Source organism: Amphiura filiformis, chromosome 16 (assembly GCF_039555335.1).
Source record: "Amphiura filiformis chromosome 16, Afil_fr2py, whole genome shotgun sequence".
In the NCBI taxonomy this organism is placed as follows: Eukaryota; Metazoa; Echinodermata; class Ophiuroidea; order Amphilepidida; family Amphiuridae; genus Amphiura; species Amphiura filiformis.
Genome location: NC_092643.1, coordinates 45,001,198 through 45,073,286, shown reverse-complemented (window position 1 = coordinate 45,073,286; position 72,089 = coordinate 45,001,198). Strand labels below are relative to the sequence as shown.

The window sequence follows — 72,089 nt, the reverse complement described above, 5'->3', positions numbered from 1 at the left end:
CTTGAAATGAAATTTGTACTCCTTGAATATTCTTGCCATTTATTCTCACATGGAAAGGATTAAACAACATTGCACCATCCTACATCACTGTCACTGACCTTCTCATTCCATACACACCTGCACGTACTCTAAGATCGTCAGACAAATGTCTATTAAAAATTCCACGATCTAATTATTCTCTGGGAGATTGTGCTTCACTATAATCTGAGACAATCAATTTCTGTTGATCAGTTCAAATCTGGACTCAAGACTTTCTTATTCAATGCTGTGTATAATGTCAACTAATATTTGTTTATCATACTTATATACTGCTCTGTATTTTTGTTTTGTATTAAGGATTCTTTGGTTCATGTTGATTGTATTTTGTATGAAATTGTATAGAGCTAACAATTTGGATAGTTGGTTTGTTTTATTCAGCTATACTTTTTGTTGACTCTGTTTTCATGTATACTTGTTTTGTATGTGGATCTGGTTTTCTGCGCCTTGGATTAGATTTAATTTTCTAGATAAATGGCACATTACAAATGCTTAGTTATTATTTATTTATTATTATGAATAATAAATACGGTATATATTACGGGAATCACATGATCATTTTTGTTTAGCCAATAACCATTAATTAACCGATGTGGTCAAATTGACCCAAAAAAATAAAATAAAATGGCACATTTTTGTGCTCCAATTGTGCTTTATATTTATGTTAACATTTTACTTTACACTTCAGCCTTATTTAATTTCACTGGAGCGAGGCACAGATTTGGGACGTATTACTCGTAGTATAATGAGATACTTGTTTTCGAATGCAGTCATGTCGTTTTACAGTGTAAAAGGGCAGAAGAAAAAGGAGGCCTTCATCAAACTCTACTTGTACCACCTGTGCATAAGTAAGAATAACATAGACTAGGCGAAAGGTGAAAAAATTGCTCAGATTATGATAAAACCATGAAACTTTGCAAGAATTGCTGATAGATTACAAGAACAGCATCCCAAGCCTGCTGCAACACAGGCATAAGATTTGGGTTGCATTACTCGTAGTATAATGAGATACTTGTTTTCGAATGCAGTCATGTTGTTTTACAGTGTAAAAGGGCAAAAGAAAAAAAGGCCTTCATCAAACTCTACTTGTACCACCTGTGCATAAGTAAGAATAATATAGACTAGGCGAAGGGTGAAAAAATTGCTCAGATTATGATAAAACCATAAAACTTTGCAAGAATTGCTGATAGATTACAAGAACAGCATCCCGAGCCTGCTGCAACACAGGCATAAGATGACAAGATTTTACCATTCTTATTCATGTTTTATCTTCACAGGCGTTCAAGGGGTGTATTGGAGCTGACAATCACTGTTGGCAGGGCACCCTTTTTAAAGGGTGCCACTTGGAAATTTGGAAAATCCTTAAAAGGGTGGGGGTTTAAACTTTGTTGGTAAAAAGGGTGGATTGATATAAAGGGTGGGAGTAAAATAAAAAGGGTGGGTGTGCCAGCTTACAATTTATTTTCATTGAATGATAAAATCATCCTAGTTTCCAAGAGTAAGTGCCAAACCACAAGAATAAGTGCCAAACCACTGCCAGCAAACCATATCGCAAGATAAAATTCCATTTGATGCATGTTTACATCCAATAGGTTATCGTGTGATGATAGGTGCAGAATTTGGCGTACTTGATTTACTTCGAACCAAATTGCCTGTGACTTCATCAATGTATACAAATAGGGGAAAAGCAAAAAGTGGTGGGGGTCAGGAATTTTCAGTATAAAGGGTGCCCTCTGTAAAAAGCGTAGGGTCAGGTATTTTCAATATAAAGGGTGCCTCAATAAAAAGAGTGGGGTAAAATAAAAAGGGTGGGGGTCAAACCCCACTGCCAAGTATGCAATTTTGTTGAAGCAGTTTGGGTGAGGTCCCTTCGTCAACATCAATATGGTGATTGGTTTCTTGTGTCAGCGAGAGTGCGCCATTCTGTGGCAGTAAGAGCATCCCTTACCAGCGTGTGGTTTGTGGCAGAGGCAAGCGGTGAAATCATCACAGCTCACTGTGATTGCATGACAGCGTTAAGAAAACGGAAAATGAAAAGAAATACTGAATATCGCCGCTTCAATTGTAGATCGCCACAAAATTTGGAATGAGAAAAAGAGAATAGGTGGGTACCAGGCAAGAGGCAATGGCCTAGAGGCTCTTTTGGACCTGAAAGAGAACATCAGCAAAATTGACAACATTTTTTGCTTATGCTATAATGATAAAGGGCAAAACAGCAAGCCAACTCACATTTTCAAAACTTCACAAAAATTGTTGAAAATCGCTGAGCAAACATGTACAGATGATTTAGCTCATATAAAGAGTATCAATGAGGTGTGCCTAAATTTGGCAAATAGTTTTAAGAATAACAAAGTGCAGTTGTTCATTCCTTTGTACAATGACTATAGTACAAAATTTTTGGTAATAGGGAAAGTTAACAATGTATGTTATAACCACCATAAATCTTTTAAAATGGGTTATGTCCACTCTTAAAGGTGTATTTGGCAATTTGTTGATTGTGCACAGCACACAATCACGCAACAAGAGTAATTGTTAATGTATAAATTGTTTGCTGTAAATGTGTCTTTACATAAACTTGTGTACCAAAATAATTATGTTAGAAATCAAAGACAAGCATTAACAGAGGAGAGAGATGAGGAGGAACTTGCATTTGAAATTCAAACTAATGTGGAAAATGTTGATTTACTTGATGTTGCCAAGAAATGAATTGTCACCTCAGAGAAAAAGGTAAAAGAATAGTTAGAGGCCATATACATCATCCTCAGATTCTCCCCGAGAAGTGTACGCACAAAGACTACTCCACACCAAACTCGCAGAGCATCTACAAGTTGCGGCGGCTGCGAGAAATCAAAGCGCAAGCCACACCTCCCATTAGGTAGAGGAATCCAGATAAGTTCAGATTATGATTCCTCACCCCTAGCCTCATGTACTCCTGCGCCTGAAATACCACAAAATCTAAAGCCAGAAGGCAGTCGTACAGAATTAGGTGAGTGCGCCGTTGACCCACCCTCAAGTCGTGGCAAAGGTAAAGCATGCATAAAGAGCGCCAAAAAATTCACACCAGCTCAAACCCGCTTGGTACTGGTGGTGGCGGAGCATGCCCACCAGTATCAGACTTAACTATCCAGGTGGCAAGCATGATTCAGCAAGACTTTAAATCAATATCTAATCCTTTTGACGATGATGCACACAAGAACCACATATTGGAAGCGTTGGAATATCTAAACCAAGTTGCCAATGCCGTCAGTGTCCCCAGTGACACTGGTTTCCCCGTGCCAATCTTCCCCCAAGCCATGCTAGTACATCAGCTACACAATCATCTGGTAGCTTAAATTAAATATTAATGTCAAAATCAACGGATATGCCTACAAGCACTATTTTACCAGGTCAGCACACACGTCGTGTTGCTGTCACAGTCGACTGGTACTATATGCTCGCACTGTAGTAACCGTGTCAAGCGTCACATCAAAGGTCATGGCGTATTAAGTGTATATTTAGCATGATTTGAATAAATCTTTCAGCCCTGATTTATCCTACATTACATAATTGGCCTGTTCTTATACATGATTGTGTGACTACATTTTTTCTGTGTAGAACCCAATACTATATACATACATACACATACAGACAGACATAAATAGTGACTGCATAGTCTCTTTCTGAACAACTTCAGGCGAGACAAACAAAGCCTTCCTAGTCATAACTTGTTCACCTTATGAACCAAAATATTTGGAAAAAAGCATTTCTACCAACTTCAGTTGATATCTGGCAGACATCAGAAAAGCTACTCAATCACCAACTTTTTTTTTTTAAAGATGAAATCAATTTTGTTTAAAAAACTCATTTAGCCTAATGCTTATCGCAACTATTGTTTAAATTTCATGATGGTTCTACAATGTACATGTAGTATAATTTAAAATGCATGATGGTGCTTTTACACTGTAAATCAAAGCTTTGCAATTTTGGACCCATGTTTCAAGAATTGCAAGACCTATATACCAACTGCTGTGAATACAATATGTGAGCTCCAGCTAAAATAGCTAGTTATATATCATACAATTTACTTTGGAGAAACAAACACAATTACTATAGTGCTTCTGCCAAGTGCAGTCATGTCAGTGATGCCAATGACAATTTTACGGGGCAGTTTCAAATCACAAGGCACTGCATAAATGCATGCATGAAACAGCTGCTTCCACGCCTTGACTTCACTGATTGCACTAGACAGAAAGAACTATAACAATAGTTGAAGAATAAAAGAATAAACGCATGTGCAAACCATTTAGGGATTGCCATATCAATGCTTAAATGCAAAAAGGTTGCAAGTGCTTTGTTATTAAGTAAAATTTTCAATACTTCTGTGGTCCAGGTACAAGATGGTGATGAATGATCGTCAGAAGATGCGAAATCTTCACCCCTTCTATGCACAAATAGTTCAACTGTCTTGTTGTCAAGACTGTTGATCGGCTAATCAACGTGATTATTTATCACTTCTGTGTTTACGCTTGTGTACGCGCGATGCACAGCACACACCATGGAAGTATTAAAAAATGTACTAACTATATGCATATAACGACCTTCTAGCATTCAACTCACCGATATTTGACCAAGTCATCAAATACATAAGTGCAGTCTGTACTTTTCCTTGTTGAAATGGTTCCATTGTTACTTTCACAGGTTCTCTGTGATTTTAGTCGCCCGCATTTATGTTCTAATACTTTCAAACCATATCTTTCTTTAAGGGGGAATCATATTCAGTTACTTTTTTCTAGAGAGGAACATTTTCCTATTATACTTTTTGCACAGAAATTTTTTTTAAAATTTATCAAAATTTCCAGAAACCAGGTCATTTCTGGAAAAAGTGGGATCTCTGTGGTGGTCTACAGGATGATTTGGAATTGAATGTACATAATGCACCCTTCATTGGTGGCAAAAGGTCAAAAGATAGCATAGTATATTAATGTATGATAAAAATCCCATTGGTTTACACATATTTCATTCTTTTTTGCAGAACTAACAATTACCTGAGATGCTTCACCATGGAGACTCCTTCCATCTTTCACTCATGCTGTTGCATGTTGTCTCCACTTTTCACAATCTATTGCTGTATTGTGTAAAAGTGCTTATTTTTGTGTTTCATTTAAGGTTTCTGCACTTTCCTCACTAGACTTGCCCATAACTAAACACGCAAAATTCAGCAAAAAGTGTATTAAGTGTGTGGGTCTCAAAAGAAACCATAAACATGGACCAAAATACTTGCAACTATGAAATGTTAGCCATTTTTGCAGAGGAAAGAAGTAGTAACAATAAAATAACCACTTTTACAGCACATAAAACTTGCTTTGGGAAAGAAAACCAGCACATTTTACAATACGTTTTCAATACATCCTGAGCATACGTAAAGTACATGCCCATGTCATCATGGGTTGGGCACTCACAAATTCACAATGCATGTTAGTGCAACAAACTATACCAGCAATATATTGTATTGCATCACGGACGGATCGCGTACAGCTATGTTCATTCAAATGAAATTTTTACTTTAGATATAACATTTTTACTTTAGATATAACATTGTTGCATCTACACGGCAATAAGATGACAGCAAGAGCTAGGCAGCAATAAAACATAATTCACATCTGATGAAACTATCACCGCACCATCCACGTTGGCCAGTCAACTGCTCGATCTATGTGCTTTAACAGGGTTCCCAGCATTTCACAAAGTCTTCCCCTAGTGGCTGGGAACCTCGTTCAATGTTCTTGACTGTATCATAAATGTACAGAGTTATTTGCCATGCATATAGAGCGTAACATATACATCCGCGATCATATCACTATGGACCACAATGGCCTCATCCCAATGGCACAGTTCAATAACCTCAATTAAACAGTCCTAGTGCAAAAGTTGGCCTTAAGTTTCAGAGTATGAGTTTTTATATCCAAATTTTCAAAGGTCATTCAATGATTGTGCAAATGTATTGGGGTTTGGAACTGTGCCTTGATAGATGAGCATGTTGTGGATCCTAGTGTATTGAACACGGCTCATCTTTTTCACATACAACAGGATTTCTTACAACGCATCAGTTACCACCGTGTTGTGCATGCACATTTCACTCAGGGTACATATTTGTGATCATAGCACATACTACAACTCTGTAAAATTTGAGTACAGCCTTATATTATATTAGTACTGTTCGTTGCATCGGATGCACATTAATGTTTTATCCCTACATCAGAATGCAATGCTGATTTTATACTTTTAAGTCATCCACAATTGTCTCATCTTAGCATATGAAGTAAGAAAGCCATTTTATCATGTAGCTGCTAGCATGATGTCTCTTCATCTGTACATGTATGTTGCTGACCACACCAGACGATAAAATCAGCACAACATCATTGTAATATACAAATAAAATCTACATTTTCAAGTATGATATGATTGTACCTAATGTTACCTTGATACAGAGTTGCCTGATTGTCTGAACGTGTTAACCTTTGTCATAAAATCATCAACTTTACCAAAGTCGACATCATTCAGCCACTGTCCACCATGTTTGAAGTGTGATCCAACAATGAGGGCGCTAGCTCCAAGGTACCTGTCTACATTGTCCGTATTCACCCCTGAGCCAATTAAGACTGGTATATTAACTGCTCCCTGGACATCTGCAAAACAAAGCACCTCTTGTAAAAAGGTTTTGTGGTACCAAGTCAATACATTGACTGCTTGGAGCTCAAAAAGGTTAACTACTATGGCTGCTTGGAGCTATTATAAGTTCCAGCTACTGCTATGATGACACCTTGTGACGTCACACTGGACATTCACTGTCAGAGGAGGATCGTGCGTGTGAATGCAATGGACAAGTAAATCTGCAATCAATACAGCCGTGATTTGCTCTGTATTGAACAGGACACCTGTCTCATCAAACCACTCTAATATACCTCTTTGAAAGTGACAGAGATGTCATCAAAGCGGGAACAGGTTAAATAAAGGTTTTGTGCTCCAAGCAGTCATCTGACATTTTTCATTTCTTCCTTTTGATATATTTTTATTCTTTAGCCTTACTGTACACAGGGATGTGATTTGTCTGGATTTTTCGTGGCCAAAATTTACACAATTTTATTGATTTTCAGCCTGTTTTAGGGTATTGTTGCCCAATTTCACACTGCTATTTTCTGGATATTTCACAAGGTTTGAATCACGCCCCTGTTTACAACTCATACCTCAAAGTTTGTTCACAAGTCAGTTTATACTGAGCCATAACCTTTGATATTCATTCATACAAGTCAATTAAAATGAAAATTGAGTAACCAGAACTGGTTAGGTTCACCATATATGAAGGATTCAAACAAGGGGAATTGTTTGTCACTAAAACAGAGATAAGGCCATAGTCTATGATGCTGGTTTCAGAGTGTCATGCTGCTTGTAGTTTTGCCAGTATGAATGACTATTTTTAAGTCGGTACATAATCAGTCCAGCAACGCCAGCGGTGACCCGGCGTGGACCCAATATATCAATCACTCCATCGCTTTGCCATAAGCCTAAAATTTGCTGGGAGATAAATTCAAGTCAACACAAGAGTGTTGCAGTTAGTGGTACACAATATAATTTCACCAAAGCCCAGCGAGCGCCAACAGTTGAATACATGAATACAAAACCTACCCAAGTCCATGGGAAGTGATTTTGAGAAAAAAACCTGTGTATTATTTTAATTCCTTCATTAGATTTACCTAGTCAATATGGTAAGTTTTATGTGCAAATGAGTGGGTTAAACTGTATTGGGTATGACGATTAGCATTTCAGGGACTTTGTGGGGTTCATTTTTAATACTGGACTTTGGTGGTTTTTTGAATCATATACAAAGACAATAATGTTGGAATGAGATTACCACTAGTAAGATAATACAAAATAAAGCACACGTATGTATAATGTTGATAAACATTCTGCCATGTAATATAAACCACACACTTTCCTTGATTAAACCCATTTTTTTTCTCCAAAAGTCACTCTCCAGCAATGAATGTGTTACAAGTGGACTTTTATACATACTGGATTTCAATCAATGTGTTACAAGACTCAAATCATGGACTTGGGTGGTCCTTTCATACATGCCATTTTTCACATGCTCAATAGACACAGAGGGTGAATTTGAGTTGTTCTTTCATACATATGACAGTGCTATGTATAGCAACAATTTCCCATGCTTAACTCAATTTGGCCAAGGTATGGACTTGGGTGGGTTTTGTATTCATATATTCAGTTGTTTTCAGAGTGGCACTGCTGCTGCTGAGCTGCTGACTGCCACTTCCAGAAAATTCCAAGCAGCAAACTCTAAGCGGAATGCCACTCAGTGAAAGTGGCAAGACACTATGAAACCCCCGGGATGAAACCAGCATATATGTAGAAGAATGTGACAGGTGCCCATTTGACACCCTTGGGCAGTACATGATATTCGAATTTGAAATTTGGTTATTAAAGTACCAAAATATTCCTCTCATCAGTTATAAAACTGAATAAGTATGAGAATACATTTTGCTAAATCTGCAATTGTACCTTGTAAATCTTCAACCTTAGCAGGTTGTCCTGTGGCAGTGCCAGTAACGATGACACCATCGCTGCCAAAGAACTCGGCTGCCTCTGCCGTCTCTTCTATGCTTACATCGGCTGTAATTGCGTGAGAACTGTGAACAAAATTGAACAATTCTTTGCAGTGTAGTGGATAAATGGAAGAACATTGATAATTACAGATTGTTTTTACTAAACCAAAATATTTGTGGTGAAATGATGGTAAAAACTCACCAACTGATGTTTCATCCATCTTGTTCAGTCGGATTTCTTCAGAGTTGTGATGAAGCTCTGCTACTGTACGACCTAGTATTGCCAGTCCTTGAGTCGCTTTGTAGCAGACCCTTGTAGAGATTGCTCAGGTTGTATATGCCCTCGTCTCGGTCCATGGTGTTATTCATTCCTCTCCTCCTGATCCATATGGATTCCTTTATCCATTGCTTGATACGTACCTCCTCCTTATCAATAACTCTCGACTCCTCCCAGTTAATTAAATGATTGCTTCTTGCTGCATGGTCAGGGAGGAGTCAAGAGTTATTGATAAGGAGGAGGTACGCATCAAGCGATGGATAAAGGAATCCATATGGATCAGGAGAGGAATGAATAACACCATGAACTGAGACGAGGGCACCTACAAACTTGAGCAATCTCTACAACCCTCTGCTACAAAGCGACTCAAGGACTGGCAACACTATGTCGTACAACTCTGAAGAAATACGACTGAACAAGATGGATGAAACATCAGTTGGTGAGTTTTTACCATCATTTCACCACAAATATTTTGGTTTTGTAAAAACAATCTGTAACTATTTGAACAAACCTGATGAATCTCTACAGGAAGAACATTGAGTTCATTGCTCTGGCCACTTTCCTTCATCTTACATTAATAGTGGGTTTTTTTTACTGTTTCATGGCACATGCCAGAAAGGTGCATAATATGGGATATTCCATTTGAAGATTTTGGAGATATCATCCACAGGGGGAGTATGAATTTCAAATGGAATTGGCACATTAACCAATTTTACTTGAAACACACTCTCCTTCTGCAGCAGATTCAGGTATAATCTTTCTCACAGGGTGAAATGAAATTCAAATGGAACTGCCTAATATGTTCATTACATTTGAAATTCATACCCACCTGTGGAAGATAAGAGTAGTGTGGGTTTATTTAATTTGCTTCGAAGACTTGTAAATTGCTTAAAATATGCACATTTACTTATATTTGCATAAAATCCATTAGTAATTCAATTTTGCTGCCAAAAATTGTCACCTACAACGTTCTTGCACTGACACAATTAAGTGTGTGTTCCGTGTTCATAATCACCCAGGATTTACTTGTGCCCTAAACAAGAGAATCTCAAATCAGGAAGGAGCAGATTCCACACATGTTACTGTGCATTAGCAATTCATAAAGAATCCTGAAGAACCGACCCACTTCTTGCAATAGTTTCGTTTCTGTAACTTTGGTTCCCTTCAAGTTTGGTAGTGATGTCAATGCTTTTTTGTGGTTGTGCCACAAGCGTGCATACAAACTGCCCTTGCATAGGGTCAGAATTTTGTTTCACAATGCAAGAATCAATCTTGATTCTTGCAAAATAAATTGGCAAGAATCATTTGATTCTTACAAATCAACTTCTGTGTAAACTACCAAAGTTTGCGAGAATCAACTTTGATTCACACAAATCTGTTTACAAGAATCTTTGCGAGAATTGATTCTTGGATTCTCGCCGAAATTCTGACCCTGCTTGTATGTGTGTGCTCTGAGTGATTAACTCTACACACAATTTGAAATTGTACCCACCAATGTCACTACCAAACTTAAGGTGAGCCAAAGTATAGTACAACTTTAAAAAGTCCTGACCTGTGCTTTTTCTTGATGTCTGTAAAAATTTTGATATTTTCAGCGCCAATGTTTCTCTGATATCTAAGCAGTTCACCAGCGCATGAATTGATGAGGCCCTCGTCTCCAATGTGAGAAAAGACAAACCCTTCTGCACGGATGAAATCTAGACCTGCAAGACAAAATAAAGAAGAATAGACTGATAAACAATCAGCGCTTAGTTCAACAATTTGCTATACTGAGTCTTGTCTCAACTTGGGAGTGCTGTCAATGCTATTACGCGGTTGCACATCAAGCATGCAGACTAGCCACCCTTCTACAATACATATGTACACAGCCTGTGGGATTAGGTAAGCATGCATGCATGATGTGAAACTGCCAAAAATACAAACATGACAGTACACTAAACTTGCGACAAGATTTACCATAATGTTCTACTGTGCAGGGCATGCAGCATGCACAAATATGTGTATAGCAAATCATGCTCATTTTGTTTTGTCATTGCTACATGTTTCAGTCGCACACCGTGGCTAAAGTTGCCAAAGAAGGAGTTCATCTATAGAATTGAGGGTGCAATCTCTTGTTTATGCATAGCCGACACCACAAACAATTATGCCCAACAAGTCACTTGGTACCCCCGGGATTCTAACCTCAGACCCCTCGTACGCCACACAGAAGATTACCTGCTTATAGCCACGGGTTTTACGCTTGCCCTGCCAGAGATTCCTTGGGTATATGGTCGCATGTCATAAGTTGGGTACAATTTCCATTACATGGTCAAAAATGACAAAAAATGTATTTTTTGATATGTTGTACATATTGAAAACCTCTAATAATTAACACAATTTTTAACCTTATCACATGCTTAATTTTTGAGATAAGGCCAAGTAAAATAAAATACAAGTTTCTCGTCCCCGCCCGCCTCCTTTTTGGCCGCCGCCTCCTTTTATTTACTATTTACTATTAAAAATTTTTTTTTTTTTTTTAAATTTAAAAAAAGTTTATTAACTGTTTTCCTACCCTTGCACAAACTCTAACTCACCCCCCCAAACCTTACTACACGTATACAAACCCACCCAAGCCCAACTAGCCAAACACCCTGCCCCAACCCCCAAAAGGGAATTAGGGGTGAAATTGATTTCACCCCAAAATCGGACCTACAAATGTATATTTAGCTTTTAAACTTAGTAAATGCATGTATATTATTAATAAAGTTTCAATTACTTTATTTAGCCTCATCTCATCAAAATGGTCAATTATAGGAAGAAACCTTTCACATAATTTTGGATATTAAAAAAAATTCTAAAATTCTAAAAATACCCAAAAAATACATTCAAGTGCAAAAGCTTTTTTCTTCTGGGTAAGAATTTTTTTCGTACATGCAACAGCTTTTTTATTGCAGGTTAAAAATTTGATAAATAGGACAATGCATGCATTTTGTATATGATGACCTATTTATCAAATTTCTAACCTGCAATAAAAAAGCTGTTGCATGTACGAAAAAATTCTTACCCAGAAGAAAAAAGCTTTTGCACTCAAATGTATTTTTTTGGTATTTTTAGAATTTTAGAAAAAAATGTTAAATTTCCAAAATTATGTAAAAGGTTTCTCTTTTATTTTGTTAGCGATAAAATAACAATTTCGATGAAATGAGGCAAAAGTAATTAAAACGTTAACACATTCATGCATTTTAAAACATTAAATATAGGTCTGATTTTCAGGTGAAATCAATTTTCCCTTTTCGGGGTAAGGACAAGGGTTTTGGATTAGGTTAAAAAGGTTAGTTGGGCTTGGGTGGGTGTATGTAGTAAGGTTTGGGGTGGGTTAGAGTTTGTGTAAGAGTAGGGAAAACATTTTTAAAAAATTTAAAAATTAAAAAAAAAACCAGGAAATTAGGTATATCGAATATGCCTATTGTCAAGCTAAGCAAATGTCCCAGGGGCAAATGTACAATTTCACTGTTTCATTGCATCAGTATTCTCAAATAGCACAATATCGGTGATTAAATATACATTAAACAGCCATATTTAGCATGGCGGCCATCTTGGAAAAAATAGCAAAAAAATACAAAATAGTAAATAGTAAAGCCCTGCCTCCTCCTTTTTTGAAAAAGTCCGGACGAGAAACTTGTTTCTTTTTTTACTTGGCCTAATGCTTAATTACTAATTAATTAATACACAGGCGTCTATGTAAATCTCAATTTTCAAATGCGTTTTTCTCAAATCGGACCTCAATTACAAAAATGACTGTAAGATTTTTATTTTATGCAAGAATGTCACCAGATTTGGAGGATATGGTCTCAATACATTAATGCTTCAAATGAACTATTTAAAATAATTCTACGTATGTTAATTACATTGTGAAGGTCAATGACTTTTTTACGAGAAATTAGCGAGACGGTTATTCTATTATTGAGGAAATGAATATCAAGAAGAGAAATGTACATTAGCATGTTGCTAAAATACTGAAATTCAACTAGGATTTCATTAAAAATGAAAACAAAATGGAACATATAACCATTTAAGGTGGTACTACACCCCTTGATAAATTTGTGACTATTTTTGCATTTTTCTCAAAAATAATAACACATTGGTAACAAAAGTTATGTAAATTATAGGGGTATTAAGAATCAAGTTACTACACTGGAATTTCAGTGACTCAAGACAAGCGGTACTTTATTTATGATAAGAAAAGAGGTACATTGTACCGCTAGAATGTACCTCATTTCTTAATGTTATGAACCCCTTGTCTTAAATCACTGACATTTCGGTGAAGTATATTTGATTCCTTGCCCCAATAATATACATAACTTTTGATACCAGTGTGTATACAAAATATAGTAATTTTGCAGGTACTTTTTGAACAAAATGCAAAATTAGTCACAAAATTTATCAGGGGGTGTAGTACCACCTTAAGTAGTCAGTAATTGTTTTAGTTGTACAAATTCAACATTCAAAGCTGTCAATACATTATACCCTAACTAGATTTGAAAAAGTAACCAGTAGTTTTGACGTGCTGACATGTGAATTTTCACATCTGCCCTATTGCACACTCCCGCATCCGCCTGCTCCACATCCGCCTGCTCCTCCACCCCTGGCATTTTTCATTTCAACTGATGTGAATTTTTTACTGAACAATGTATAATTATATGCTTCAGTAGATTGAACGAGTATAAAATTAGGCTTAAAATGAGGTATGAACCACTGCTGTAGGATATGGGGTTACGGAAAACCAATCAAATTTGTATCACAATTTTCAGTGTAATCCCTCCACCCTTTTTGCATACCCAACTTATGACATGCGACCATATATGACTTAGACTGATTGCGTTATCGCATCACATGGAATGCATGCACGAGCAGTGGTTGTAATAGTGAGGTTTAGTAAGCTCTGGTTGGGTAAGGGTTAACGAGGTCTAAATCTAGGAAAAACATGTTAACTAACACTAACCATGCCCATGGTTTTTTTGCTATCGGAAGGGTAAGAAGAAAAAAAAAAGGAGAGAAGATGAACAAAGAAGCCACTTGGTACCCTCGGATTCAAACCTCAAGACCCCTCGCATGCCACACAGATGGCCAGAGATTCCCTGGGTATATATGAATTAGGCTGATTGCGTTATCGCATCACGTGGAATGCATGCACAAGCAGTGGTGTTAACAGTGAGCTTTATTTAGTAAGCTCTGGTTGGTACTAAATAATCCTACATTGTTCCCCATAAACACTATCCTAGCAGCCAGAACTGATCCTCTTGCTTCCCCAACCCCATCTGGTTTAGAAAGATATTTTCCACCACATTCTATGATTTCCAAACTCTTTATGTTCAAGAAAAAATATGATCACAGACTATACTATTTTCAAAGGCAGTACTTTGTTGCTTCACATTCAACAGATTAAGGGAGAAAAGTTACAAAACACTTTTAGATAAAATTGTAGTTGGGCAGGAAAAACCTTCTGTATGTCATTGGCCCTGAACATGTTTATAGCAAAACCTCCCATGTAACCTGCTGACAGTTTTGTTTTAAACATGTTCAAGGGCCACAAGCACACAAGAGGTTTTTCCTGCCCAACAACAAAATATTCTCACCTGTAGCCATAGCAACAGCTAAGGCCTCTTTCTGTGCAGTCAATACCTGCATTCCGCATGGTATTGTGGGACAGATGCGTCTTACTTGACTAGCAATAGCAGTCATTGCAGCAGTCACTTCTGGACCCATGGCATGACTGTGTAAATAGGGTATATCATGCATGTTTTCTAGCATTATACCATCCTGCAATTGAAAACAAAAGTTAAAGGGACCTTTTACAATTTCATTAATAAAATTTGGTATTAATTTGCAGGACAGTTTCCTATACATCTTGACTGTACAAATGAGATCAAATAGCTTGACTTAGAACTGGCTCAGTTCCTCTGATGATGAGGCCTTCGAATAGTGGGCAAAGTGCCGCATGGCAGCCACTGATCCGGGAGTTTTTGTAAGGGATGGTTTTACACATCCAGCACTGAACCAGTTCAGTGCTAAGCTTGATTCCTGGAAGTGGAGTTCTGATTGGCTGAATCAATCGTCCGACAATCATAGCAACAGACTAATAATCTGATTGGCCGATAGTGTGTCTAATCGTTGGTCGGCACCCTTGAAGTGAACTGCTCTAAATTCGGGATCTAGTGGAATCTATTGGTCTCCTCAGTGAACTGGAGACTGAGCCTGCTATTTTCCCTCAACCTGCCGGTCCATGTAGGCCCACTGTCTCCAGTTCACCTCGGGGACCAATAAATTCCACCAGATCCCTCATGAGCAGTAAATATTTGTATACTGTAACACTTCGATTAGCTCAATTCCTTGATAGCTCAGTTGGCAAGAGCGCTTGTCTAGATATCCAGAACAATTTTTTTCTTCCTTGGATTACTCGGGCGGAAAGAATAAATTATAAGCAGGGACTGCCTTATGAGGAGAGTGAGAGCAATCACTCTCTACTGCTCTGCTTAAATCTTATATAGGAGAGTGATTTTTAGCTCACCTATTTGACCATTCTCTCCTTACATTCTATTGTAAATGCTCTAAACAGCTCTCCTTGAAGGCCCAGAAGAGCTACTTAATACTCTCCTGCAAATTCCGAAAGAAACAAGTGTACTCACCACCCCTGCACTCTGATATCCCGCTGCTTCTTGACAGGCTTTCTTGATGATGGATGGCATTGGCATGCAATGTCTTGGAGTCCCTGCATTTTTATCAAGAGAAACCATTCATACATTGACAGTGAGAGTATTTGCTTTAATATTAAATACAGTCTGTCCACATAGAAGTATAAACCAAATCTGTGGCATAGGGGGGGTCGATGCTTTGCATCACACACACTGCATGTTAATAAACGTGACGTGTAAAGAGCGTGATGGGCTCAGCAAGTACAAATCGTGCAGCAGGTGGCACGTCAAAGAAGCATTTACACACGCATTGCACTGACATAATATTCTCATACCTCCAGTTTCTGAGGTATAGACGATAGGAGGAAAAATAATCTTATCGAGTCTGATCAGTGATCTCTGTAGCAGAAAATTACATTAGAATAGCAAAATAGCTAGATGTGTTCAAGCTGTTGCTTGGGCTGACATCCTTCAACATAGTGTCATGGACCAGAGGTTTGGGGAAAATTAACTAAAAGTCGGACTTGTGACGAAGTTGTTACCATGGTCTTTTATCCGAATTTCACAGACACTGGACAGTGAGACTTAAAATACCGGACAACTTTGCAGTCTGTGCTGCTGGTCAAAATAAGATTCATTTTCAGAAATATTTGGGAACATGCATGGTTACTAACTTTTTGTGACGGGGGGCAATTTTGGCATATGCTGCTCAATTCACCCAGCAAGTTGAGAAATTGGCACAGAAGAATTTGAGAAAAAGTAAAATAATTTTGAATTTTTGTGAGCTCATTGGGTCAAGTTTGAGGTAAAATTAAGTTACCCAAAGTTACTGAAAATCCTGCCCAGGGTACACATAATTACTGCTCATCCTTTTCTAATGGACATTAAAAAATGTACCAAAAATTCAAACTTTTGCCATAAGATTGAATTGGATCAGATAAAAAGATCTATTTCTATATGCCATTTTAACATCAACTATATTTTCTCTGCTTTAAATTTGTTTACAAATATTTTTCAGGATTTTCTCCATATGCAGCAAATAGCCCTACTAAGCAAATGACCCAACTGCACACTGGAAAGTGAAACAGGCCACTAATTCTGTAAAAATACCTAACATTTCGGCAAATTGTCTTGTCATGCCCTGTGGTTTTGAAGAATACAACTATCCCACCTTTTCTATAGTCTATTTTACCATGATTAGTAAATTCTAGTATAGGGAAAGAAAGTTCATAGTCAGTTTATTTGTCGACAGCTTCCAGTTAATAGAACCATCCTTTTAGAGTTTTAGTAATCATTATTCAACTCCACCACTGAATCATAAATCATATTATGCAGTCAAAGCTAAAGGTGAATCGGGAATATTGCAACCAGTATGAATTGCATGAACCATTGACACACAAGTATGTATAGCAATGCAACCATATCATTAGGGCAGATGTCAGCAATATGTCAACTTGCTTTCTCCCAAAACAAGATAAGATCATAAGAGTATAACAAGTCCTTCCATGGCTTTGTGACGGTTTATGCTACAGATGCGATCAATGCGCAGTGGCGGCGCCATGTGGAGTGTGGGGATGGGGGAATACCCCCAGTCAGAACTCTTGCCCCCCCTGTTTCCCCCAGTAAAAACCCAAAATTATGAAAATTCCTACTTTTTTTTTAATTCCTAAATTTGTTGATTTTGCCCCCCCCCTGAAATTGTCCTAAAATATTCTAAGGCATTCATCTTTGTCAATTATTATTATAATGCATTGCTTGTGTTAACAAAATGACAACAATGATGGTTTAATATGCGTGTAATTAGCTGGTAGAGCTTGGACAAGATGCATATTGCACATGTACAGAAAGTTGAATCTTCTTAACAATGTCTGATTTATGCAATCCATATTCATAGAGGTGCATTCCAAATGTCAAAACGAACTTTACCCCTTATTATGTATAAGACAACTATGTTTTATAATTTTATAGATTTTACCTGGTAATGCTTGCACATGAACCATACCAAGAATGACTCCATTAGATCTTCCAAAGAGCTTACTGAATGATTGCAAGGCATTCATCATGGATATGCACCTCGGCCACTCAACAGATAATCTATACTTTCTTCAAATGTGATGCTCTCTTAGATGTACCTACAAACAACAAAAGAAAACAAAATGCACTATAAAGTCTGCTTCTTACCCTTGCTTCTATAATACTAGACCAGACATTGTGTTTTGAGGGGAGCTATAAAGTGTGATTATACGCCTTTGCAACTCCTCTTCATAGACAAGCCATAGAGTTTTGAGGGAAACTAGAGCGATTACTCCTCTACAGCTGCTCTTCATAATACACAAGGCACAGTATTTTGAGTGGAACAAGGATGGTTGCCTGTGGCGGTGCCACCGGGGGGGGGGGGAGGAGGGGGAAAAGGCCCCCAGTCAGAACTCTTGCCACCCTAATGCCCCCCCCAGTAAAAACCCAAAATATCCACTTTTTGCAGCAATTTTGCGCAAAATTTGTTGAAATTCACTTTGCCCCCCCCCCCCGAAAAAATTCCTGCCGCCGCCACCGGTGGTTACTGCTTCCTCTACCCTCAGCTCCTCCCAAGTTTCAAGTGCGAGAGTGACTTATACCTCTTCTTGATGACTCACTTTCTGTTCTGTTCATACTGATCCAAACAGCTTGTCCAAGCCTCTTAGCACGTACACCATATCAGAATTCTTCATGCTTAAATTAAAACATCTCCCTGATCAAACACAAATTTACCCAGTCCTCGCCAGTGCCTTGAACATTTTATAGACTTTTGGTAAATCGCTGGGTCCTATTTTCTTGAAAAACTTATATAGCGATGGGTCCACTTTTTGATTCTTAGCAGCAATTCCCACTACCCATAACAACTTGAGAATACTCCCCTCCCCCAGTCCCCAGGATCATCAGTCTCATATTTTAGTCCAAATAAGATTCATTTTTGAGAAAGTGTTCCAAAATTTTAGGTACTATTTCATGAAAAAATAAATGATGAAATTGGCCGGATAACTGTCATATGAAAATTAATTTTTGTTCTTACAAGTTATTTGTATTCATCACATTAATGCTTAGAAAATCCACTCAACTGATCTAACAACTTATGACAACAACAGACCTTATAAAACAACAAAGAAGCGAGTTAAGTTCCTCCTTAGTCACACTTGACTGATTTTCTCTTAAAGGCCCGACCTTAGGTGACCGCTTTCTTCAGGAGCAACCATGGTCACCTCAGGCCTAAGGCTACCTACTACTCAGTGACAACACAGTTTGAGTCTCTGTATCACCCATGACCTTGGCGGTCCCATACCTCAAACCAGGGTTGCCATACAGTGTGCCATTCCAGCACAATTGGGCTATTTCTGAAATGCCTTTGTATTTAAGGTGGTATTGGATGCATTTTCTAGAAATTAGAAAATGCTCTGAGCATGAAAACAGATTAATTGAGTAGGGTGTTTCTAATATGTTCTAATGTATTATATAGTGAAGCCGCCCTCTAATTTGCATATTTGCATAATTAATGAGCTAATTTGCATAAATGCTAATTAATTATGCAAATATGCAAATTAGAGGCGGCTTCACTATATAATACATTAGAACATATTAGAAACTACTTTGACCAAGTTTCAGGGCAAAATTATGCAAAATAAAAGAACCCTGAACATTTATGCATGGATTTTTAGCAAAATATTGGCAAAAATTATATGTAAATGAGCTTCTCCAGTCATTTTAGCTCATTAACTTGATTGATTATTGATAAAAACAATAAGATACAAAGAAAATATAAATTGATATATTTTGAAAACCGTATGTCCAATTGACTCCAAGGCATATTGATCAGTGTAATTTGCTCTACTCAATTAATCTGTTTAAAACATGTTTAGAGCACTTTTATAATGCCTCCATAACCACCTTAAGCCAAGTAATAGGGTATGGAATAACTCCACATTGTGCTGGACATATTCAATTTGAGGAGTTTTGATTTCTATTGGTAACTTTCACATTGAAAAACAAGAACAACACAATTCAAAGAAAAATTGTGTTCAAATAGCAAAACTGTTTGAAATTGTCAGTACAGAAAATTAATACAGTAGAAAATACTACTTTTACACTAGTATGGAATCAGTTATCCAGCACTTCTAGCCTGAACTTGAACGTGTTAAAATGCTCGATGAAACTGAAAGGCACATTCAGTAACTTGCTCATTCAGAATCATCAAAATTCAGTTTTTTTGCACCTTTGTTATTAGTAGCGTAGATGTGCTATCAATTATAGCATCAATATAATATAGCTACATGGGGATTCAAAACTGCTGTTTTCCTTGTGTGTTTTGCCAAATTTTGCATTTCAAAAATACGTAATGACAATTTTAATGACTTCCATCTTTCACTATTTAAGCAATTTATACACAATTTAAATTTTTTTAATATCCATGAAACCCTATTGAAAGGGATGATTTGGACAGTTTTCTTCTAGTTTATTTTTTAGATTAGCTTAACTCTGCAGCTGGCAGTATAGGTCTTGCCACATCTTTGCCATAAAAATATGGCAACACTGCACAATACCCAAACACAGCATACCAACCACTTATGTAAATTGACAAGTAAATAGGGATGTCACACCTCTACCCTTAAACCAGGCACGGCCGGCGCGTGCCTTGGTTTTGGCGCGCGCACTACAAAGCATTCTATAATAAGCTTTTATAATGAAAGCATAGTGAAAGCGCTGAATGGATTAAGGGCACGATTGGGTCACATTTCCTAATTGTATTTGTATTTGTGCGCAGGTGATATATGTTTTGTAATTGTGGAGCCTTGATTATTTTGGACAATGGTATTACCTTGATAGAGAGAGAACATTTCATTTTTGGGCGCAATTAAAGACCAAATGGAGTAAGGGCACCACGCTATAAAATACCATGTATGAATGTATGATGGCCTTAAGGTGGTATTACACCCCTGATTAAATTTGTGACTAATTTTGCATTTTTCTCACAAAATAACTCTACACTGGTAAAAAAAGTTATGTATATTATAGGGGCAAGGTAATGAAGGAATCCAATTACTTCACTGAAATTTCAGTGATTCAAGATAAGTGGTTCATTAATTTGTATTTACTTTTTGAGAAAAATGCAAAAATAGTCAAAAATCTATCAAGGGGTGTTAGTAGTACCACCTTAAAGCTCCATAATATTACCATACTTTATTCTTTAAAACCGTGCTATTATAAAAATGGCCTTTTTTTAATCACCTTATGCAGGTACCCAGGCTTTTTTTACCCCATGGTTGCCCAGTTTTGATCTTTGGGACTACATGTAGGAGCTCATTTTAGCTCCTGGTCCAGGCATCAAAATAAAGCCTGAATGCAGTTGCTTTGGAAGATTTTCAACATGGGGGACTGACAACAATATTTTGTTGATGATATGTTCTGGGGATTCCTCCCTTTATATAGAGTCAGAAAATTTGGCAAAATACATAAAGGTCAAAAACAGAATTTTTCTGACATCTGATTACAGATTTTTATTTCACCTGGAATTATTGGGGGGGGGGCTGAAGGAAGAAGGGTATTCAAGGTCACGCCCAAATATTATGGAGGGGGCTTAGTACCTACTAGCCCCAGATTCATAAGCCTATGTTATGTAGGTGTTACATCATCAAAATATATTGGTCTTGTAGTCTAAACAAAAACAAGGATCTTAAAAATGACAGAACTCATTGTTAACAACATCTTTATTTACTTAATATTATTTATTAAATTGTGTAGAAATTGTTCTTAATTTTATGAAGACAAACTTCATCGAGGATAGAGCGCAATAATTGTGTGTACAAGGGGGAGAGAATTAAGGGGGAGGGGATATTTTATTTTGGGCAGATAAAGGTAGGGACTAAAGCCATTTTGACACCCATTTGGGGGCAACTTTTTAATTACATCACGAATTGTGTGGTTCATAATTAAGATGGCCTCGCAACAAAGGTTTGAAAATTATACAAATAACATGCAAATAAGGTCATTCATATGCAAATAACATGTAACACAAGCGCAACTTGAAACACCACCCAAAAAAAGTAGCCAGAGTTAATTCTGTCCATGGCCCACCTATCCTGAAAATCTGAAATCAATCCACCCAGATCCATTCATGAGATACAGCATTCGGAGGTACGGAAACATGAAATGGACCTCAAATAACCAGCATGTCCTTGAACACCACCCAAAAAAAGTGTCCAGAGTTTCTGACCATGGCCCATCTATCCTGAAAATCTCCCCCCCCCCTATGATTTGGAAAAAAGAGGTAAAAGGAAGGAAAAAGAGAAAGAGAAGAGATGAGAGAGAAGGGGAGAGGGAAAGAGTATGGGGAAGAAGAAGAAGAAGAAAAGATGCCATTCCCCTCCCTGACCATGTTAAGGAGAAGGGGGAAGCTCCCCCTTTGGACATCTTTCCCCCTATTGAATGCTGACCGACGCGGTTTTAAAGTTGCTGGTTTTGTATTTTGGGCTCATTTTCTGAAAATTTCCCCCAATGAAAGTCACATGGCATCTCCTGCCAATTTTTGAGCGCTTCCCGCGAATTTACTCCACTTTTCCACCCTATTTTTCACCAGTTTAACTTCAAATTTTCACATGCTTTGTGTAGATTTGTACCAATATAACTTATTCTGTTGGCAAAAGGTGCTGGATTTAGTATAGGCTACTTCAAGAATTTTTTTCCCGATCATATCCCCCCCAACATGTCAAAAACAAATCTACGCCACTGGTTGTGACTTAAACTTTTCATATTAACTGGGACTTTGTAAATACGCTCTAAAATAATGTAAGCGGCCTGATCATTTGTGTAAGGATGACAATATGGAAGGAATGGGGGTAAACATGGTCAAAAGAAAGAAATTTTATTCCAAGAAAAGGTGAAATTGGACTGAAGCCTGGGAAAAAAGTAAGAAATTCTTCAATTTAATTCTGAAATTAAATAACTGAACCTAATTGAATGAAGGACTGGATTCCCGACCATATACATGTAGGAACTTTTTGGGAGGGAAGAGAATTTTCACCTAAGGCAAGCCCAAAGCTGGAACCCTCGTCGATCGTATCTCTCGGCCGGCAGTGCAACGCCTAGGCTTAACCACTCGGCCATCTCGCCCTTTTGTCAGGTCAGACTTAGCCTTTGTAAAATTGTTTTTCACATTTATTAAGTAGAAATTCAAGAAAAAAAAATTGGCGTCGCTGTGGAGCAAACACATCACATTTAATGGCTTTTAAGAGGGTACTACACCCCTGCACAATTTTGTACCTATTTTTGCATTTTTCTCAAAAATTATAGTGCATTGGTCTGGCATTGGTGACAAGTAAGATTTATATTATAGGGGCAGGGACTACAACTACTGCACTGGAAATTTTATTTCAGTACAGACAACAGTTGTGGAGTTACAGTCAAAAATGAGGGAAACACAGTATTTGATCAATAAGGGTGGTGCAATAATTATGTGTACCCCGGGTGGTGAATTATAGGGGGCAAAGATTTTTGGCAGGCCAAAAGGGGGGGGGCAAGCATTTTGAAGGGGGGCCCTGATCCAGCGATTTTCAGGTCGAAAGGGGGGCAAGCAATTTTTGGCACAGATATTTTGGGCACCGTTTCTATATTACGCCCTAAAAGGCGTGGGAAAACGTTAGGAACACGTTCAAATGTGCAAAAGTTCCTGCTCGCTGCGCTCACAGTATATGATAAGACAATTTGAGGTCTTAAATTCGGGTTCAAAGGTTTTTTGGCACGTCGAAAGGGGCAGACCATTTTGAGAATTCTCCACCCGGGGGTACACATAATTATTGCACCACCCCTAAATCAATAACTACTTGCCTTGAGTTGCTGAATTTTCAGTGAGTAGTTAGTTTATGCCTGGTCGAGCACCCTCACAGACCCGAACGTAGTGAGGGTGCTTGGTATATCCGCCATGTTTCAAATACATGGATGGCCAGCATAATGTCCCGCAAATTTAAGCTTTATGAGAAGCCTATTTTGGTTGCAAAATGAGAACACAGAGTGGCTTATCTTTAACCCACATTCTCAATCTCTCATGCCAGAGGTTAAAATAAAACGATCCCTAACTAATTATCAAAAGATCGTAAATTTAATTTCTTGAAACGTGCCGGCGAAACGATTTGTTTACAAGTAACAATCCTTGTTCCGACACCGATACCGTTCATTCGGCAAACCACGTGATCACTCAGGTGAACTAGGATTGGATGATCGATTGCGTTAAATTTTATCCAGGTTACCGGGCCATGCTTAATGATGATACTCGCGTTTGAAAATATTTTTCAACCACGCTATGAAATGATCGGAAATACACCATCAAGGCGACTCGATCGGTAAGCATCATTGAAACTAAGCAATATTTAGTATTTCTTCTTTTGATTTTTTTGATAAAATTGTAGTTTATACAGTTTTGATTAGTTTGATGAGAGTGGATTTCAAAACCAGTCCAATAGTAGACGTTGTAATTGACAGTTTGACATTTCCGCCGGAGGATAATGTGAATCCATAAGATGTGGCGATCAATTTCACGATTAAAATTTTTCCTTTGGGGCGATTTCCATTTCTTGCTAAATGCCTGAAAGCATCAAATCAATACTAAAGATAGGCTATCAGTCGCTTGTGCAGATATGTTAACATTGGATTCCATTTCTTGTTATTGTTCACTGTATGGAAAAGCCTGTTCTGTTGTATCTTGTATTGGTTGTATTTCCGACGCATATAGTTAGTTGTAGTCTTTGCCCCTGCGCCACCACCGACCAAACTAGACATGTCAGAGCTGGGCTCTCGACTTTTTAACTTTAATTTTCATTTTTCTACCGTTTTAAATCGTCTTTTGAATTAATTGGCGAGGTGGAAGATTAAATGACTTTTAAGGAACACTCGGGTAAGGTTTTTAGCTTCACTCAGCTCCTTCGCTTCGAATTGTTTGACGATACAGCTGTCAGTTGTTTACGGATGTAAACTGTGAGTAGCCAAATTCGACAACCCTGTCAGACTTTTCTTCTGTGAAGTTTTTCATCGAGCGACACCAGTGACTCTAAAATACCAAGCAAATTTTAACTGTTTGTGATAGTGTACGTTTTTTCGGTTGTGAATTCCATCGTGCTATAAACTTGAGGAGCCATGGCGGGTAAAAAAGGATTGTATTTCGCATTTTTTATGTATTTGTACTGTAGACATTTTCTTCAACAAATTGGTGCCATTGAAATCAGTGACTTTACAATTACAGAGGGCGTGGACAACGAAGACAATTTCAACTTTAACAATTTTTTGGTGAACGTAAAGCAAAGCAAACATATTAAACATGGGCATGATAAACTGTTTAACTCATTAATGATCTCAGCTGCAAAAGGCAGACCAGGAGGAGAAAGAGATGGTGATAAATCTCTTCGTAAAATTCAGACTACTACATTTAAAGTGAAATCAGACAGTTATGCGGTACTTATGGGGCTGCTTCTAGCGGGTGACATACATCCATGCCCAGGTCCAAGAACTCTTAAGTACCCGTGTATTTTGTGTCAGAAGGCGGTGATTAAATCTAGTAAAGCGCTGTCATGTGACATGTGTGACAACTGGGTTCACATTAAGTGCTGTGGTTTTTCTCAAGAAAAATATGAAGACTTGGTAAGATCTGAAGGAGATTTCAATTATGTATGCTGCAAATGTATGTTGGCCCAGTTACCGAATGGCATGTTTGAACAAGCCCCAGAAGACAGCGAGGAACCAGCTGGAGAAACTCATCGAGTGACTCGTCCGTCAAGGGCTCAGCCGGACACTTTTAACTGTTTTAAAAAGCGAGGTTTACATTGGATTCATATAAATGCACGCAGTCTGTTACCAAAGTTAGATGAACTAGGACTAATTGCACGTAATTCAAATGCTGCTGTCATTGGGGTGACTGAAAGCTGGTTAGACGAAACAATAAATGATTCTGAAATTAACATACCCAACTATAATATTGTGCGAAAGGACCGAAATCGAGAGGGAGGGGGGGTTTGTATTTATATTAGAGCTGAATTAGCCTTTAATATCAGAACAGACATTAGTAATGCAAATATGGAAAGTGTATGGGTTAATATTCTACTTCCAAAGACAAAACCTATCTTGGTTGGAACATGTTACCGTCCGCAAAAACATTATTCGTTTTTTAGTGATCTTGAAGACTCTTGTAATGCATGTGATAGTTTTAATGATCAGGAGGTTATAATCCTCGGCGATTTTAATGCCGATGCTCTAAGTACTAATACTAAGGACAGTATGGTAAAAGCAATGAGGTACTTCTGCAATATTTTTGATATCACACAATTGATAAATCAACCTACCAGAGTCACTGATACCAGCGAATCAGCTCTGGACCTGATATTTGTTTCAGATACAAACAAGATCTGTCAAGCTGGGGTTATTACGATTGGCCTGAGCGACCACTTTTTAACCTATTGCACCAGAAAGACAACAAAGGAGCATTTTAATAGGCATAAATCTGTGAAAATTAGATCAAAATACTCTACGCAAACATTCATAAATAAATTGAATGAAGTGTGCTGGTCAAAGGTATATTCAGATAACAATGCTGAGACAGCATGGTGTTTTTTCAAAAATTCTTTTCTCTCAGTAATTGATGAGGTAGCACCTCTTAAGGAAGTCAGGGTAAAACAACAAACGGAGCCATGGTTTGATACCGATATTAGGGAATTAATCAAAAATCGAGATAATGCTCTGGAAAGGTACAGGAAATCAAAAGACCGTGGTCTTTACTCAGATTACAAAAAACTTGGAAATAAGGCCCAATACAAAATTAGGCAAGCTAAATCTCAATACTACAGAGATAAGGTCGAAGAAAATACAAATAATCCGAAAAAACTTTGGAGTTTTTTAAATGAGTTGGGTGCAGGCAAAACTGGATCTACAAAATGTGGCAATATTGGCCTGAGCGTGGGAGAGGAGATTTGTTTTGACAAAGCAACAGTGGCAGAGACATTTAATAATTTCTTTGTAACGGTTGCTTCTACTCTTGTCAACAAGCTTCCTCCTGTGTCGGGCAGATATGGGCTAGATTTTGTATCAAAATTCTACAAGGAAAAACAGGTGAAACAAAATAGTTTTGGTTTGACACAAGTGGATGAGGAAAAAGTTTTAAAACTCCTTCAAAAAGTCAACACTAGTAAAGCAACAGGACTTGATGAGCTGCCGGCTAAGTTCCTTAAAGAAGCTGCTCATGTTATTTCCAAGCCACTTACTCATATCATTAATCTGTCTATCGAGTCTGGTGTGGTTCCAAGTGATATGAAGAAAGCCAGGGTGGTGCCCATTTACAAAAAGAACAGTAAAACTGAAGCTGGCAATTATCGTCCTGTTTCTATACTCAGTGTGGTGTCAAAATTTTGAAAGAATTATGTTTGACCAGTTGGATGGTTATTTGAAGAGTCAATCACTTATTTATGAATTTCAGTCCGGCTTTCGCCAATCTTTCTCAACTGAGACCTGTTTGATCCACATGTCGGACCATATCAGAAAGGAGTGGGAAAAGGGTAATTACACCGGTATGGTTGTGTTAGACCTACAAAAGGCGTTAACACGGTGGATCATGCAATATTGCTCGGTAAGTTGAGGGCCCTTGGTTTGACTGAAGGTTCGGTTAAGTGGTTCGACTCATATCTTTCTAATAGAACTCAGGTTGTTGACATAGGTAAGGTGCACTCTAGCCCTAAGAAGATAACATGCGGAGTCCCACAGGGCTCGATATTAGGGCCGTTGCTGTTCTTGATCTATGTGAATGACATGGTTTCAGTGGTGAACTGTAAGTTATTACTTTATGCAGATGATTCAGCCCTGATGGTATCGCACAGTGATGCTAAAGTCATACAGGATAGGCTCAGTTCCCAGTTCGAGGCTGTTAATGATTGGTTGATCGACAACAAATTGTCGCTCCACTTGGGGAAAACTGAGTCTGTCCTGTTTGGCCCAAAGCGAAACTTGCGTAGACAGTCGGGCTGAACATCAAGTGTGGGGATACAGATATTGCTTCAAAATCTGAAATCAAATATCTTGGTCTTGATTTAGACCAGTCTTTGAGTGGTGAAATAACTGGAAACAAGGTTATTAAAAGGCTAACTCCAGGCTTAAGTTCCTGTATAGGAAAGGTCGGTACTTGAATGACTATACAAAAAAGCTGCTGGTTTCTGCTTTAATCCAATGTCATTATGACTATGGGTGCTGCATTTGGTACCCTGCGCTGTTGAAACGAACGAAACAAAAACTTCAGGTTTCTCAAAATAAGATCATTAGGAACATTTTGAAATTGTCACCCAGATCTCATGTAGGTGCCAGTGAGTTTTGCAAGGTAAACTGGCTACCTATTAATTACAGGGTCTCCCAGATCATGGTGAATCATATTTTTCAGATTTTAAATGGTATTAGCCCAAAGTATTTACAGGATGGCATTACAAAATCGCTCAATGGCCGTAGACATTCAACTAGATCTGGGCCCATGTCCCTTATTAAACCTCGCATGGGTACCCATGGGCAAAAATCTTTTATTTACAAAGCCATCACTGTGTGGAACACTTTACCAGGGGCAGTGCAATCCCAACAATGTAAGGATGTTTTTAAAAAGGAGGTGAAAAGTTACCTATTGAATAAGCTCAAAGTAAGCGATCAAAGCAACTATATTTATTACTAGGCTGGTCCTGGTTTCTTTTAAAATATCGTCACCCTCGTGAGCCAGGGTGCCTGAGACATAGTTATGTGTTTCTTGTCTGCGGTTTTGATTTTCTGAGTGATGAACCCATGGTTGGTGGAGTTTCCGGCCGTGTTTTTTCGTTAGCCTGTTGGGTGCATCAAAAGAGATGAATTCTGCAGATTATGAGGAGTGCGGCTGGGGGGTTTATCGGCTGGGGGTTTGTTGCTCGGGATGTTGGGGATGCGGGTGGGAGGCATGTGATGGTGACTTGGGCACTTTGGTTGTGAGGCTGACGATACTCAAAAAGGTTATGACTGATTTTGATGTGTACTGTTTTGATATTGAAATATTGTCTGTAGTTAATTTATTCTAAATGTAGAGTGCAATCCATATTTTACTATGTTTATATCTTCACTATGGCTCAAGGACCACAATGGAATTAAGTGTACTTTTATGTGTACTTTTTGTGTTTTTATCCTTGGTTAGGCATGTTCACAAAATTTTCAAGTAGGATATTTCACATTGAAATTATTTTGTTTAAAAGGTGATTATTTAACTTAAAAATGAGGGGTCAACCATGTCTGTAGGTCAAAAATTAGCGGTTATGGGCAAATGTCTGTTTTAAAAAATGCACTTTTCTGCCCATCATTGACAATGCCTTACTGTACAAAAAAAGCATGTAATGCATCATTTTTTACCACGATGATCCATTTTACACAAAGGCGATTTTATTTTATGAAATCTAACTTTCACTGCATGCTGACTTCTGTATCAAGGATAAAGTACCAGCACATTTTAGACTAAGTCGTCAAGTTTCTGGTGTCCAAATTTCAAATGTTTGTATTTCTCTATGGGGATTACACAGTTAAGCCATTGACTGTGAGCTACTGTGGACACAACTTTTTGGATTGAATGTCGCCCTCTATAATAAGCAATGTGGACATGTCTACCTTGGTATGTACCTAAATAAAGTGAAATGAAATGAAATAATATACATATCTTACCTGTCACTAGGTATGTGACTAAAAATTAGGAAAGTGTTGAATCGCCTGGAAAGTTATACCATTGGAAAGAGCACAAGAAATAGGTTTAGAATGATACCAAAATTATCACTTTAAGTCATAAAATGATGAAATTAGACTAATTTTATGTCTAAAAATTGGCCCAGTTTTGAAGCCACATTTTTAATGCAAACATATAGGAGGCACTGTGTCTGTGACCGTTTTTATCCAATCATGCATGGGTGCACAACGACCCACACACAAGTGGACTGTACAAACAGTGATGCCAACGCCGCGCCTTAGGCGCACAATTGGGCTACTTGGCGATCACTTGCCGCTACTCAAAAAAGCATGCCGCTACTTGTCTAAAATTGGGCTACTTTTGCCAGTCTCAGGCCGCAGCACTAATTTGATGTATTTTCCTTTCAATTTAGCCGATTTATAAAGGTTTTGAGTCTTTGAAGCTCCAAATTGAAATTACAATGGGTTTTGTGACCATTTATTGATCGGTCAGTAACTTCCCAGCAAGTACCGGAAGTTTCAAAGTCAAGTGTTGTTCCGCCCAATTGGGTGTTTTGCGTTCTAAATTCGGTTAAATCCGCCCAAATATCCGGTATTAGGCGCTTTTTTCAAGCTTAAAAATTGGGCTACTTGAGAATCCCTTGCCGCGGCCTGGCGAGTCAATGCGCCGCGCCTTGACACTGAAAAGTTTTGGCAACACTGTGTACAAAGTGTATTGAGTGCAGTTGATTTTTCAACATTTTCTGTGCATGCTGTTACAAATATCATGCTCAAAAACAACATTTCGGTTTTCAGATCAACTAGATATTTGGCATGCATGTGCCTGAGTATATATAATTACTAAAAAAAATAGTTTCAAAGAAATAAAAATTCATCTGCATTGAACAAATGAAAGTTGAATTTTACCTTAATTTTCATGATGATTTTCTCAACTTTCAAAAATCATACAATTTTTTTAAAAACATGACTAGAAAGAGAAAAATGTAAGCTTCAAATACATTATTTACTTGCCAATGTACCTTTAATAATACTCTTTCTACAGGAGTTCAAACAGAGTGCTCTGTGTACACCTGAAAAAAAGCACAATTAAGAAATTGGCTTCACTAAATGCTCCAATGAGCAGCTGATAGTCACATACCTACTGTCACCAAGGCGCTATAATTTTTGAGAAAAATGCAAAAACAGGCACAAAATTGGCCAGGGGGTGTAGTACCCCCTTAATTTAAGAAGTTCAGTGTACGTGTGTGTACGTGTATATGCTATACTATGACAGTGTACATGTAACTGTGCAGTGTAAGCTTAATATAACTGAACTGAGTTGTCATGTCATAAACTTTTACAATCATTGAAAACATTGTTAACATTATCATTTAAGTGTATGTTTAACACCCTTGCACTAGTAGGTCGTATAGCCAATGTTGAGCTACTTTTCTGCAGCACAATTATTTTTATAAAAACGTTGAGAATGGTTAAAAATTGAACAAAAATTGGGCTTACCTGACCACAATACTGCCATGCTGGATCATGTTTACTTCAACTTTGACCTTTATGCAAAGAAGTCCCGAATCCTCAGAGGGGGCGTGCCTAACCCCTGAATCAACCAATCATAATCGAAATACCAAGCACATATTTCAAAGTGTTAGTTCAAGTTCATATTTTTTCTGAAATAAATGCTGTAAATATTACTTTTACATGAAAATTGGATTACACTTCTGTTTCCGGATCTAGAATAAACTCTTTGGAAGAGAAAACACAATCATAAGTTGCAAGAACTGATTTTTTAGTTAAAAAAACTTGAAAAGTGGCGGTCACTTTTAAAGTAGTTTTAAAGTTGATTTATCGTTTAATTTTAAGAGCATTTCCTAATTACTCACCAAAAACACAAAGCATATTATTTATTTTACCATTTGTATCCTTTTCATGTGTTAAAACTCGACAGAACATTATTTGTTTACAAAATATTGTGATAGACTTTTAAACTCATGCTGGATTTTCGCGGCAAAACGCCACCAGCGCCAAAGTCGCCGGTGCCTGCGCAACAAGGGGTGCGCGGATATCTTCGGGAGAGTTGGCGGGTCAACATTGCACTCAGCGAACAGGTAATGAAAAGATGTCCGGATCGTCACCCTCCAATATTTTTTGATTCACGCGGCCAATTTTGGTAAATTTTGGAAGTTAGCTTCATTGTTTATCATCACAAGTGAATGGTGAATTTTGAGGAATTCTGTCGGATAATTTTCAAGAAATCAGTATTTGAAGTCGTCCCGCCACCACTGTCTGCCGAACCGGCCGGCAACTTCGCAGTCAATCTTTGTTTGCTTGGCCTTGTTGAGAATTGGGAGTGGTTGTGATCGTTTTTAATAGTCCTCAAATGGACAACAAATGTTTTTGACTCGACTGAGGTATTCCTAAATAATGTTCGTCTCCATATATCTGGTTATGTTTGCATTTTTTGCTAGTTTAAGCAGCCAAAAAGGCTAATATTCGGGACCTATTCGGGATCAAAATTTCTTGTTTGCATTCCGATCAATGATCGAGCAGCTGACCCCGGTACCGGCGCGGCAGTTGTTAGTTGCTGACAAATTACACCCAAATTGATCGTAAATTTTCACCTCTTTTGTATGTTTGACACTTTTTTTTTTTCTACTAGAAAAACAGTTGGATTTACCAGAAAATGTCTCGTCGAAGGTAAGTTTTTGTTTCTTATCCAATTTTGACATCTCATGTCTGTTGCATTTTCGTGTTTCCGGGCGAGCATTTATTTCGATTTCATGTTTTACCGAAGGTTAATTTCCTGCATTTCTTGACCTTATTACAGCCAAAGAAGACATGTCAAGAAACCTACAGATGATTCGGAACAATATAGACTTTGCAAAAGGAAAAGAAAACCAGAAGATATCGACGAGGTAAGCAATTATATTTTCTTGTGTCAATTTGTAAGCTGCCGAATCAGATGTTCGGCTATTTGTGTTTATTCATGCACGACCCGAATACCAAAACATTGATCCACTCAGGGACCAGCAAGTAATCGTCAAATTTTCCATTCTTGTTTTTCTGAATTTCTCACTGAAGATTCAATTTGATGAGCTAAGAAATATAGAAGTTGAAAGAAGAAGACAACAGTTTCAAATTCAGGTAAGTTTTATCAATTATTATCTTATAAATAATGCCGATTAATTGATTTTGTGCAACCTTCAAATTCGCGCCACCATATTGTTGAGCCTGTCCCATCCCAGGATCTCCCGCGACCGGTTTCCCGCGACCAAGGCTCAGTCGCTCAATCAGGCAATTGAATTTTATGAATTTGATATTGTGAAATAAATTTTTTATTGACAAATAATTCTTTAATAAATTTTTAGATTTTATTATTTAAGAAAAAAGGGGGAAGAAAAATATGAGCATTTAAATCAACACTGGGTCTCACTGGTCTGCATGCATGGAATCTAGACTTGAAACAAAAGTGAATGGCCAATCCAAATTTCCAATGTCAATGAACATGATGAACTTCACAACTTAAATATTTAAAGTCCATGTATGAATGATATGATCATTGCTCAATTATAGAATTTTTAATTTTAATTATAGAATTATTTAAAAAAAATTAAATTAAAATATGAAATCGGCCCAAGCTTGTTGCTACTTTTTTCTTATGATCAAGTAGGCTACTGTCTAAATCAATTTTTTCAGCACCCTACAAAAGTTGTCCATTGCTCATTTATAGAACTATTACGGTACTATAATTTAAAAAAAAATTAAATTAAAATATGAAATCGGCCCAAGCTTGTTGGTACTTAGTACAATTGTGTTGTTTTACTGTCTAATCAATGAATTCATTCAGCGCCTTTCAAAAGTTGTCCATATGAATTATGATCATTGCTCAAAATAGAATTTTAATTAAATGATTTAAAAAAAAATGAAATCGGCCCAACCTTGTTGGTACGTACTTTGTACAATTGTGTTTTTGTTTTGTTTTTTCTGATTTTTTTTATGAATGAAGTACTGTCTAAATCAATTTATTCAGCACCTTCCAAAAGTTGATATCTTTTGCAAACATATAAACAAGTCATGAGACCATTTCTATTAAAGCCTAAGGCCAAAATTCAACTTAATTATGGCCAAATTTAAATAGTAAAATTTTTGCACATTTTCATAATGTATGTACATGTAATGTATGTACACGTTCGGTTATTTTCGTATTAACTTGCATGCATGTCAGCTGTTTTCTCCCCTTCAACATGTTCAAGGAAGTGTCATTCCTGAGATTTTTCAGCTGATAGCTGAATTTGGCTTTTTAACTTCGCCCTGTCACTGTGTTACGGTACCAATACACAAACATTTTGGATAGGGTCGGGCAGGGTTTTTTTTCACTTCGGATACCAGCCCGACCATTTTAAACTGCAAAAGAGTAAAAAAACTCGTTTCAGGTTGGTTTCATTACAAATCTGATTAAGAATATTATCAATAACAAAAATCCTGCTCTTGAAATTTTACTAAAATCGGGTTGGTCAGGTAAGGTAAAAAAAAAAAAAAACATTGGTTTTCCTTTTTTTTCTTTCTTTTTTCTGGAGGCTAAAATTACTCTAACATTTCACCAAAATCTGAAGAAAGAAAAAAGATTTTTTGCAAACATATTTAAACATTTTGGCTCAAAAATGGCTGATTTTACATGATTTTAGCTTTAAAAAATTGCTTTTTGACCATATCTGAATTGCCAGAAAACCCAAGTTTCATCTTGGACCGCTTTAGATTTAGTCTAAAGTTGTAGCAGGCACTAGGCAGTCTGGTCCGTCCCATTAGTGTAGCCTAATTAGATGGCTAAAGATTACATTTATGATAGATTGCTACACAATGTGTTAGGAAGTACCAATTATTAAAATGCCCATTTTAATACTGATTTAAAGAGATAAATATTTATCACTTAAGTTTGAGCTGAATTCATTGTTTCCTGTTCCAGTTGAAACTAGTTTCAACTTGATCAATAGATTCAATTTTGAATTGTGCAATAGCCTATTGATTACCTGATCCCTATTTATACCATCTTAAAATTGAACATCAGCAAAGAATTTTTGTAAATGGATGTTGTGACTCAAACCCTTGACATGAGTTGCAAGATATTGATCAATGCTAGATCCAAGAAACAGGCCTTGCCTAATACAGGGAGGCCATATTAAATGACCACATGGGTCTCCATTGCCATCAGACTTTGTGCCCTAGCCTTGTTGAATTTAAGGCCTGATCCCAAAGTCATGCGTGTTTATGGTGCTCCAATCATGTGAGATCAAAATTGAATCTAAGAAGATGAGGTCTTAATATTTGAACTTGTTCCATCAAAAATGGCAACTTTCTTCTTTGATAAAGAGTTGACATTTGAATTGCCATGCATGGAGCAGTCGGTAAGAATGTACATGCGGTGTGTATTGAATATGTATTTGTATTGAATATGTATTTGTATGTGAAGATCATAGTGCAAAATCATGAGCACTACCAAAAGATACAAAAGACCTGCATGCATTTAGGTTTGAGGAAGGGGAACATGTTGAGGAACACACTGAACGACAAGCTCACATCAGCCACATGCCAAAGTTACTTTGGGGCAAGTCAGGCCAGCAGCACAACAGGAACTTTTTGCCAGTCAATAATTGTTTACTGAAATTTGACCGAAGGTTGCAATATCAAATGCACCAACCTTTTTTTTAACCACAACATTTTTGTTTTGGATTTTAAAAATTGCATAAAAGATGTCTAAAAAGGATCGTTTTTTTTTCTCTTTCAATCCTTGCAGAACTCCTGGGTACCAATTTCACATTCATCAGGCTTTGAGCGTAGCACACTAATACCAACACCTCACAGAGAACCAACAACTCCATCAGACGAACTATTAGAATCTAGTAACAAATTCAGGTTTCAGAATCTATTTCCCAGACCTGTAACAGAGAGGGGGTCACCGATCCCCTTCCCATCTTTGAATTGGGCCGACCCAGATGAGTTGTGGCAGGTGATGGTACAGAGGGAGGCAGACTACATCAGGGACACACAGTGCTTGCAGAGACACCCATGTCTAGAATCACGCATGAGAGCTATTTTACTAGATTGGTTAATAGAGGTGAGTTACTTTATTTTACTTATTATTACTATACTGTGATTCACCTCAAGTTTGGTAGTGACGTCAATGCTTTTTCGCAGTTGCGTGCAAGCGTCAAGGACAATCTACCCTTATGCACGCGTGCGTGTACGCTCTCTTGCTGCGTTTAATTTTACGCCACGCAGTTCACATCGCAATACGCACCTACGTCACTACCGAACTTGAGGCGAACCACAGTATAGAACCACAGTATAGTTCTTAGTTAAATTACTATTAGACCAATCACTCTCTGATAACTCGTAATCTTTCAGAAAAGCATTTGTAGCACACTTAGATTAGGATCTAGGTCCATAAATAAACAAATTCTAGATTTGTAAAAAGTGGGGGGAGAGGTATTTGTAAAGAAAAATGGGGGGGGGGGGGGGGTGGGGTAATTGCCAATTTCCAGGATTTGGACAAGGACCTGTGTTACATCTGAATTTTAAGAACATAATGTGTAGTACTTGAGTACTTTTCTGGCCTCATGTCAAGCTCCAACTTATATATCGTCACTGGGCGGGAAAACCTCATATACTTTTTGCCCTTGAACATGGATGAAACAAACCATTCAATATAAAGTCTACACCTACGAGGCTTTATCCATTTTCAAGGGCCAAAAGTAAATGAGGTGTTTCCTGTATACTTATGGCCCTTGAACATGGATGAAGCAAACCATTCAATATAAAGTCTACACCTACGAGGCTTTATCCATTTTCAAGGGCCAAAAGTAAATATGAGGTGTTTCCTGTATACTTATGACCCTTGAACATGGATGAAGCAAACCATTCAATATAAAGTCTACACCTACGAGGCTTTATCCATTTTCAAGGGCCAAAAGTAAATATGAGGTGTTTCATGTACTTTTGGCCCTTGAACATGGATGAAGCAACCTCTTCAATATAAAGTCCACACCTACAACTTGTACAAGAATTTTTCCATGTTCAAGGGCCAAAAGTACATACGAGGGACTTCCCACCCAGTGACGATATTTGTTTTGCATCAATTGTTCATTTCATATCATGTAGACTCAACAACCCCTGTGCAGTAAACGGTTAAGAGTGAATTGTTTTGATTTTGTTTTCATTACAGGTTTGTGAAGTATACAGGTTACATCGGGAGACGTTCTACCTAGCAGTTGATTTTGTAGATAGATATTTAGCAGCTAATTCAAATGTAGCCAAGAGTAAATTGCAGCTTATAGGAATCACAGCTCTGTTTGTAGCAGCAAAATTAGAGGTAAAATAAAAGAAACATTAAATTCTTTTTTCAAACATCTGTGTACTAATAAGCGCCCAGTGTGTGTAATTTTGGATAAGGTCTATTTCAAACTTTTTTGTACTAAGGGCCCAGCACATGTGCGTGCTATGTGAGGATTACGCCTAAAAGGAATTTGGTAATTTTACTCTAGGTACGGTACACGAAAGTTCTATGTAGACTCCGACATGTATTTTTTTGTACGGAGAACGGTTGAAGCTGCACAATGTTCAGCACTGCTTGGCAGCAATCATCACTCGAGGTGACCAGACGTGGTTGGGCTGAGGCCTGGAGGGATCTTTTATCCAGTCATACTCTTAGAAAAGTTATTGCTCATCAATGTATGGTTGTATCTATTAAAAACGTAAATGGAGCCTGGATATTGCCAATCCCCTTGAGGTGTCTGAAAAAGGAACATCTTTTATCAAGGCAATAAACTTGTTCCAATTTCCCAAGTCTCAAGCTAGTTTGCCCTTGTGGCCCACTAAGACTTTTGGCATGTGTACAGTTCGGTGGCCCTCATGTCCTAAAAGGTTGCCCATCCCTGTTGATAGTCATGATGTTTATTTTTCACTAACATTTTATTACTTTGTTCCTTTTTGTATCCGGCAGGAAATCTACCCTCCAAAGCTTTCAGATTTCACTTATGTAACAGATGGTGCTTGTAACGATAATGAAATACTCGCTCAAGAACTAGTCATGTTGAAGGTGAGTGCAGCTTAGCTTATCCTGGTTTCAGGGAAAGAATTTGTCGTACAGTACTATAGGCAAAATATCTAATTCTCGATCATGAGATCCACCTTGGGTACGCAGACTACGCACAGATATTTGCGTCAAGTGTGCTACACAAAGACCACATAACTACTCAGGTTTTTAAATATGGTGTCGCCAGGTTAAAGGTAAAGGTTCAATCATGTAGGTTGTGCGATCGTGTTATTAAGTATAAAAGTATATTAAGGAAAAGTATGCCGACGCAGAAGGTACATCCTCTCATGATGGAGGATTAGATATTTTGCCTAGAGAAACAATGGTCATTCTTGTAAGAATCATCTACTGTGTAGCAGGCATCAAGGTCTTAGCCAGCCATGCGTCCACCCGTCTTTAAGACGGCCTAATCTAATTTTAGACTGGTGGATTTAATGGATTTTGCAGATGTGATGGGTCTAAAACAGATGATTTTAAGGTTATATGAACTGAGACTAGTTCAGAGTGACATGTAAAGGCCAAATCAGGACATATTTGACCCTAGTGACCCTTCCATGGGTATAGACAAGTTGTTTTATATTTGGGGGTCAAATTTTGGTGTCTGTTGGACGGGTGGTTTCTGATTTCTGGCTAAGTCTCTGGCAGGCATTGAAAATTTTTAAAATGTAGTCCTGTATAGCGCCTTCAGAACAGATATCATCAAAGCGCTTCACATTATTCCACTGCGACTAGGATCACATGGCGGCCTATGAACATCTGTGCAGTATTACTACCTCCTAACAACTCTACATTTTTACACCATGGTAGAGTAGGTCTGGCAAGATAAAAGTGTTTTCCCCAGGATATAACATGTTGGCCCTGTCAGGGTTCAAACCCACAATCTTGTGATCATGAGTCGAACACCCAAATCTGATAATCTTTTCCCATAATCAAATTACATATTCCTTCTCAAATTCTTAACTTGTGGTAACTGAGTTATCAGAAATTTTGCAAAGAGCTACAAAGGAAAGGGAAAAAATGCTTCTGCTAGAATATGGAAAGAGGACAAGTGCAATAATAATCATGTCTCAAAAGTATTACTATTACAACTTTGATCTAGAAGTTGAAAACACAAAATAGCTGCTGCTCGTAGCCAGTTATTTTGCTAGATTTGATGGTACAAAATGTAACAATGAATGCGTGACTGTTAAGGCACTATTGTCATAGTATCGTAAGACTGTTTGGACTTTAAATAAAGAACATTTTCAATGCAGTTTGTGGGCTACACACACTGTACTCTTTGCAAGCTTAAAATGTATACATTGCTATTTTAATTAATTTGCTTCTTTTTCCACTCACCAGGCCCTGAAATGGGACTTATCACCAGTAACAGTAAACACATGGGTAACCATCTATCTACAGCTAGCTAGTTCACAAGACATCATCTCTAGTAAACACAACTTCTTATTACCAAAGTACTCTACAGAAGCATTAGTTCAAATAGCACAGGTAAGCCACTTGTAAAAGTTTTATCAGCTGGTAGGCAGGGCTGCACATTTGGGCAAGAATGGGTGAATCCATTATCACAATTCTAAACTTAGTTTGCTAGAATCAAAATGGATTCTCCCCAAAATCATACCTATTCCAGTCATTCAACACTTGGTACATTCAGTTAACTTAATTAGTTTGTGGGAATCAGTTTTGAATTTTGATTCATGCAAAGTTCAACGAAAATTGCACCCCTGGTAGGATTTCGGTGATAATTTTGTTCTTGCTAATTACATATGATCACAGCACTCAACACGGCTGTTTGTTTGCAACCACTTTTATCTAGGGCTAACTGATATTATGTAAGCTCTACCTATCTCAAAATCTGCGTAAATAATATGTAAACCTATATTCGTAGATTTTGCACTTCCTACGCATCACAAACTCATGGCACTATGAGTTAATTCATACGTAAATTCAGTAAGCCTTAAATTAAGGGCGCTCTAGATAAAAGTGGTTGTCACGCATATAGTTTTAAACAAGATTGTGCGACAAAGTACACGGCCGTTTTCGCCAAACGTTTGACAAACAATTGCCGATCACAAACGTTGTCAAACATTTTCGTAAGCGTTTGGCAAACGCTTTTGATCGCTAAGTGTTTGTCAAACGCTTTTAAAGCGCTATGTATATTCAATTTCATAAATTCACCATGGAAACGATCAAGTGTATTACAGTAAGAATTTTGAACGAATGAACATAGGGTATCAGTTTAGACTTGTGTAATTGCATGCATCTGTTACATCCAATACGCGCCTGGTAACTTCCCTATGGACGCATTGTCATAGTTGAGCATTGGGAACACAGGTATTTGTTGAGCTGTGTTCATTCAATGGAAATTCTAACTGAAGTGGCACAGATGTTTAATACCTTACAGGTCCGTGGCTTGAGGAGTCGCCAATTTGTGCAAACACAAACAGTACATGTAGCATTTGTGTCCTGGAGCTTACAATACGAGGCTAGAATTTAAGCAAGCAAAAAATACTGAAGCGCTTTTCACACACAAAAAATGCTAGAAAGTTGTTGGTTTTCAATTGTATTTGATTCTGTGGATGACATGCACTACAGCACTCTCAAATAGTCAATAGAAGGATAAACCATGCAATATAAGGTACCGGTACCTAGAAGTTCACTCATATACATGTATACTTATATTATTTTGTTTACTGTTTGTCTTTTTCAGTTACTAGATCTATGCATATTAGATATAGGTTCACTACAATTCAGCTATAGTGTACTAGCTGCATCAGCGTTATATCATATCACAACAAGGGAAGTCTCACTAGAATCTACAGGTAGGTATTTTGATTGCCAGGAAATTTGTTGTCAATGTCAGTACTGCTTGCTCCTATAGACTTTATCGAATATGACATCAATCACACTCATTTACATTAAATGCTGTCCACCAAGAGGCCTCCATGGGGCAATTCACATAATACAATAAAGCAGGTTGATAAGGTATGAATGGTAGTGGAATAGGTATAGAGATCTGTCTCTCGGTCAACACTGCTGCCATTTCAATTGTTACGCCCTTCCTGTTGGTTTATTCGATAATCTCTTGTTCAGGCATGAGGTTTTTCAGGCTTTTACCTGAATTTAGGTAGATTTGTTGTCCAAATTTACATGCGATGATTCACCCAACCACAAATGCCTAATAAACTGCAAGTTGTCCTGAGTAGATTTTGTCATTTATCGACTTTTTGCATTCACCATGGTGAAATAAGGACTGTCCACATGTCTGGAAATTAGCGCTAACATCATGTAGCCTTTACTTAAAATGCTCAATCAAAATCTTCTCCCAGCTAATCATGGCTGGGATATATTAATGTCTCTTGCTTTAAACTGTATGTAGCTGCTTTTAAACTTATGTTCCAATTAAAGAGTCAAACATTTGTAATAGAATTTCTCTCATTTAATAGTACAATTACAATAACCCCCTATAAATTGTCATGCCTATGTTCCAGGAATGAAATGGGACGATATAGCTACATGTGTGCAATGGATGTCTGCATTTGCAATCACAATCCGAGAGAATGGTCTAGCAGAAACAAAACCTATCGGCAGTATTCACCCAGATGATGTGCATAATATACAGACTCATGCTAATGAATTCGCAATACTGGTAAGTAAACTGGGTCTTGGTTGTGAGAAAGTTGGGAAAGTCACAAAATTGGGCTACCAAATTGTGGGTTTGGCAACCATTATAATAATGATCTACCACTGATCACCTATGTGGATAGCAGGCCATAAGTCACTACTTGACTGCAGGGTTTCCAAAAAATAACAGCCCAAATTGTGAGTAAAGTAATTGAAAAGTCACCCAATTATTCTCTCAACCATTTTTGGTATGGGGCAAGAGATCACCATAAGTTGCGGAAGCCAATGTTGAAAAGTTGCCCCAATTCGTAACCATTAGTTTCTACAGGACAGGAAATTGTCGAAGTTGCAGGGAAAATCTTCAAAAGTCGCCCAATTGGGCTACCAAATTGTCAGCAACCATGATAATAAACTCTGGGTCTGGTGGGTCTTGGCCCCCAAAAGGGTCAATAGGTATTGATTTGATGAAGTGCATGGGCCAACAATCAATGGGTTTCCCCACCTTTGATACACAAATATTGAAATCCATTATGAAAAAGCCAAAAGAGTTTCCCCAATTCTAGCAGTTCAATGTTTGAGCAATGATTAATATTGATCAAAATAGGATATTGAACGTATGAATCAATGGAAGAATTGTGCTATTTGTTGCACTGTGTGAATTATCAGTGTTCTCTTAGTCCTTATAGTTTATCTATGTAAATAGTCAAGGGCCAAGGGTAGAGCAAAAACCATGTGTGTGACACAAAATTATCCCACAGTTCTACAAGAATTTGAGTGAACTGGAACCAGTTACAACTTACAAGATAACTTGCTGAGCAACTGCTTCAAACCCCCAACTGCTGTTTGACTGTCAGTTGTGTTAAGGCACAGGCAGTTGGACTTTAAAGCCAAGCATGTGCCAACTTTTTATTTCATGGTGTTTATTTTTGCCATTTTACAGGAAAGAGCACAGAAAAAACTAGCTGAAATCTCTAATTCTGCCAGAGCCAGTCCAATACACGTACCTGGAATACTCACGCCACCACACAGCAGTAATAAGTACCAAACAGATACTCAACCTCCTCAACTGATGACAGCATGAGTATATACCCAGAAAGGTATCATAGCATGACATGTACAGCAGGGCCAAAGAGGAAAGTATATAAACTTGAACTTGACTTGAAGTGAACTTGACTTCATGTGACATCTGATCATCCTGTATGTAAAATTGGTTGAGTTTGATTTGTAAACAAGTACAGTATGTTGGCTTGCCTTGTTCTGCAAGACTCAATAAATGGGTGCAAGTCGTTGACTGAATTCCTATTACTGTCATGGGTTATAACAACCAAGATGTGACACAAATTTTATTGGCTATTGCATTGAAAATCTTGATTATTTGCCCATTGCATGGTTCCGCCATATGCAAGGAGAGCTTCAAACTGACAATAGACATGAAAGGAAGAATTATGTAACTTTACACACGTTATGACTGGTTCAATTTCCATTCATGTATACTGCCAGAGTCCAATTGAACACCGGGACGGATCGGAAGCCTCTCCTCACAAGGCTGTTCGCATGTATGCTGGCAGATTGAGCCTCTCCTCGCATATGGTGGAACCGTGCAATGGACGCATTGTTGTTAAAACTTTTACCAAACTTCCATGAATGTATACGTGTAACTCCAGTTTTGATGCACAGATTTGCAGCTGATTCATTGTGCAGCTTGAAGCTGATAGTTGGTATACACGGGTCTTTGATGAAATAGAAGAAAACACGGTTCAATTTCTTTTATAAAAGTGTACTATGTCTTAAAACAGCTTGGATACAACTCCCGGCTTTATCCAAGAGCAATATTTATTATCTATTATCTGTTGCCATTTATGTTACTTTATAACAGCAGTACTTTAACAAACTAATGGGATTTAGTATTTACTAGGGTTGTTGTCGACAAGGCTGTTGTTGACAAAGCAATTTTAACGATTGTCAACAAGCATGGAACAATTGTCGACAAAAAAAATAGTCATTAAAAATATTAGAGATAAGCTTAAGAAATGCGCTATGTGGTCTCTGAACATAATATTTTGACTTTATTGATGTATTGCTTTGTCAAACTTGTCGACATTGGATCTTGAGATTTGCTGATTGACAGCCCTGGTATTTACACAAAAATAAAAACCACCAGATGATGATAAAATGACATTCTTAACATTTTGCACTGTATATAAGAAAATATTCCAGAGGGAAAAAGTTTTCATAACACAACTTTTCATTTTCATATATTTCCAAACTGATCTTGAAACTAGATGAACTCATGACCAAATTGGGCTATTGGAATCCATGCCACCCTTATGGAAGACATGACCTTAATTCACACTCGCTGTGTGGGAAATTAGGAGCATGTCTTCCACAGGGGTGTATGGATTTCAAATGGCATAACTCATTCATTGAAACGTTGAAGTTGAATACTTGCTTTGAATTGATTTTTGGTGGCTATGATATTGAATTGTAAGAAAATATTGTGCTCGTGCTGCACAATTTTGATCCACATTTGCATAACAGTACATACAGTAGTATTGCTTGAAATATTTATTAATAGGGTACTATAAACATGTATTATTAGATCTCATAAAATATTTGTAAGTTATTGTTGTTTATTTATAATTGCAAAATATGTTTTACGACTTGACTACATAGAAGTGATGGGACTCTGATATAATTTTACTTGATTTTTAGAAAATTGAGTAAATTGGCCGAAAATCGGCATGTGGTTGTTTTTAATATAATTCCTATTGAGATCAATTCCAAGAGATGTTGAGGGTGCCAAGCGCTCTTTAATGTTTTTTATTCAGTACTTGATGGGACTTTCGATGCTAACATTTTAGATCCAAAACTGGCCATGATCCGATTCCAGTATGTAAAGTGGTACACAACATTAAAAAGACCATTAATTTAAAAGACTAGATGGGCAAAAAAAAATAAAGAAAACTTATGTTGTGTTTGATTTTCAATTTCATCTAAAAATTTTGCCCACTGGGTGTTATAAGCAGCAATGGTTTGCACATGAATATTTGGATTTAAAAGGTGATGATAATATATATTCAAATTATTTAATCTGTGTTTTGTATACTTTGCACTGGTTTTGATTTCTGATCAATTTGGGATTTTAAAATGTTTTGAAAGTCCATATATTTTGTATTATTTGTATGGTCATGTGAGTGCTATGAAGTCATAATGTAATAAATATCTTTTGTTATTTCTAGATTGTCACCACACGAGTCAGGCATAGGCTGTGTCGCTCTTACTTGCAATATCAATGCAGAGATATTATTGATCAATGCTCCCAAGTTACAAAGTCGGACTATATAGTACTGTTTAGGCCAAAAATGAGTTTTTTAAAAAAATTATCCAGCAAAATCATCATAAAGTCAAAACATTATTGGAGAGGGGGAAAACACACCTCTGTTTTGTTTATTTGGCCTTATGACTGTTTGTAGTAAACTATCCAATCTACAAACATGATTTCTTGAGTGTGTGGCAAAATGGTAGTAATTACGAGGCATTTTTTTTCACAGGTATGACTTCTCTTCACTGACATGATTGTACATTTTGTCTATTGTTTTGTTACAGGGTAGAACTCGTATGCGAATCTTCCAGTCATGGCATCTGTTGTAGTGATGATCTTTGCCTGCCATATATGGTGCCTTGGTGCTTGCAATGTCTATTGTGTATTGTATTTATATATAGGCCTAAGTAATTACAAATGTTGATATAGATGAAATTTATTGTACAATGCAAAATGCACCAAAAAATCGGCAAAGATTATCACTAAAACAGCATCCTAAAATGGAAATATGTTTGTTGCTATAAATGTGTAAAACATGTTTTGAATGGACAATGATTTTCAGTATTAATTGGCCTAAAGATCAGGCTTGGGATACCTTTAATAAATAGTCATTGTTTGGTAGAAGCGTGCGCCCTTATGAAGGCGGAGTTTGATTTTCAACTCGAAAACTACCAATCGGTGATTAATTGTATGTTGATTATTTACTTGTCAGTGATCTAAGAGAAAACCAAATTCACTGTATATATGTACAAAGTTATTAGGTATCCGTTGAACAATGTATGTTCCCAATTTTTGTCCAACTTCATGCACATATTTTTGTTTTAGGATAGCAATATGCCTCAATTATTATATTATTGATGTATTTTGTCATATTTTGTATGTTTTAATAATATTTGTACATTTATGATGAAAAAATTAGAAAAAAATTATTTTTTACTTTTTTGAAATTTGTTATAATGTATTTCAATTCTTAAAGAATTGAAAATGAAGATCCATTTTAATAAGTTAATGTTTAATTGGAAGAATGTAATTAATTATTGATTTCTTTTTATTATAACAAAACTTTCCAACAAAAACTGTTGATAAAATATTGTATTTGTATCGTAATATCCTTTCTCAGGATCACTTCTGAATGTTGTATTTAATATGTAATTATCAACAAGGATTTTTTAATTCTTGTAAAAAGGTGTTGAAATTGTACAAAGTAATAGCACTGAAAATGTACAAAAAAAGAGTTGTTTATTCCCAAAACCCTGTATGTACTATAGTTCCAATTTAAAATATGCCAAATAGCGTAATTGCCAAATAGCAGTATTGTTTTTTTCATTGAATGTATGTACTTGTTTATAATGCAACATTCCTGAAACGAACTAGGCATTATTTTTTGGCAAATGTAAACACTGGCCATAGCATAGGACATAGGAATTTTAGATAGGATTTATTTCTAAGGTAAAGTTGAAAAACAAGTTGCCTGTTTCAGAGATATCCTTTGTGCTTTTTCATTTTAGTCCAACAAATGCTAGAGTGGATTTCTGTTGCTATATAGGTGAATCGATCAAACAAAGCGATACTGTAACAGTACCGCAGATAGGCTTCAAGTGTGGGCAGGCAGGCACCCATGGTGATATTTTTATGCCTGAAGCAACCAATTTCCATCGAGTGAAAGTTCACTTGTGTTTTGCAGACATACTTTTAACTGAAAATAAGATGCATTTTTAATCACAAGGAGACTGGCAATCCAGGTTAAGCCAGTGAGCTTTTGGCCACTTAACCGCCAAATTAGACCATCACTCTTCGTAACCTACATGTCTATGCCCTTACACCCATTGCAGTTGAATTGTTTGCTTGACACCCCTTCCAAAGGACTATAATTTTGCATCCTATTTTCTTTTGCAAAATTGTAAAGTTCTTTTGAAGCGCTAATCCTCGCGTATATGTGCGCGATGTCAAGTGTGCATAGGACATTGCAAAATAATGTGCTGGACGGCTAGTAATACAATTAATTTGTAAAACATTAGTCAAGAATTTTGACTGGGTCCAGATGAACTTCTGATCTCGGTGGTACTCAAATGACAGTGATACTGCAGGAATTTGTTTTTTGCAGAACATTCTCATTTTGTTTGATTGTTGATTCTCATTTTCTGACAATTCCTTTGCTCATGTGTAGGTGTTTATAAATTCAGACCTGTTCCCATAAACCAAAATAGTTTGCTAGAATAAGTAAGCAACTTGTGTATATATTATTTATGAATTTTTAACTTGAAGCAATCAACATAATTATTTGATATTCTAAAGAAACTTGTATATTTCTATCAAATTTTTAATAATTGAAGACTTGCAGAAGAAGTACTTGGGTGTAAAGAAATAGTTCTAAGGATAAATGGTTCTCAAATCTATTGAAAAGCACTATAGATTACAAAAATTTTAAAAATACTTGTAAATGCACATGAAAACTTTTTTCCAAAAAAAGTTTTTTTTGTTGGAAAAATGGTTTGGATTTTTTGGAACTACAATTTTACACCCAAGTTCTTCAACAATTTTCAACTAAGCAACCTGCTTTTGGTTTATAGGAACTGGTCACAATTACCATTAGTATAATATTATGTTATGAATTCAGTATGGGGTTAATGTGAATAAGTGCTTCCATGTTGTTTTCCTGTGTCTTTATTTAAAAAATGTATTAATTTTGATGAAGTTGCTAATAAAAGAACCAATGTTGAGGTGCTGAGAATTACTATTGTGTGAAATCGGATTGATTATTATGATATTATGGGTTGTACAGACTTTGAACCTATGCTAGGGTATCGTCAAATAGCAGACCACAGGCTCAAAACCTGGTTTTGCAAAACTAGACCCAGAAGTAAGGTGGCCTAGACTAGGGATTTCCAACCAGTGCTAAGTTGCTTTTTGGGGTCCCAGACCCACCAAAATCGAGTTGGGACCCCCTGTTTTTAAATTTTCTGCAAGTTCAGGGGTCCCTGCAGACTCCCAGTTTTTCAATCTAACGCTATTGCAGACATACTATTTATGCTGCATTTGTGCAACTGGGACTCCCCAAACTCTACTCAGGACCCCCTACTTTTTAATTTTTTGCAAGTTCGGGGGTCCCTGCGGACACTCAAGTGTTTAGTTCTAGCGCTACCCCTGGTCACAGGATCAAAACTTGGGTCATGAGACTACCTGGGTCACAGACATGATACTTCAGGTTATGAGACTTAGTCTATATTTGAGGTTCCAAATCAGCACTTTTGTTGTAGGCTCAAAACTTGGGATGTCAGACTACCCAGGTAGGACTGAATGAGGTCCTTTAGACTAGGCGTTTACAACCAGTGGATCACAGGCTCAAAACTTGAGATGCTGGGGGGTAGGACTACCCAGGATTAAGGGGTAAGGGGTTCCCAACAAGTGGATCATACAAAACTTTGGGTTATGAGAATACCCAGGAGTAAGTGGTTAGGGGGTATATCCCTTAACAAAAGAATGTCAACCCCCTACATGTACCCCCATAGTGTAAAAAGTTGCAGTTACACGGCCAAAATGATGCCCACCAGGAATTATTTGGTCTTTGCTCCCTCAGGCATCTGACTCTGAACAGAGACATCAAGAACCAGTTCTGGCAACAAGTGATTTTGACGTCACACTACGACAGTGAATAACCATACCCAGTGCTGTACGGTGCGACCATTTTAGGCGCATTGGCGACAAGATATTTTCTGATGCGACTAAATATTCAATCCCTGGCACCAATGGCGCCCAACTGTTGAAGCTTTTAATCGCCAGCTTTATGCAAAACATGTATGTAACGTAGCATTCAAGAGTACGAATGTATGCTATGAATATGCATTTATCATGTCTCGATGGGGACTTCCTGGAAAACATAGGCCTACCTACACTGTACATGCTGTGTATGAAGTATGTAGCGTTCAATGGAAATATGAAGATGGAGTACAGCAGCTATGAACATTCAACACACATGGCTGTGCAGTTGGCGCCTCAGATTTTTTACCTGGGAGCAAAATATGGGCGCCCAAATTTATAAAGTTAGGAGCCATTGGCGCCTCAATCAGTTTTTGCACTGTACAGCACTGACCATACCCGAGTATATTCAGGCGATTCCTCATTTTCAGTTCACGAGGCAAGATGAATATATTCTTCCAATTAAATCTTAAAGAGCAAGCATGCCCTATCATTCTTCCTAGGATTAGAGCAAAGCAATGACGGGCAAACAAGCCTATTTCCACACTTTATTGTAGCGTCTATATTTACAGTTGGGCCCGATTTGTCGAAATACTGGGGAACTACACCTCAAGTTCGGAAGTGACTTCAGTGATTAGCACTGAAGTTAATTGCGCAAAGCATACATGGACTGCGAAAAACCATTGTCATTACCAAACTTGAGGTGAACCAAGTACTGGTAGCATTTTTATCAATATCTAAAAGATTCTGAAGTCCACATTAAATTGACCACAGGCAAGTAGACATACAGACTATTCACCAACAGTCAAAAGTCCCTGGGTTCACTTTCTGAATTCACTTTCTGGTTGTAATAATTGGAGCATGCGAAACGTTTACTGAATGTTATAGGAGATTCTTACACTACTTCATCAGTGGCAGTGCCAGATTTCTTTTTTAAGGGGTGGAGAGACATAAGTGCACTTTGGAGATGGGGAATCCAAAAATGTACATAAAATAGGCAGTTTCCCCTAAGGCCCCCCCCAAATTGTTTGTCCACGTCCGACCGACTGTGTACCCTGGTCCCGACTGTCTTTTTTCTTTCTTTTTTTTTTTGAATTTTTTTTTTTTGGCATCGATGGGACTAGATGGACCGCGGTTCTCGGATGTCATGGTTTTTCGACGCTTTACAGCGTCGACCGTGATGCCTCCACCAAAGGGAGTGATGTGGAATTCACAAGTTGATACAAAGCTTCAAGCCTAAAAGAGGAGACTGAATTTGACCTTAGATAACACCTGGATGACCCCAAAACAACCTTTCAATGACCGCCAAAATGACCGCCCAAAAATTTGGTTCTAAATGTTGACTGTACCCACCAAGTTTCATGCCCATATAGTAATTATACTAATTTGACCTCAGATGACCCCTGGTGACCCCAAAATGACCTTCCAAAAATTTGGCTCTAAATGTTAGCTGTACCCATATGTCATGCCCATATAGTAATTATACTAATTTGACCTCAGATGACCCCTGGGTGACCCCAAAATGACCTTCCAAAAATTTGGCTCTAAATGTTGATTGTACCTACCAAGTTTCATGGCCATATGACTATTTTTGCTAATTTGACCTCAGATAACCCCTGCATGACCTCAGGAGACCTTGACCTACTAAAACTTGTTCTGTCTGGGGTCAAGATGCACCCACCCACCAAGTTTGAGGAACGTGCTAGCCCCGGTCTCCGAGAAAAGAGGTAAATAATGAAAATGGGCCCTCTGACCTCAAATGACCTTTTACTTCAGTATATGACCTTGAACCTCACCTCAAAACTAGTAGTCAGAGTTTTACACCATGACCCACCTATCCTGAAAATCTGAAGTCAATCCGCCCATCCATGCCCGAGATATCGCATCCGGACCGAAGGACGGAAGCACGGACATTGCAAAAACAGTATGCCTCGCGGTGGAGGCATAAAAATCCGACCTACCGACCCAACTGTTTCATAAGCCTCTATGGACAAACAAACAATTTTTTTTTGGCCTAAGAGTGGACATTTCTCTGATACTTTAATTGATGAACAGATAAATGTGACAGCAATGAGACATTAAAACACATTTTACAATCACTTCCATTTATTGACTTTTTCTTCAGACTTTTTTTACACATATGATGAGTGTAGAAAAATATGGTAACATTTTACCTTCTGTATTTTTACATTGTTTCTATATATGTGACATGATCTGGTCCATGGGGGCCAAAGGAGGCATTTTTGAAAATTGAATTACTATAATTATTACATTATACTTACAATAGGCTATCATTTACTGAAAACACCAAAGGCCTAGCATACTTGGTTCTAAAGTTTTTGATGTCTTTTTCTTATGTATTTTATTGTTTTTTACTCCATATTTTTACCTTAATCTCAGTTTCAAATTTGCCGCCTTTGGCCCCCATGGACCAGATCGTGTCACATAATATACTCTGATGTGTAGTCAGTTTGTTTATTGGCTTCACACATGAAATAGGCCACTTCACAATAATAGCAAAAGTAATGTTCTTCACAATATCACCTCATTTTGATGACGGCTCAACGGCTGAAAGATACTGTATGCATGCACCATGCATGAAAGAATGTGTTCACATCACAGGCAATCATACATGGACATACGTCTGTCTGCCGCTGAGCCAATCAATTTCCCATATATGTCATCCTGACCTCTAACTACTGCACAGTCAAGTAACAAATATTGCTGTTTGTAAAGGAGAAGGATAAACAAATTCATTTCACATCCACTATCACTTTACTGGCTATGGATATGTCACCCATCGCTTCATGATCAGGGTGAGATTGCTATAACCAGTATCTAGAGGAAAAACATTTTGCCTAATTTCACCTATCGTAGTGTTTCTTTACTTCAATCAAACAGGCTGGCCAAATTATATGATAACAATGACACAAACTAGCATACATGACCAGGGTCAGAATTTTATTTCACAGTGCAATCAATCTTGATTCTTGCAGAATAAATTTGCGGAAATCATTGGATTCTTGTAAATCAACTTCTGTGTAAACTACCAAAGTTTGTGAGATTCACACAAATCTGTTCACAAGAATCTTTGCAAGAATCAAATCTCACTGAAATTCTGACCCTGCACGACTGAGTGTACACAACATAAATTCTATCAATTCAGTTCATCCAGTGCCCTTTACTGCTCTCCTAACATCAGTGGAGTAGACAGGGTTTCAGCACAGGGAGGCACAAACTTGTGAATGTACAGACAAAAAACATGATATCACTATGTGTGTCTTGTCCCCCCTGCCCCCTGAGTTTTTTTGCACTGATTAGGGTACTCGTACACCCACTTTTCCAGCAGCATAATTATACAATTAATTAATTTTAATTTTTAACAATTCCATCAGCCAGCCAAAATGGTAATCCTCTTGTTATTATAAACTGCTCAAATAAAGTCAGTCTGCAGTCATGTAACCCGACCTACATCAAAACCTAATCTTGTTATGACAATTTGATTGATACGGTCGTATGCAGAATCTTGTTAGCTCCAATTTGATACCAAATTTGCTACCAAACACTCAAAAGTGACAGAGATTGATACCAGTTTATGGCATTTGGTGCATTTTCAAAAGTTGCAAATCAAAACGAAGCACACGGTCGAAATTGCTTAGCGTGGCAATATGGTCAAGCTTGCTTGCCCACGATGGGCCCCTGTTGACAATCCCAAGTGCACGCTTTATTCAATTGTTAATTTAAAACGCATGGATTGCCACAGTGCTTTACTGATGAATACTAGGGCACGATGCAATCGATATAACCTAGCGGTTGTTTCGGGCTATGTCAATGGTCGCGCTCTGCCATTCACCTCAACAGGTCCGCGTGGTCCGTTTGTAATTTGCAACTTTTGAAAATTCACCAAATTTCATATACTGGTATCAATCTCTGTGAAGTTGGAGTTTTCGCTAGCAAATTTGGTATCAAATTGCAGCTAACAAGATTCTTCACACGACCTTTTCAATCAAATTGTCATAACAAGACCAGGTTTTGGTGTAGGACGGGTTACATGACTGCGGACTTTCTTTATTTGAAGTGTTTACTTTTTCTCATCGAGAGCCGATGGTGACGTAGATATACAGTTTGCTGTATGCAGTATTGAATCACGCTTGCTAAAATTAAGTTAACCCTAACCGCCTAAGGGCTTTTTGGCGACAGGAAGGGAAAGAAGGAAGAAATAAAGAGAGAAAAGAAGTTGTTTGCTCTGGGTGGGATTCGAACCCGAGACCCCTCGCATGCCAGGCACTGGGTCGGCAACACTTAGCCACAGGTCTTGGGCTTCGCTGGCCAGCGAAACCGTGCCTATATATCACTTAGGGCGATTGCGTCATCACACCACGTGGGATGTATGCACGAACAGCGCATATATCAAGTAGTATTTTGTAGTATACCGTCCTGTTAGGGTTATGGCGCAGAGCGTATACACACCTATACAAGTTTGTCAGCACTGAATTCATACCTGCCTTGTTCACGGCCGTAGAGTTTATTTTCACTAAATTGGACTTCATTTTCTCACATCAAAATCCTTCAAAAAATTCCAAAATAATGTTTTCATGTATCCATGATTTATGTAGAGCATTTTAAATATTTAGGATTGATTTTTGACAACAAATATGAGCCTGAAAAAAAAAATAATCAGCGAAAGTGGTTTGATTGATTGATTGAGTGGCTTCTAAACAAAAACAAAACAACTGCAGTTTCCATTTTTCCAGCGAGAGTTTTGTGAAAGCTTGATGTTTTGTTGAATTTTTATCATCTTTACAATAATATGTGAACTATATTGAGGATGTTTCAAGGTAAATAAATAATCTATCCATTTTAGTCACAAAAATAATTTTGAGGTGATTTTGCAAATGAAGTTGCATGATTTGGGTTGTCAAATTCGGAACCATTCTGTTAAAAATTGGCAGTGGGACTTTACTCGGGGAAATAACAAATTCTGAAATTTCCCCAAATGTTAGGGTGGGACTATACTCGAAGGTGGGCTTATACTTGCGTCAGTACGGTAAATAGATTTTATATTTATATAACTTTCAAAAGAAATAGAGACATTATTACTGGCAAATTGAAAACAAGAAGTACAAAATTAGCTCATTTTGACTGCTGAGACTGGGCAAATAAAAGAGAACGTCATTAAAAACATATCGTCAGCCTGCTATACTAATTGCTTAAGTCATTTTTTACAATTTTGAGAACAAAGAACAAAATATGGTTCAAGCATGCATCAGTTACGTAATCACCCTAATTATTTCGGATTTTCCCTTTCATTTGTATCATTATCATTTGTTCTTGTGCAAAGATTGGTGAATAAATATGTTTAATGCACACTTGAACCATATTTTGTACTTTGTTCTCAAAATTACAAAAAATGACTTAGGCAATTAGCATAACAGACTGATGATATTTGCCCACTTTCAAAAAAATGACTAAAAATCACTCTACGTCACTATGGAATGTAGCCGATGAATTTGTCAATTTTGTACCTATCTCTTCTCGGCTCTATCTGAGGTTTATAATATATCACTTTACAGTTCATTTCATGTCTCTACACAATGTGAAAGATCCATGTCAGCTGACTGCTCACCGCTGTTACCTCCTCTGCTGTCTAGCTGCTTTGAACTTTGACACCCGTTTTGGAGGCTCCTCTGCCATTGGCTGGTTATCTGGTTGTGTTGGCATGGTTACATTCATTCTTTCTACAATGTTTCCTGAAAATACCTGAAAAAGATGGTACATACAAAATTTAATTTTTTCACATGTATAGACAGTAAAATCATTGAACTGTTAGCAAAAGCAGAAAATATATACATGGTAAAGAAGAAAAGCATGTCTGAATGATACGCTGATTTGGGCTGTGTCACTCAAGTTGATGTTTTTGTGGTTTTTGCACCATACATGTAAAATTAACAAATCAATTAAGGCCTTGGTGACTTTTGAAAAGCCTGATATATGATCAAGGGGATGAGTTACATGTCAGCAATTTTCAATTGGAAGACATCCAACTCATTGATCATGTCACATATACTGGCCAAATTTCATGAAAATTGTAATTTAATTGACAACAACTGTAGATTAAACTCAAGACTTTTGCTCACTTCTGCTCTCCCCATGGTGCATTTAGAGTTTGGTAAATGAGCCATGGGAGAATTCTGTCCTTTGGAGGGGATGTGAAGCTGTTGATCCCTTGTACAGAAGAACCATACCATACCTGTACACGTGGATCACAATCAGTTTAGAGAAGCGAAGGGTGTTATTTTTAACCCCTGATTGCAGGACTGTTCCCCACCTACCCTGGTGTTCAAATGTGACGTGATCAATGAGTCGCATGTTGCTTATATTGATTTTGAGATATTGGCAAAGAAAGTGTTCAAATTCTTTTGTTTTCTATTGTTTTCAGCGATTGATAAATTGATGTAACTTCGCAAAGAAAAGTCGTATGGGGTTTTTAGTTTCTGAAAGCTCTATATAGTAGAGGACCAGCCTGTAATCTCTGTGACTAAATCATAGAACAAAAGTTTGAGAGTCATGTTGGGATCTTTGATTGATTCTGAATAAATGTAGCTTGGGCTCACCTCCTGAAACTTCCGGGCATTCCGGGGAGGGGTCAATCAAGGTCACAAGAAGTCAAATTTTCAGAGTTGAAAATTTTTCGGAATGCCCGGAAGTTTCAGGAGGGGAGCCCAAGCTAAATTTATTCAGAATCGATCAAAGATCCCAAAATGACTCTCAAACGTTTGTTCTATGATTTAGTCACGGAGTCTACAGGCTGGTCCTCTACTAATGTCCTCTTTAGAAACCTACGTAAAACTCATTTTCAACCAGGGTCAACATGTGACTCATTCCCCTTGATCATGCCACAAATGGACCCCAATGCAAATAAGCTTCATATGAGGCTTTATTGGGTTTATCCCCATGCAGGTTGTCATACAAATCTAATAAAATCAAACCAAATATGCAAGTGGTAGGAATCAAGTCTCTGTCCTGTGTCAGGAAATTAAGTAAGAACCCTAATCCCCATTCCAGAAAAATACAGCACTATTTTTGGGGATTAAAAAATTATCCTGATTTGCCAAATGAAACATAGCTAAATCCTAATCCTTTCGTTACTTCTAACTGGCAATGAAAGTCAAATTTTAATATTTGCCCAATTTTGGGAAAGAATTGCCAAAAACATGCATTTTTAGGAGTTCTTCATATGATTTGACAATCAAGCCAAAAGACTTGCATAAACTTGACTAATTTCAAGTTAGGCATTCTAATTTTTGGAAAACAATCATTTTCTAATCTTTTTCATAAGCAATCATCAAAAAAACCATAAAATATTGATAATTTTAGCCAACTCTTGGCCAATACTAAGATTTTGAATGCTTAGACTTGTGCCAAGTCTTAGAAAACATTAAAAATTGCCTGTTTTTGTCCCATTTCCCCTCAAATTGCAAAAATATTTAAATTTGCCTTTTATTGCCAGTTAGAACTAGCTAAAAATTGGGATTTAGCTATGTTTCATTTGGCAAAACATGATAATATTTTTTAATCCAAAAAAATTAGTGCTGTATTTTTCTAGAATAGGGAGTAAGTGCATATCCCCAACAGATAGCCGACTGTAAATCACAATTCCACTAGGCTGACTAAATTTAACTGTTTCCAACTTCCACTTCTACTGCTGAATACTTACAGAATCAAGCTGCGGCAAGATCTGCTTGGAAGGTTTTTCCTTGATTGGCTCCGGAGAAGGCGGTGGACGTGCTGCTTTCATGATGGACTTCAAAGACGGTGATTGTGCTGACTGGACTTCTGCTGCTGAACTTGCAGATGCTGTTGCTGACGTCGCTGATGCTGATAATATCTGTGATTGCTGTGTTTCTTCTGCAAATGGTTGCATGGCTACATATTGATTATAGATGTCTGCTGGACTGGTTAACTCATTGCTACCACTTGGTTTGGTTTCCTATCAAAAGATGATGTTAAACGATGACAAGATTTATTAATAACTTGTTATGTCAGAGCCTGGGGGGTACTCGGTACAAATGACCAAATGTGCCCATCCACCACAAACTGGTTGTAAAGTCGGCATTTTCCATTTTGAGATACAATCAAAAACAGTATATGGATTTCTATCAAACTACGGCAAATATAGTAGGAATTTGACCTTTGATGAACCATAACTTCACTTCCAGATGTCAGATGAAGCTGATTGAGGTGTCATTTTAAAGCTGAAAGTGAATTCTTTCAAAATCTGCAATAAACAGAAAATGACCTAGAGCCGACTTTACTACAACTTTGTGGTGGATGGTCACATATGGGGACAAGCCGCAAACATGGGGAGCATTTTTTTTCAATTTTTTCGGAAAATAACCAATTTTGCCTCACTGTAGCTAACATTTCAACAAAATTTGAAGGAAAATTTGTAAAAATTAAGACAATTTGTTAAAACATTTGGCTGTAAATTTTGAATTTTGGTATATCAATGAGTCCAAACTGAGGACAAATTGGTATATTGATGTGCCCCTTTCAAATTCTCAGCGGCACACCCCTACCCAAACCAAACTTGAGTACCCCCTTGGGTGTGAGAGTCGAATATTCAAGTTAACATGCTATATTATGATACAAAGACAGTACAGATTAGGAATATGAGGTACTGCATATAGGACACTATTGAAGCCATCAGGTTGTCCCTTTATTTCATCTCCTCATCCTAGGACTTCCTCGCCACTTCCCTCAAATCATTACCGTCAATCTGTCTTGAAATGGGGAGGGAAGGGGGCAATCGGCCTCAATTGGCTGAAACTTGAAAGTGTACAGAACAAAAAATGGGTTCATGCCGAAAGGTGGGGAGGAGGACACATCCCCCTATCCCCACAGGATTGACGCTCATGCCTTGGACCCCAATCACATTTACCCTTCCACAGTCTACAAGTCCCGCGATTCACAATATGATTCAATTTGTTACATGCTCCCTCCACACAAACAGTCTGCCAATGACCTTGTATACACCATTTCTGATTAGCTAAGAAGGCGATGATGCAAAGTCTATGAGAACCTGATCAGCAGCGATGCATCCGGGAACTTGATTGCCAGTGTGTTGAACTCCTGGCTGAATAATCAGATAAGCGAGCAGCATGTGTTGGATGACGCCATGGAAAAAGTGATAGCCAATCAAACAGAACTTGTTCATTATCATTGGCAGACTGTTTGTGTGGAGGGAGCGGAACCAAACTGGCTGCTGTGGAGACTACCTCCTCCACAACAACTGCTGTTGGCACATCATATTGTGAATCAAATAAATTAAACCACACCTTACCTGCTGGTCATCTGCCTTCGTATGAGTGAAATGTATCGTTGATATCACCACATCTTCATCATCAGTACTAGTACATGAGGATCCTGAATCCTGCTGGTCCTTCCATTGGACTCTCTTATCAGCGCTGTCTGTCCTTTTCAACTGCTTTGATGGCATTTTAGTCCGAGATTCTTCTGGAGCAGTCTCTTGGGTAAAAGAAAACATTGGCTGTTCTTCCTGCTCTTCATCCTCGTCATAATCAGATAACCTGTCATGTTAAAATATAATGTGATCTTGTCAAACACAATTAGAAATTTAGGCTTTTATTAGCTAGCTTTTGACCATCACTTAAGGTCCTGGGCCATAAGAAATCACCTTATGGTGGTGCTATTCATTAAGGCTCACATTTTCTGGTAATTTTGTGTCTGGGTACCATATATGATTTATAAGTGGGTACTATCTGGGGTGCCATCACCAGAGATCAAGTCAAAGATGTCAAATTGAAATGTTGGCAAATTATATAAATGGTCTGTGAGTCGAAATTATATTTGGTGATAATTTTACCTGCAAAATGTTTAATGTAATAAACAACAGCTTTGTTTGACATTGAACTCTATAGTCTTTTGTAATTGGATTTTGTAGCTTGGGACCAAGCTTATCTGCTCACTTCTGTCACCAAAATTTTCAGGCCATCAGGTGAGGCTTATAAACATAAATTATGACTTTCGGGTAACCCACATAAGAGATTCAAAGCCGGGTACCTAAGGAATGGGCAGGTACCCGATCGAGAGCCTGCTTATATATCCCAGCCTTACTATCCATTATTAATATTGGCCTGTATTCCATTATGGTATACCTTATAGTGGTGTTATTCATTGTACTAAACCCTATCACTACACTCAACCCAGCAAAACTGTTGTCAAAACTAGAAGCCAACACAGTATTCAGTATACCATAATCATATACGCAGTACTGATGTTTACAAATACAGCTTCCATCAAAGAACAATACTGGATTGGAAGTCTACCCATATCACAACCACAAATCAAATCTTCTGTTGGTGTAGAGCAAACACCCAATGAAAACCTGAATGAGATTCTTAAAAAATGGTGGCAAGAAGCCTTCGGTTTAACGGAAGAAGAGTGACTGTGTAGTAGTATCTGAAGTTGCAAACTTATGCTCATTGCTTATCATAATAAAAAAAACACTAAAGGCATGGAAAAACACTGAAGGCATGTGATGGGCAAGAAGCAAGAATTAGTGTAGTGGCCAGAATCTCTGAGTTAGCAAATCAAAGGTAAATTCTTAATTCTATGCTGCCATGTTGGTATATTTGCAATTTTGCCTCAATTTCGGCTTAAACAAGCTTGCATTATCACCAAAGTTGTATACATTTCCTGAAATTCTGGCTGTAACCTACTGTAATGTACTTAGCAGATGTTCACTGATGTTATTGCGAATGTGCCTTCTGAATCCTTTATCCTACCAATTCCCAATGTGATTATCAGGTCATAATATCACCCTCATCCAGTGGCGTAGTGTGGGTCATCCAATTGGGGGGGGGGCACCGACCATGATTGGGGGGCACCAGGTCTGATTGGGGGGCACAAGCCGTTTTTGGCAATTTTCCTATGGGATTTTCTCAATTTTGCAACCGATTGTGACGCTACGCCACTGCCCTCATCAAATCAATGAGTTGAAGGATTCAGAGCTGCTTTATGGAAAAGCATACACTATTAACATCAAATTAAAGTGACCAACTTATGCTCATTGATCATGTTTATACAACTACAAATACCGTACAAACTTCTTGGTCATCCATTTGCAGAAGTTGCTTATATTCTGTGGAAGGTGGGAAACCAATTTGCATCTCAAACCACTTGTACGCCACTCTTGTTTCCTAAAAACAAAACTTGAGTATGCTTTAAAAACTTACCGAGCTAACTCATCCATCTCCTCTTCCTGTTTTTCCAATTCATCTAATCTTGCCCACAATCTCTCCTCTCCACTTGACACTTTTGTCTTCCCTACAACTTTATTCACATCTTTACTTTCATTCGAAGCAACCTTTGGAGCAACCTTTGACATTTGACCCGACCTTTTTGTGTCTGGCATTTGACTTTGCCTTGAAGTGTCATTGGTCTTTTGGTGCAATGTCACTGAAGCGTCTTTTGATTTTCGTTTGACATCTTTGTGTTTAGTTGAAGACGTTGATTTAGGAGATGTTGATTTTGAGTTTGCATTGTCAGCCTTTGATGGCTGGTGTGATATTGCAGGTGTTCCCAGATGCTTTGGTTTTGTGGCTTCTTGCTGCTTTTTTCTCTTCCGTTCCTCTGCAATATTTCATGAAATGAAGAAGAAATTACAAAACTATAACAAAAAATTTACTTTGATTTTAATAGCGTGCACAAACTTAAGCTGCAGCAAGAAGCTAAATTAAAAGGCAGTGATTAATTAGGTAATTCACATCATGAGTTTCATCCTGAGAACATTCTTTATTTCAAAAGGCAATGTTGCATTTTGGAAATTGACCGGATTGGCGCCATGGTCCCAAAATAACTAGGGGAAACACCTCAAGACACCCCAATGTGTAACAGAAAATGTGGGCATCGACCCATTCAATTGCATTTTTACTATCCAACTGCACACACACACATTGCCTCATTTCAAATATATAGTTTTAGTTTTGGTTTTGGTTTTGGTCACATGGTTTCCTATTGTCCTGCCTAACCACTTGAATCATAAGATATCGAACTCATTGTTTCTACCTTTTGTTTAAAACCGAACATTTGTGTAAGTCAGTTTCGGTTTTGGTTTCAGTTTCTTATAAGTGGTGTGGATCGTAAAATTATTTGATTTAAAGTTACCTACTCTAACTATACAAAAGAAATGTTTAAATTTCGTGCAGTGCAATATTCACGAGCAGAGAAGTCGAACAAAGCAGTCTACATTTGAAAGCATTGATTTAGTTTGAAAGCATTGACTTGAGACTACTTAATTAGCCTAAGCTGATTTCACTGTGAAAATATATAGACCATAGAAATATTTCCACAGACATTACAATAGCCACTTGACAGATTATGACTTCATTGATATAAACACTATTATGCACAACTCTATTTATGTGCATGTCGCATGACGGAAGATCAATATCATAGAAAGCTGGTTTAAACTAACTTTTATTCAATTTATTTATTGGAGAATAGAGAGGGAGATAGAAGAGATCGCCAGGGAAAGAGGGTATGTGTGTGTGTGTGTGTGTGTGAGGGGGGGGGGGGAGGGGTAAGGGAGAAAGAGAAACAGGGGGAGGGAGCATTGGGAGTGGGAAGGGAAGGAGGGATGAGGGGGGCTCAAGAGTGGAGTGGAATAATAGGGAAGAGTCGATATTGAGTGTGGGGAGGGGGAGGAGGAGGTTATATATAGGTGGCGGAGGGAACATAGGTAAGAGGTATGGGTTGTGCTTTCCGGGGAATAATCTAATTCATAATCAAATCATCTACATCATCATGCATCGTTTATATATCAGACAAATAAACAAAACACCCCCCCCCCCACCTCTCAATATATGCACATGGTTTCTACATGTAGGCCTACAATCAAGTGCAAATTTGCTGGGACACTTTCATAGTTCAATGACCCTCCCCGCACCCTTATGCAATGTTGTATACCAAACGCCTCATTTTGTAAATGGCCTATATTTTTGCTTCAACATTGGTTGGTGGGGGAGGGAGGGGATTCGAAATAGGTTGGAAACTATACAGATAAAATATCACATGATGAACTTCATATGACCGGTTTTATTGAACAGAAGGCGCGAAATATGAACAAGTGTCCCAGGGAAATTTGCACTTGATTGTATTGAAGAAGACAGAAAATAATCTATTACTTTCAGTAAACGCGTTGCTCGATTGACATGAATTTTTCACTAATTTAAAACAAATAACATTGCGCATTTTTTGGTTACTTTAATTGTCATTTTTTGTCAAACTAAATATTTTTAGGTATCAAAACGCTGTAATATATGCATTATTTAAGGCATATTTGACACATGATTGCTATTATAAGCGCATTATCTCAAAATTCACTTTTAAAACAATTTAAAACTAATCAAAATTAAATCATATTGGAAATATAGAGTACAATCGGTTAAAAATACCTACTGAAATAACAAAAAAAATCATAAAACAAAACAATTGTTTCCCTTTAGTTCATTGGTAAATGTAAATGTAAATTGGCAACATAAAGGAAAAAAGAAAAAAAAAGAAAGAAAGAAAGAAAGAAAAGAAAAAAGAAAGAAAGAAAGAAAGAAAGAAAGAAAAGACAAAAGAATAAAAAAGAAAGAAAGAAAAATAGCATTACATGGATTCGAACTCGAGATCTCGGGGCGAGAAGCAAAACAAGTAACTATATGCCACCGGAGACTGATGACACTTGCATTCGATTTCAGCGTATTTAATCCTATCATTGCAATGCTACTGTATTGTGTTATTGAGCTTCGATCTAATGAATTCATTCATTAAAACTCATGTTTTGGTCGTATTCATCATTTATCTAACGTATATTTTGAATATACACGGTCACATTATACATACCTTCCTAACTTTGATATGTTTGTTGGTAATCATTCGTCCATTTAAGCCAAATGAGCACGGTCTACCATAATGTTAAATAAATATATATTACCTTTTAGGTTATATTATTCTGGTAGACCGTTATTGCGTCATTAATTCTTGTTATCCTTGTTATAAATAAATTCGCATGAATAACAGCAGCTCAACCATGGTGTAGTGGTTTGCTTACTGCCTTGTGATCATGAGGGCTACGGTTCGAAGCTCATTGTCGCCGATATGTTTACCTTTAAATCCTGCTCTTTATCTCTTTTTTATTTTTGAATACCAATAATAAGCACATTTAAAATGTGTAATTGTATATAATTGTATTATACACTTTTTGGCATGGCATTGTTACGTTGAATTAGCATGTCTGTGATGGGTAGTTGAAGACCTATATTAAAGAGTTTAACGTGCATTCCGATAATAGCATTTGAAATAGGGTAATGAGTTTGAAAGATCAATGATGAGACAAACATCATGATTCTGTTCTATTTATTTCTATATTTTCTTAATTTCTTATTTGGTTTGCTTTTATTATGTTTGTAAATTCTTCCAAAGGAGAATTTATATGTCCACTCTAATATAACCAATCAATGTGTCAAATATTCCTTGAAAAATGCATGCATTGCAGGGTTTGATATTCAAAAAATGTTTATTTTAATAATTTTTTTTAAAATTGGTTAATCATGTAATGCATAATGAAATTATCCTGACATCACCTGATAAAAGTATGAAAATCAAAAAAAGAGATCAAGAGTTATGACGAGTTGATTGATATTACTAGTTTATTTCTTCGCATCCCCTCTACAATCAAGTGCAAATTTGCTTGGACACTTTGATTGTTCAATGACCCTCCCCGCCCCCCTTATTCAATGTTGTTTTCTTAACGCCTCATTTTTTAAATGGCCTATATTTTTGCTTCAACATTGGTTGGTGGGGGGAGGGAGGGGATTAGAAATAGGTTGGAAACTATACAGATAAAATATCACATGATGAACTTCATATGACCGGTTTTATTGAACAGAAGGCGCGAAATATGAACAAGTGTCCCAGAGAAATTTGCACTTGATTGTATTAAAAAAGAAAAAAAATAATCTATTACTTTCAGTAAAATTACCATAACTCGCAAATGCGTTGCTCAATTGACGTGATTTTTTCACTAATTTAAAACATATAACATTGCGCATTTTTTGGTTACTTTAATTGTCATTTTTGTCAAACTAAATATTTTTAGGTATCAAAACGCTGTAATATATGCATTATTTAAGGCATATTTGACACATGATTGCTATTATAAGCGCATTATCTCAAAATTCACTTTTAAAACAATTTAAAACTAATCAAAATTAAATCATATTGGAAATATAGAGTACAATCGGTTAAAAATACCTACTGAAATAACAAAAAAATCATAAAACAAAACAATTGTTTCCCTTTAGTTCATTGGTAAATGTAAATGTAAATTGGCAACATAAAGGAAAAAAGAAAAAAAGAAAGAAAGAAAGAAAGAAAAAGAAAAAAAGAAAGAAAGAAAGAAAGAAAGAAAGAAAGACAAAAAGAATAAAAAAGAAAGAAAGAAAAATAGCATTACATGGATTCGAACTCGAGATCTCGGGGGCGAGAAGCAAAGCAAGTAACTATATGCCACCGGGAGACTGATGACACTTGCATTCGATTTCAGCGTATTTAATCCTATCATTGCAATGCTACTGTATTGTGTTATTGAGCTTCGATCTAATGAATTCATTCATTAAAACTCATGTTTTGGTCGTATTCATCATTTATCTAACGTATATTTTGAATATACACGGTCACATTATACATACCTTCCTAACTTTGATATGTTTGTTGGTAATCATTCGTCCATTTAAGCCAAATGAGCACGGTCTACCATAATGTTAAATAAATATATATTACCTTTTAGGTTATATTATTCTGGTAGACCGTTATTGCGTCATTAATTCTTGTTATCCTTGTTATAAATAAATTCGCATGAATAACAGCAGCTCAACCATGGTGTAGTGGTTTGCTTACTGCCTTGTGATCATGAGGGCTACGGTTCTAAGCTCATTGTCGCCGATATGTTTACCTTTAAATCCTGCTCTTTATCTCTTTTTATTTTTGAATACCAATAATAAGCACATTTAAAATGTGTAATTGTATATAATTGTATTATACACTTTTTGGCATGGCATTGTTACGTTGAATTAGCATGTCTGTGATGGGTAGTTGAAGACCTATATTAAAGAGTTTAACGTGCATTCCGATAATAGCATTTGAAATAGGGTAATGAGTTTGAAAGATCAATGATGAGACAAACATCATGATTCTGTTCTATTTATTTCTATATTTTCTTAATTTCTTATTTGGTTTGCTTTTATTATGTTTGTAAATTCTTCCAAAGGAGAATTTATATGTCCACTCTAATATAACCAATCAATGTGTCAAATATTCCTTGAAAAATGCATGCATTGCAGGGTTTGATATTCAAAAAATGTTTATTTTAATAATTTTTTTTAAAATTGGTTAATCATGTAATGCATAATGAAATTATCTTGACATCACTGAAAAAATTATGAAAATCGAGCAACGCGTTCGAGAGTTATGGCGATTTTATTGATATTAATAGATTATTTTTTCTCTTTTTTTATACAATCAAGTGCAAATTTGCTGGGACACTTTCATAGTTCAATGACCCTCCCCGCACCCCTTATGCAATGTTGTATACCAAACGCCTCATTTTGTAAATGGCCTATATTTTTGCTTCAACATTGGTTGGTGGGGGAGGGAGGGGATTCGAAATAGGTTGGAAACTATACAGATAAAATATCACATGATGAACTTCATATGACCGGTTTTATTGAACAGAAGGCGCAAAATATGAACAAGTGTCCCAGGAAATTTGCACTTGATTGTATTGAAGAAGACAGAAAATAATCTATTACTTTCAGTAAAATTACCATAACTCGCAAACGCGTTGCTCGATTGACATGAATTTTTCACTAATTTAAAACAAATAACATTGCGCATTTTTGGTTACTTTAATTGTCATTTTTGTCAAACTAAATATTTTTAGGTATCAAAACGCTGTAATATATGCATTATTTAAGGCATATTTGACACATGATTGCTATTATAAGCGCATTATCTCAAAATTCACTTTTAAAACAATTTAAAACTAATCAAAATTAAATCATATTGGAAATATAGAGTACAATCGGTTAAAATACCTACTGAAATAACAAAAAAAATCATAAAACAAAACAATTGTTTCCCTTTAGTTCATTGGTAAATGTAAATGTAAATTGGCAACATAAAGGAAAAAAAAAAAAGAAAGAAAGAAAGAAAGAAAAAGAAAAGAAAAGAAAGAAAGAAAGAAAGAAAGAAAGAAAGAAAGACAAAAAGAATAAAAAAGAAAGAAAGAAAAATAGCATTACATGGATTCGAACTCGAGATCTCGGGGGCGAGAAGCAAAGCAAGTAACTATATGCCACCGGAGACTGACGACACTTGCATTCGATTTCAGCGTATTTAATCCTATCATTGCAATGCTACTGTATTGTGTTATTGAGCTTCGATCTAATTAATTCATTCATTAAAACTCATGTTTTGGTCGTATTCATCATTTATCTAACGTATATTTTGAATATACACGGTCACATTATACATACCTTCCTAACTTTGATATGTTTGTTGGTAATCATTCGTCCATTTAAGCCAAATGAGCACGGTCTACCATAATGTTAAATAAATATATATTACCTTTTAGGTTATATTATTCTGGTAGACCGTTATTAAGTCATTAATTCTTGTTATCCTTGTTATAAATAAATTGCATGAATAACAGCAGCTCAACCATGGTGTAGTGGTTTGCTTACTGCCTTGTGATCATGAGGGCTACGGTTCAAGCTCATTGTCGCCGATATGTTTACCTTTAAATCCTGCTCTTTATCTCTTTTTTATTTTTGAATACCAATAATAAGCACATTTAAAATGTGTAATTGTATATAATTGTATTATACACTTTTTGGCATGGCATTGTTACGTTGAATTAGCATGTCTGTGATGGGTAGTTGAAGACCTATATTAAAGAGTTTAACGTGCATTCCGATAATAGCATTTGAAATAGGGTAATGAGTTTGAAAGATCAATGATGAGACAAACATCATGATTCTGTTCTATTTATTTCTATATTTTCTTAATTTCTTATTTGGTTTGCTTTTATTATGTTTGTAAATTCTTCCAAAGGAGAATTTATATGTCCACTCTAATATAACCAATCAATGTGTCAAATATTCCTTGAAAAATGCATGCATTGCAGGGTTTGATATTCAAAAAATGTTTATTTTAATAATTTTTTTAAAAATTGGTTAATCATGTAATGCATAATGAAATTATCTTGACATCACTGAAAAAATTATGAAAATCGAGCAACGCGTTCGAGAGTTATGGCGATTTTATTGATATTAATAGATTATTTTTCGCATCCCTATACAATCAAGTGCAAATTTGCTGGGACACTTTCATAGTTCAATGACCCTCCCTCAAGCACTTCTTATGCAATGTTGTATACCAAACGCCTCATTTTTTAAACGGCCTATATTTTTGCTTCAACATTGGTTGGTGGGGAGGGAGGGATTCAAATAGGTTGGAAACTATACAGATAAAATATCACATGATGAACTTCATATGACCGGTTTTATTGAACAGAAGGCGCGAAATATGAACAAGTGTCCCAGGGAAATTTGCACTTGATTGTAGGTCTCGTATATATCCATACTTTATGTCTCATCGATGTCTATGCATAACTTATCAAACGAATCTCGGAACTCGGGTGTAATTTTATGGTGTCATGGAAGTGTGCCACCCACGGCAAAAAGTCGCCATCCAGCGTTGATAGATATCGATAATGAAAATGTTACCACAATAGGCTATTATATACGTATGGTTATAGGCCATTATACTTTTGATTATATATACCCTCTTGTGTCCTCCCAGCACAATAGTGTTATGATTGCATACCAGTTCATCTCCACATTTTAATCCCTTGATTTTTGGTTTCTGAACAATAGAGAAACCAAAACTATATATTTGAAATGAGGGATTGGAGGTGGAATTAAGTGTGGACATAAATGTAGCCCTATACCAGTAATGACTATATAACACACATATTTCTCATGTGTGTGTCCTTGTTTGCTGTTGTTTACAAAAGCATATACACACATCCCTACCTGTCTTCGCCAGCAATCACAGACTTTGTGTATTACTATTAAAACGAGGATATATGTGAAACGATGTTAAAGTGAGGAAGACAATTCAAGAAGATATCTTACCCTTCCCAGAATCCTTTGCAACATGATAGATCATCTCATCTCATCATTGACACTCCCATTACTTTACAGATTCTATTTGTTTTCATTTTGAGAACAGAGTGGTTAAACATGGGTCGATGGTCAAGAAATAAACATATAGTAAGATCTGGATGTGCTCTGTTCATTGAGACACAATTCATCACTATTGACCCATGTTGCTCTAGATAGCAAATCAGTATGGAAAATTGAAATGGGAGCAATGCATTATGGGAAGGGTAAGATATCTTCTCTGAAATTTACCTCTCCATAGTCGTTCCTTCTCTGGGTCATACTCCTCTTGTATGTCTACAATCCCCTCTTTGTTCTCACTCTCCGCCTGGAATTCTGATGTGAAACCAAGTCGATCTCCAAGCAGACGTTTCTGCTCCTCTAACTCCTCCAACGTAGCATCAATTTCTATAAAACGTAAACAACGATACAATTTATTGTGAAATCAAAACTTACACTCCAAGCTGTAGAAATTTTCAAAATTGATGAGTAATGGACATGTTGTATACTGTATAGTGTACATTAAGCAAAACAAAATTGTACAATAAATGAGGGTATGTTCTCAGTAGTGATAAACAGAATTTTAAAAATATACTCACTGAAACTTACTTTTTGCAACTTGGAATATGTTGCACCTCAAAGGGCCATTTTTGTGATCAACATGTACAGCCCCCCCACCCACACACACACTTTTCTAATTTTTATTCAATCAGAAACATCTGGCTACATGTTTGTGTAAAAAAAAAATTCTCACACATTCATTTGCTTGGCAAAAATATCATCAGGACCTGTCAAATTTGCTAATTTATGTTTGAAAAGTGAAAAATTAGACCAGGTATACAACATAATCAGTCTTGAACAAAGTCTAGCCCCTTCAGGATAAACACCCACCACTTTTTTTAAATAAAGGAGTCTACTCTACAAGATGGTGACAAAAATGCCACTAATTTGGATCCTTTCAGGCAAAAATAAAGCTTTTGTTGTCAGCTCATTTAGCCAATGTCAACATGGGGTATTCAGCAGAAATATTTTCTTAAAATACCAAACTTGCTCCTCAGCTACTTGGCACTTCACAAAATGGAAAGAAAATTGCGAATGTTTGTTGTCTTTGTCATTTAGATTTTTTCAAAAATAACGACAAAATACATGTGTATCACCTCTTCCAAACATCAATCTCTTGCAACTGACAGAGAGGATGGGGAGAAGAGAAAGAGAATAATACAGATACACTGACGATGGACAAAGACTGTACATGACTTCTATACATACGTTTCTTCCTCCTATCAATGATTTCACACGCTTGCTTAGCAGACCTCTCAGCAAACCAGTTGTCACCTAAGAGTACCATGATCTCATTGCTATGTATTATCTGCCCTGGCATAAAGGCCAAAGGCCCAAAAGGTACCTACCAAGAAAAAAAAGGCAAAAATTTTAATAATAATTATTATCAACATGCACAACAGACAGTGGTGTAGGTAGGGGTTGTGGCGCAAGGATACAAAATGGCGGCGCCCCAAACCCGCAAATTATCAGTTTGAGGGTTGAGAGCCAGAAAGCCTCAACTCACAATCACTTGCTCCCACAAAAATGAGCATTAAGTCACCAGGGCATTATTACAGATACAGTCCATTAATAATGACAAAATTCAATAGAAAACAAAAGACATTATGAAGGAAATATTGACTTTTGAAGACCAAAGTATGGAGCCAACTTTATGCTCATTTTGTGAGAGCTGGTCATAGTGAGTTACGGCTTTCTGGTTCTGAACCCTTGAATAGCTGATCCAATTTTTTTTTGCCCAGAGCGCTTAAGAATCTTGATCCTGACACCACTGACAATGGATATGGTTAGATTTGCAGCTGAGCGTTACTAGTAATTGTGATCAAAGATGTTAACTTCCAGTATCATATATTATTTGATTGATTAATTTCTTACTAAATTCTGTTTCACAAATGAATTGTGTTGAACACTTTATTTTGGTAAATTGCTGTTTAAAATGTTCCATTTATTGAGGAAAATGTCAGTCCCACATTTCTTTTAACTTGTATCATTAAAGTTGACCCTCTTGTGCCACTCAAAGGTACAATAGATCTATGGATTTCATTGTCTTAGCTTACCATCAGAGAAGATGTCTTACCCTTTCCATAATGCATTTCTCCCATTTCAATTTTCTGTACTGATTTGCTATCTAGTGCACCATGGATTGATAATGAACAAATGTCCCTCAATAACAAAACACATCCAGATCTTGCAAAATGTGTTTATTTCTTGACTATCGACCCATGCTTAGCCAGTCTATTCTAAAAAGGAAAAAGGAAACCTGTACAAAGTAATGAGATGATGTATCATGTTGCAAAGGATTCTGGGAATGGTAAGAAATCTCCTCTTGCTTACCATGACATCATGTGTCACTTTCTCTGGTAAAGTTTTCAATCTATCTTGAAGAGCAGTGTAGTCATCGTCAAATTTCTTCCTGGAATGACATAAAACAATGATTAGAATGGTCTTGCAGATGCTTGACATACATGTACCCAAACTATATCTGTGTGAACTGCCATAGGTATTCCTATCATGTTGTGCCCTCTGTGCATGGTTACGTATTAATAATCGCTTGATATGTATAACTATCAAATTATCTAGCATTTATCCAAAATGGGCCATATACGTGTAGTTTATTAGTTTACTTAAACCATGGAGGTATACCTCCATGCTTAAACATCTTATTAAAAGTTTATTTAACGGTGGCTGACCCAGATGACTGCTTTACCTCATCAACATACAAATTTTGGTATGAGATGGAAGCTCATAAATAACCCGAGTGAAATTTTAGACTTGAAATATGTTTTGTTTAGATCAGTGTTATAAAAACAAAAACATGGTAATTTGGCGGTTAGCGGTACGGGTACAATCCTTGGTACATGTACCATTCATAAGGTCATACTGTTCTATGGGCCACTAGGATACCCAATTTCAAATCAAGGGCTAAAGGACCATTCACTCAACTTCACTGTTTGCCGTCAAGACAATCCTATTATCTTTATTCACTGGTGAAGTGATGTAATTATCAGATTAACTACCATAGCAACAGGCATGACAGGGTAAAACCATTTTTTAATATACCACACTTCACTAGTACGTTCATGCTGTACCTCTGCATTGAACCATATCATGCTAATCACTCGCACCGAAAGATTAGTATCTTTGAAAAGAACTGTATTGTATTCAATTGATTGCAGACATGCACAGTGATGAGTGCAACCTGTTTATAGTGCAGCGCAATATATTCAAAAATTGTTTTACGCTATTGCTATGGTAGTTGATCCGATTATTACATCACTTCGCCAACGAATAGCCAGGATTTGTACAAATTACACAGAATTGGAAGTTGTGTAATTACAGATGGTAACAAAAATCATGCTTAAGTATGTATATCCACTTTACCATTGTGTTATGTTTGCTTGGGTGTCATTGTAGGACAATTCTTGCTCCTCCTTCAGACGAGCAATGTGTGCTGGGTCCATGACAACAGATCACTCCATCAATCAATCTGAAATGAGACTAATGTCAGCGGTCATTACAAAGCTTATCCATAACCTCATTAATAAACGCGATGCGTGCGATCCAATTACATTTAGTTATTTGTGAAAACGCAAACGCAAATCGAGGTCATTAATATCTCATAATTGACCGCATAATGCGTAATTGTTCCAATCTCGCACACAATTGATCGGCGTTTGTGTGTTGTTGTGCCTCGAACAAACTGGATTGTGCGCTACCATATTTGCACAGATTGTGATACACACTTTTGTTTTTGGTCGTCCTGTTTTAGCCTGATCAATTTTTGGAAAGGGAAGATGTAAAAATCATCTATTTTTATAAACTTTTGAGCAAAATTTTGTGTCATTTTGTAAGGTGAAGAGATTAAAGTGACGGTTATGAATGAGGTTAATAACTTTGCATCGGTAATATATCGGGCATTGTGAAAAATCTAAACATTTTGCTTTGGACCTCGGAATCGCCCTCAGGATATTCCTCGGTTCCAAAGGCAAAATGTTTAGATTTTTCACAATGCCCTCCAAATAACCGATGCGCAGTTATAACCTCTATACGTACATCACATGACGACATCATTATAAGATTCAATAACCTGCTTTTGCGTCCTGCCTGTTAAGAAATAAAATATGATTGAAATATCATGTTTATATTCATGGTGTTTATGGCAAACAATAATGTACTATATAATTGACCCATATTGAGACAATCATGTGATGTGATCTCTCAGGACCATAATTATTGTGATCTTAAAGTTATATGATGGTTGTTTTTAACTTGCCTTTAATATCTTCCTGGGTTTAGATTTTTTTCAAAGTATGATTGTACATGTAAGAACATATGAAATTTAAGGTAGCTGCCTTAGATACAACATCCTTGCAGGAAAATAGCTCTGGTGTCAAATCAATCAGGTCTATTAATTTAAATCTTTAATCATAACAAAGAAAAGTATTTCCCCCACCTATTTTAAGAGTCTTATAAGAATTGTAACAATTCTTATGTTTTTCTATATTTTTTGAAAATTCCCTAAATTTTGACAGTTTTTGATTTTATTTGCCCACTTAGGAAGAAGGAGCAACGGTTACCAAACTTTCAGGGATGGTAAATAAGCTTAATATCTACATTCTCTCGCCTGGATTTTTGCATAAAGTGTTTACTTTTTGAAAAAAAGTGTTTTTTCCATTTTTTATTTAAAAGGGAATGTTAGAAAC

The 72,089-nt window shown here is 37.0% G+C and overlaps 3 protein-coding genes across 3 annotated transcripts; 1 reads left to right on the top strand and 2 right to left on the bottom strand.

Annotated features, from left to right (window-relative positions):
• Positions 1-5,560: 5,560 nt before the first annotated feature.
• On the bottom strand, positions 5,561-17,708 carry LOC140136616 (uncharacterized protein F13E9.13, mitochondrial-like). Its single transcript, XM_072158301.1, has 6 exons — positions 17,557-17,708; positions 15,576-15,658; positions 14,526-14,709; positions 10,463-10,613; positions 8,590-8,717; positions 5,561-6,701 (listed from the first exon to the last, which is right to left on the bottom strand). Exons 1-6 carry the CDS (start codon positions 17,642-17,644, stop codon positions 6,490-6,492), a joined length of 846 nt encoding a protein of 281 aa, XP_072014402.1. The 5' UTR covers positions 17,645-17,708; the 3' UTR covers positions 5,561-6,489.
• Positions 17,709-31,897: 14,189 nt separating this feature from the next.
• LOC140136060 (G1/S-specific cyclin-E-like) lies at positions 31,898-47,066 on the top strand. Its single transcript, XM_072157764.1, has 10 exons — positions 31,898-32,000; positions 32,131-32,218; positions 32,385-32,447; positions 35,095-35,415; positions 36,523-36,669; positions 37,300-37,395; positions 38,734-38,880; positions 40,100-40,211; positions 40,881-41,038; positions 41,954-47,066. Exons 1-10 carry the CDS (start codon positions 31,987-31,989, stop codon positions 42,092-42,094), a joined length of 1,287 nt encoding a protein of 428 aa, XP_072013865.1. The 5' UTR covers positions 31,898-31,986; the 3' UTR covers positions 42,095-47,066.
• Positions 47,067-50,181: 3,115 nt separating this feature from the next.
• Positions 50,182-71,369, bottom strand: LOC140136059 (uncharacterized). Its single transcript, XM_072157763.1, has 8 exons — positions 70,768-71,369; positions 69,721-69,799; positions 68,596-68,731; positions 67,579-67,734; positions 59,290-59,686; positions 57,375-57,621; positions 55,749-56,021; positions 50,182-53,791 (listed from the first exon to the last, which is right to left on the bottom strand). Exons 1-8 carry the CDS (start codon positions 70,845-70,847, stop codon positions 53,663-53,665), a joined length of 1,497 nt encoding a protein of 498 aa, XP_072013864.1. The 5' UTR covers positions 70,848-71,369; the 3' UTR covers positions 50,182-53,662.
• Positions 71,370-72,089: the final 720 nt, after the last annotated feature.

Coding starts and splice junctions, on each gene's coding strand:
- LOC140136616 (XM_072158301.1), bottom strand. CDS start 17,644: ATGATGAATGCCTTGCAATCATTCAGTAAGCTCTTTGGAAGATCTAAT. Junction 15,659..17,556: donor TCATGTGCAAGCATTACCAG/GTAAAATCTATA, acceptor ATAAAAATGCAG/GGACTCCAAGACATTGCATG. Junction 10,614..14,525: donor AGCTGTTGCTATGGCTACAG/GTGAGAATATTT, acceptor TTTGTCTTGCAG/GTCTAGATTTCATCCGTGCA.
- LOC140136060 (XM_072157764.1), top strand. Junction 32,448..35,094: donor GACAACAGTTTCAAATTCAG/GTAAGTTTTATC, acceptor CAATCCTTGCAG/AACTCCTGGGTACCAATTTC. Junction 36,670..37,299: donor TTGTAGCAGCAAAATTAGAG/GTAAAATAAAAG, acceptor TGTATCCGGCAG/GAAATCTACCCTCCAAAGCT.
- LOC140136059 (XM_072157763.1), bottom strand. CDS start 70,847: ATGGACCCAGCACACATTGCTCGTCTGAAGGAGGAGCAAGAATTGTCC. Junction 69,800..70,767: donor CAAGCAAACATAACACAATG/GTAAAGTGGATA, acceptor ATGTCATTCCAG/GAAGAAATTTGACGATGACT. Junction 68,732..69,720: donor AAGTGACACATGATGTCATG/GTAAGCAAGAGG, acceptor TTTTCTTGGTAG/GTACCTTTTGGGCCTTTGGC.